Source organism: Pelodiscus sinensis, chromosome Z (assembly GCF_052426305.1).
Source record: "Pelodiscus sinensis isolate ZL-2025 chromosome Z, ASM5242630v1, whole genome shotgun sequence".
NCBI classification, from domain to species: domain Eukaryota; kingdom Metazoa; phylum Chordata; order Testudines; family Trionychidae; genus Pelodiscus; species Pelodiscus sinensis.
The window spans coordinates 10,653,324-10,725,176 of NC_143085.1; the positions used below are offsets into that span (position 1 = coordinate 10,653,324).

General features: G+C 44.4%; 1 protein-coding gene and 1 long non-coding RNA gene across 3 annotated transcripts; one reads left to right on the forward strand and one right to left on the reverse strand.

Annotated features, from left to right (window-relative positions):
- Positions 1-10,487: 10,487 nt before the first annotated feature.
- LOC149520661 (uncharacterized) lies at positions 10,488-35,805 on the reverse strand. Its single transcript, XR_016348327.1, has 4 exons — positions 35,389-35,805; positions 17,929-17,988; positions 15,769-17,150; positions 10,488-15,024 (listed from the first exon to the last, which is right to left on the reverse strand). It is a non-coding gene; the product is annotated as an uncharacterized LOC149520661 (long non-coding RNA).
- Positions 35,806-35,960: 155 nt separating this feature from the next.
- On the forward strand, positions 35,961-49,425 carry TBX3 (T-box transcription factor 3). Of its 2 annotated transcripts, XM_075898191.2 has the most exons (8): positions 35,961-36,070; positions 37,109-37,251; positions 38,966-39,233; positions 40,278-40,424; positions 42,528-42,604; positions 43,818-43,975; positions 45,157-45,824; positions 46,816-49,425. In XM_075898191.2, the coding sequence occupies exons 2-8, from the start codon at positions 37,229-37,231 to the stop codon at positions 47,248-47,250; spliced, it is 1,776 nt and encodes a 591-aa protein (XP_075754306.2). In that variant the 5' UTR covers positions 35,961-36,070; positions 37,109-37,228; the 3' UTR covers positions 47,251-49,425. The 2 variants fall into 2 exon arrangements, with proteins under 2 accessions (XP_075754306.2, XP_075754305.2); XM_075898190.2 differs by having other exon boundaries at positions 35,988-37,251.
- The last annotated feature ends 22,428 nt before the right edge of the window (positions 49,426-71,853 follow it).

Consider the following 71,853-nt stretch of genomic DNA (forward strand, 5'->3'; position numbering starts at 1 on the left):
CAATGGGTTCCCAGGTAGCACACTTACCTATGGGCATAGTTAATGAAAGGCCCAGCAGCAAATAAATGCAACTTGCAAGCCATTTCATGAAAACAAAGTATATTTGGGAGGTCAGCATTGAAATACAATCATTTTCATGATGAATAATTTTATCCCAAGTCTACCAGCTTGTATGTGTTCTCATGAGAACCAGTCTGGTACAAGTAGATCCTGTCTTTAGGGACATGGAATCCCAGATGTTCAAAAAAGAGGGAGAAGGGCTGAATACTAGGGCAATCTGTTATGGACTAGGTTGGCCTGGATTAGGAAGAAAAATGGGCCTTCACATGCCACAGGAAGGAATAAGAGAGATACTGGCAGAGTAAGACACCCAAGTAAATTAGAACCTTGGATAGTAGTCAGCTTTCCTCTCTTTGCTTTCTTTTTGTGCTACAGACCAACCCTTGTGTTAACCCCCTTGTCTAGCTCAGGAGACAGGAAGGATCAGAGACAAATCTGCCTCGAGACCAGCGGTTCTGCAAACCCCTCTGTAGTGGGCCACCACACAGTGCCAGGCCATGCCCCCAGCATTTATTTAGTCCCACCCTTCGAAGTTCCCAGAGAATTCCCTTCCGAACTGCACAAAGCAACAGGGTGAGCTGGGTGGCTGGTAGGTTGGGGTTCTGCAGCTGGAGCCAGGACCACAGTGAGGCCTAGTTCCAGCTTCAGCAATCACTACGCGGCCTGACTGGCAGAGCTAAGTGCCACTTATACAGCAGCTGCCCTAGCCAGTGGGGCCAAGTGCCATGGGTACAGTGGCTGGCCCAGCCCCAGAAGGAGCTGCATAGCGTGGGTGGTGAAGGAAGCCCTGAGAAGCCCAGAGCTCCTGCAGAAGCCACATGGGGGGTGAGGGGCAGCAAGTGGCCTCAGGTGACTGAATAGGGCACCATAACTTGAAAGCATGGCCCTTTGAGTCTCTCAAAACAAAACACAGCTCTCCTAATCTAACCCTAACCCTCATCTTCCTCTCTGATTTCACTCATCACTCTATATTCATTGGAGATAATCTTGAGTTACAAAGATCTGGGAGGTTAATCGTGCCCATCATTTCTGCTTCAGACACAGAAACTTCACACTTCTGTTTTATCCACATTTCTGCCACCTGTGGCAGTGACTTACAGCCACATTCTTGGTTACAGTGACATGTATTGTGTGTGTACGAGTGTACATAACATGTGACCACTTACAATTACTATAATTAATATGTAATTATGCAAATAAATTAATTGTTCCCAATGAATATGCAAATATTTCAGTGCTGGTCTGCCAGCAGTTTTTGAATGAGTTTGCCAGTCCTCAGTGTAAAAAAGATTGGGTACCACTGCTCTAGACTAAATGTTTTAAGACAATTCTCTGGGCAGTTAGGGTATGTCTAGACTACATGTCTCTGTCGTCAGAGGCATGTAGATTAGGCTACCCGGCATAGGGAAATGAAGCCGCACTTTAAATAATCGTGGCTTCATTTAAATTAAAATGGCTGCCGTGCTCTGCTGACCAGCTGATGATCAGCTGTTTGTCAGCAGATTGGGGCAGCCTGGACGTGCCGTGGTCAAAAAGGAAGCCTTTGTCGACCGGCGCAGGTATGCCTCGTGAAACTAGGTTTACTCGCGCCGGTCGACAAAGGCTTCCTTGTCGACTGTGGTGCATCCAGACTGCCCCATCTGCTGACAAACAGCTGATCATCAGCTGGTCAGCAGAGCGCAGCAGCCATTTTAATTTAATGGTAGCCAGGTAGCCTAATCTACATGCCTGTGACGACAGAGGCATGTAGTCTAGACATACCCTTACCATGATGAATATTGAGCAGTGTTTCTCAACCAGTGGTACGAGTACCCACAGGGGTACTTGAGAGAAGTCTGGGGGATACGTCAACACAACAGAAATTTAGAGAAAACTGAATTTTTGTTTTAAGTATTACAGCGCTTTATTATTTTTGTACTTTTTACACCCAAAAATTTCAGCGCCTACCTGGCTACAATTAAATTGTTTAAACACATGTGTTGCAGTGGTAGAAAAAATTGTCTCTCTGAAAACTGTACGTACTGGGGGTACTTATAATTTTTTAAAGGGGTAATTTATAAAAAAAGGATGAGAAACACTGACTTAGGGTGTGTCTAGACTACATTCTTTTTCTCGAAAAAGGGATGTAAATTAGACTCTTTGAAATTGCAAATGAAGCTGGGATTTAAATTTCCTGTGCTTCATTTGCATAATGGCAGCTGCAGTTTTTTTCAACACAGGGCTTTTCGATAGAAAAATGGCAGTTTAGACTGGGATCTTTAAAAAATAAAGCCCTTTTTCGAAAGATCCTGTAAACCTCATTTTTTTAGGAGTACAGGATCTTTTGAAAAGGGTTTTATTGTTGAATGATCCCCATCTAAACTGCCATTTTTTTATCGAAAAGCCCTGTGTAGAAAAAACCGCAGCCACCATTATGCAAATGAAGCACGGGAAATTTAAATCCCCACTTCATTTGCAATTTCAAAGTGTCTAATTTACATCCCTTTTTTGAGCAAAATGATGTAGTCTAGAGACATCCATAGTGCTTATTGTTCTCTAAACCTGACAGATCAAGGTGGGATCAATAAAAGAATGAGTTGGGGCAGTTGCCTAAAGTTTTGAGAAGGGAAGGTTTGGAGTCTCCTTGTAAAGTCTTTCATGGAATCACTACCCTCTCCCCTATCTCCCCAGACCAGGCAATTACTTTTTGGGCTGAGGATTAGCCCAGGCTGCTCTGAGCTAATTATGAACACAGTTACTAATACAATGTCATTATTATTTGTATGAGGTGCAGGATGTTCTGACTTTGAACTGTCCAGTAATCATCCCACTCATCAAAAGTAAATCAAGAATATTGTGCCCTCATCCAAGCACCTTTCATCTAAGGAGTTCAAAGCACTTTACAAAATATTGTGCCCCCATTTGCTGATGGAGGAATATGATTTATGAAAAGAGGAAATGGATGGTCCAGGGTCTGCCAGCAAGTCCAAAGCAGAAAGGAAACAAAAACCTGACTTTCAGATTCCCTGCTTTAACCATGATAGCCAAATGCTGGGTTGGAAATAGTTTTATCTTCCTGACTCCAGACAGCTTTATTCCAGCACTTTCACCTGAATGTTTTATACAGTTTTGCCTTCACCTATTTGCCTTATGGATCCTATTTTCAGACCCCAGGAAGCTGCCAATGATTTTCTTTATGCCTTCATTTTAGAGCTGTTTGAAAACTTTCTGTTGCAATGGGTTTGCCAAAAATGACTTGGGTTTTGACTCAACAAAATAGTGTATTGTAATGTGAGCTTTCCACAAGGACCACATAATTTTAGCTGGTCCAAACACAATGTGCTTCACAGCTGGGACACCTGGCACATCAGGCAGATGATACTGAGAGTTGCTAGTAAGAACAGAGGCAGTTGGGCAATTTCCCAACAAAAGCCATTGCTCTGCAGGATGAAGACAGAGGTCCACATAAAATTTAATAAAGGTTAAGCGGCTGGTGTGCTGAGACCGCTACCTAGCATGCCGCTCAACACGGTTTCATTGTTTCCTTGTACTCCCCACTCTCTCCCTATTCTTCTGTTGTCTGCCTTAGGGCAGAGGCTGTCTTTTTGTTCTGTGATATATACAGCACCTAGCATAGCAGAGAGGATTGACTAGAAGTAGGGTTAGGTTAAATAAATAAATAAATAAATAAATAAATAAATATTGCAACGCTTGCTCCTCTGCTAAACACCTCATCTAAGACATTGCCATCTATCGGTAAAAGTGATGTTTACTAAACCAGCAGGTGTGTATGGAATCAACACATTTTACCCACATGGGAAGCTCAAGGCATTCAAGACATGCATTATTATTGTCTGCAAAATCTTATTAGCCTAGTGGGGGCAAAGCTCCTAAAATCAGTTGGTTTAGCTCAGGGGTCTCAAATTCCCAGCCTATGGGCCATCCCCAGCCAGAGCAATTATGCAGTCAGACCCAGGTCTCCCAGCAGGTCAGTGGGAGTGGGGAGAAGTCTATTACCAGCCCCCAAGATAGAGATACCTCCTTCTTTTTCTTAAAAAGTTACCTACCATGTCTTAACAACTCATCAGACTGCATTAGTGCTCTAGAATTCTCCTTCCAGTGTGAGTTAACTTGCATTTGTTTATATCGAATAACTTGATTTGCTAGTAAGTTGCCCCATTATATAGTTTTCTTAGGTCCCTCTGGAATTCATCCCAATTCTCCCTAGTCTTGATTTACCTAAGTAAGACATCGGTAAAATATTTCACTTAATCACTCAACCATTTCTTCCAGATCCATATTTCTCGAACAGAGTGAGGAGGAGTCTAGAAGAAAATACAATGAGGCTTTGTCTATACTACGACATTTGCTGGAAGAGGCAATGCAAATGAAGCACTGATTAGCATTTTGTCATGCTTCATTTCTATAATCTGTTCTGAGCCGTTTTTGCACAAGGGGTTTTTGCACAAAAACAAGCAGTGGATGTTTCCTTTTTATGCAAAAATCTGTTTTTGCACACAATTCTTATGCCTCCCCCGAGCAAGTCATTGAGATTTGTATAAAAGTCTAAAGCACAGAAAATCTCACTTTCACAGTATCTACCCATCTTTACCCTTCCAGGTCAGGTGTCCCCCATCAATTTCTCAACACACACACACCAATAAATTATACAGACCTATCATTATCACAGATACTGATTACTCGTATTTTATAGTAAATGTAAAAGAGCCATAACAATGCTTTATTTCCACTCTGAAAAGCTTGAGAAACAATGTTCTAGAATAGATCATACTTCCCTTCCTTTGTAAATCCCCTCCTGTATTACATTGGCCTAATATTACTCACAGTGATGACAATAGCAACCTTATTTCTATTTCAATGGGTGCCAGTTTAAGTATCAGTATTATAGTATTAATTATTATTATTTATTATTCCCCAAGCCCTAATTGCAGAGGCTTCTCCATGTTAAGCACTTTCCAAAATCCTTGGAACACATCTTGCAAATTATTTCTATAGTGGCCATTTGCCATTTGTTTCCTATACTCTGTTTTCTGTCTCACCAAGTTTTTAATCTATGACAGCACTTTATCTCCCAACCTCACGATTGTAAAATTTCCTTCAGAGACTCAAGTGAAGGACTTTATCAAAAGCCCTTTGAACCTCTCCATAAATTATATCCCCTGGTTTCCCTTCTTCAGCCATTTTATTAACTCTTTCAAAGAATCCATATGACTAAGGGAGGCACGGTTGACCCACACTTGTCCCTACTCTATTATGTTCATCATGGTTCATGTATTGCACTATTTTTAAATTACCTTCTATTTTTTTCTGTTAGTGAAGAACAGCTAGTTTTAAAAGAGGCATACAGATTCAGTCACTGAACAGTCCTCTGATATTTTACCAGTAGTTAAAGACAAATGTAAGTCACTTTAGTTTTGTTGACCTCCAAGTAATTATGCTGATTTATGCAAATGAGGATCTGGCTCCATTCATTTCTGTGGATTGCAGTTATTTCATTCTTTAGCATATTTGAAACTCTCAAAATAAATGCAATATGGTCCTATGTTTTGCAGCTTTACACTATATTATAGCCTTTATGTCCTGCAGTTTTCACTTCCAAGCTTGTAAAGAGCAATCCTGGAATAGATGGTTAGCCTCATCCTCCAATGCTCTGACCAGGGGTGTCATTACAGAAAAATTCTAGGGGGCGGCAAAATTCTGTTAATATATAGAACATTGTATTTATATTAAATCCTTCAAAGCCTGGAGTGGTATCAGTGAGGAAGTACAAAATGTGGAGCATACAGAGTTATGAAAAGTCAGGCATGGGGGACAAACCAGTAAGAGGGCAATTGCTTTAATTACTCCATAGTAACCTCTGGTTCTGAACAGAGCTAGTCAGGAATTTTTTAATAAAATGTATTTTCCTGGAAAATGCTGGTGAGTTGAAATCAAAACTTTCTATGGGAAAAAGTTGATTTTGTGACACATATTCTTTATTTAAAAAAGGGGGAGGGAACGTGGTTTCAAAATGGTTCAAATGTTTTGTTTCAATGTTTACTGAGCAAAAACTTCAAAATGATTTTTCATTTTTGAAATATTAGCTTTTTTAATTATAAGTGGTCAAAATGGAAGCAAAAGTATTGGAAGTTATCAAAATGAGGGTTTGGATATACTTGAGCTGGATTTTTTTCCTCTGGATTTTTGGTTCACATAAATGTTTTTGTCACAATTTGGGATAGGAAAACTGTTTCCTCTCCAGTTCTAATGATGTCCCAGTGAAAGAAATGTTAGCATGGCCCAATAGATAGCATATTGAACTGAGACTCATGAGAACTGTCAGACTGCCTCAGTCTGTTGTATGGAGTCTGTACCTCAGTTTTCCCTACCACAATGTCTCTCTTGTCTATTTAGATTGTGCTAACCCTAAGGCTGAAATTGTCTCTTGTTATCTGTTAGTATAGTGACTAGCACAGCGAGGCCCCATTACAGAAATTATAATATGTCTTCTGTGAAAATTCTTCCTCTCATATTTGATTCTCCCCATATATCTTGGTAATCTAGTAGATTTTTCCCTGTGGTTCTTGCTTCTCACTTCTCATTTTTTGTCTAATGCAACAACATTGATGCACGGTAAATCCCGATATGGAGCATTCAAAAAGAATCAGTTGGGAATAGTTAATTTTGACCCCTAGTAGACTGCACACATATCCCCTCTCTGGTAGGTGATATTGGATCTTTGTTTACTTCCTTCCACCTTTGGTCCTAGAAATATTTTTATAATGAAAAATTCAAATATGGCCCAAATTAGTCCCAGGACTCCTGTGCTCTGTACTCATCACTGCCATCAGGTCCTTACATAGTTCTAATTGTTAGTGGTGCTGAGTATCTGCAGGTCCCTTGACATTCATATGTACTGTGGGTGCTCTGCACCATGGAATGAGGTTCCAGCTGAGCACACAGAAAATGAAGCCCCCAGAAAGAGTGGTTATGGAAATGGAGATCTGACTTGATTGTGTATCAGTTTAGTCACAAGTATAAGGGGCATAATAATCCTCTTCGTCACTACATGCCCCTGAGTCAACATTCCTCTAGGCTTCCACACCGCTGCAAGACACTCAATTGAAAGGCACGCTAGCCTACACGGTAATTACTACATGTCAGTTTTGCATGACACCATGTGATAGCAAACACTCTGCCAGGCATGGCTGGAAAAGAAAGTTAGTTCTACAGTGAAAATCCTTTCTAAGGAAAGAGAAAGATTTATTGCTAAAATATCAAAATCAGCTGACGCCTTTTATAGCCATTACAAATGGATTTGAGACAACGTTACGTTGCCTTTAATGCCAGCCACTGAAGAACAGTAGAACTCTTACAAATCTGTGACTGTCAGCACTGTTAGTCTGATTTGTAATGCAGCAGATTCTGGGCATGTCTACACCGCAATAAAACACTCGTGGCTGGCCTACATTAGTGGCCCCGGGCTTTCAGGCTATAAAATTGCAGTGTAGACATTACAGCTGGAGCAAGAGCCCAAGCTACAGTGTGAACCTGAACAACTAGAGTGCAATTTTACAGCTCCAGGACTCTGAGTCAGCTGATTTGGGCCAGCCAAGAGCATTGTGTAGAGGTGGAGACATACCCTTAAAGGCCAGGTCTTCAGCTGGTGCAAGTTAAAGCTCCACTGACTTTAAGCTGAGCTACAGAGATTTACACCCTCTGAGGTCCATTTTCATTAGAAGCATCATTTCTAAGACACTGCCATTGCATCTGCAAGAGGCTCTTTTTCTTTCATTTTCGAGGGCTCAATTGTAGATTTACCACAAGCCCCCAGTAAGGGGCAGCATGAAGTTGCATTGGCTGTGACTGAGTCAAAATTTCTGTTCTGGTTTCCCCCATTCCTCTTGTTCTAGGTGGAAATAATCAGTGTTAACCTTTCCCCTTGGGCAAATTAATTCCCCTACCATGCTGACTCGGTTGCACTGACTGCCATGCAGGGAAACGAACGGGGCGGGGGGGAGGGAAGAGGGAGGCTAGGGAGTCAATGCTCCATCTACTGCTCTGTCCTGTCCTCACCCAACTACACTGAAGAGGAAGTAATGTCCTTATGGAGAAATCTTCCCTTTCCTGTGATGCAGGCAGCCCACAGGGAGGAATAAGGGTCTGTCTTTTGCAGTTCATTCCCAGTACAGATACCCTGTGTTTACCCATCACATTGAAAAGTTGCAATCGTTCTCCCTTTTCTCTCTCCCTCTCTGCCTCACTCTGCATTTAACAACATCAGTCAGGACCCTTTTACATCAAGGAAGATGTCACCACAGGATGATAGATGATGAGACACATGCATGATTACTAAGGGCCTATTAAAAATGAGATACCTTTGAATCCACTGAGTAATAATAAGCATGGAGTATGCAATTATTTTATTTTATTTTTTTTGAGGAAGAAGTGATGGATGTTCCTGTGGAAAGATATAACTCACCTTCCCGAATGAGATACTTTTACATCTCTTGTCAAAATTCCTAGGTCAAAGGAAAGGCTTTAATTTCACTGTTAATACTCAGCCAAGTGAAATATGTGCAAAGTGTGAAAGCCACCTGTTCTCAGTGCAAAACTGCAAAGAATTTTTTTAAAGTAAGGCTACTAGGCAATTTGGCTGTCACTAATTTTCTCAGGAAACTTCCGAGTGATATGTGGCTGTGCATGTGTGCCTATGCATTTATTTCACACATATATATGCCCTAAGGAAAACTAGTCTTTATGGCAAAAGGTACAAAGAAACAATTGGTGGCATACCTTTTCCTTTGAAATTGGTAGCCACCACATTTTATAGCATTGCAGATAAGCAGTAATGTGCTTGGCCTCATTTTTTACTCCCTTCCACTTCAAGGCAACTTTGTGCGGACATTTAAAATCCCAGCTTTCATTACTTTGCTGAGTGCTAATCCCCAAACCTTTTGCTATGTATGTGTTTATGACTGGACCAGAAGCCCACCAAACTTGATAGAAGTCTGTCCATTGACCTCATTAGATTTCACTGATCTATTCAGATTGGTCCATTGTACCTACATCTCAGGCCCACTGCAGAATAGAAGACTTTAACAAAAACAGGGTACCCAACAAGCTTGCACCCATACACCAGGTGTATGTCTAGACTACATGACTCTGCCGACAGAGGCATGTAAAATAGGCTACCCGACATAGTCAATGAAGCAGGGATTTAAATAGCCCCAGCTTCATTAAAATAAAAATGGCCACTGCGCTGCGCTGTGCCAGCTCAGCTGTTCGTCGGCACAGTGCATGACTCAAGACGTGGATCGGTCGACAAGGGAAGCCTTTGTCAACCACTCCCTTATGCCTCATGAAACAAGGTTTACAGGAGTGGTCGACAAAGGCTTCCTTTGTCAACCAATCCACATCTTGACTCGCGCACTGTGCCAACGATCAGCTGAGCCGGCACAGCGCGGTGGCCATTTTTATGTTAATGAAGCCAGAGATATTTAAATCCCTGTTTCATTGACTATGTCAGGTAGCCTATTTTACATGCCTCTGTTGGAAAAGGCATGTAGTCTAGACATACCCCAGATGAGGAGAAACACAAGAACTTGCTACAAAACCCTTCCTATCCTAAAAACATCTCCCAACCAAGCTTCCTCCCACACACCATCGCAATATGCCTTGGAGGACAAATGGGTCTTACAGCATGTCCTGAAGAGGATCCAGTATAGGTGCCGGTAACCCAAGGAGAAAAGCAAGTTGTCTAGCTAAGGGTCTCTCACTGAGCAAAAGTTGCTGTCAGCATCTTCTTTTTTATTCCAGAAAGTAGCCGTTTATTCCTGCAGGTGATCGCCAAGCCAAAGAAGAGAACTGACCTCACATAGCCAGGACCCAAGCCACGTAGGTCTTCAAAAGTCAAAATCAAGACCTTTAATGTAGTCTGGAAATTGGTACGCAGTGCAGATCCCTGGGCATTGGTATAATGTGCCCTGTGCATAAATCTCTGCTTAACATGCAGGGAGCCCCATTTAGCACCAATTGCACTTTCCCGCTGGACTAGCCTAGTCTTTAAGACTGTGTCTACACTGGCACCCTTTTCCGTAAAAGGGATGCTAATGAGACACTTCGGAATTGCAAATGCTGTGGGGGATTTAAATATCCCCCGCGGCATTTGCATGAACATGGCTGCCGCTTTTTTCCGGCTCGGGGTTTTGCCGGAGAAAAGCGCCAGTCTAGACGGGATCTTGCGGAAAATAAACCCTTGAAAGTAGGAATAAGGGATCTTCCGGAAAAGGCTTTATTTTCCGCAAGATCCCATCTAGACTGGCGCTTTTCTCCGGCAAAACCCCGAGCCGGAAAAAAGCGGCAGCCATGTTGATGCAAATGCCGCAGGGGATATTTAAATATCCCCCGCGGCATTTGCAATTCCGAAGTGTCTCATTAGCATCCCTTTTACGGAAAAGGGTGCCAGTGTAGAGACAGCCTAATTGTGTGGTATGAGTACTTTTCCATCTCATTAATGATCATTGGGCAATGCATGTTGCCTGGAAAAGACATATTAACATAGTATTTTAGAACACTATCTTTCTCCAGACCTATCTCCTAAAATAGGAGTTGTGCTAATTAATTAAGTAATTAATGTTTAGTTAATAGAGTATTTATAATATGTAAAGTCAATCCCAGCTGCTGATCTAAAACTTGCATTTTGCTTCTTATAAAAGAGATGTTTATCTTCTACATTGAAAGCGTGTATTTATTTATTCAGAGAGCTTCACCGTGCTCCAGGCCCTGAGCATATTGCAAAATTTGTACCAACAAATCCCAACTAAATCAACCCAGCCAGGGCTTTGTCAAGCCAAGACTTAAACACCTGTAGGGATGGATTCTCCACTGCTTCCCTAGGGAACCCATCCCAGTGCTTTACTACCCTCCTAGTGAAATAGTTTTTCCTAATATCCAACCTGGACCTCTCCCACCACAACTTGAGACCATTGTTCCTTGTTCTGCCATCTGTCTCTACTAAGAACAGCCTTTCTCCAGCCTCTTTGGAACCTCCCTTCAGAAAGTTGAAGGCTGCTATCAAATCCCCCCTCACTCTTCTCTTCTGCAGATTGAATAGACCCAGCTCCTTCAGCCTCTCCTCGTAGGTCATATGCTCCAGCCCCCTAATCATTCTGGTTGCTCTCCGCTGTACTCTTTCCAATGCATCCACATCCTTCCTGTAATTGGGGGCCCAGAACTGGATACAAAACTCCAGATGTGGCCTCACCAGAGCTGAGTAAAGAGGAATAATCACATCTCTGGATTGACTGGCAATGCTCCTCTTAATGCACCCTAATATGCCATTAGCCTTCTTGGCTACAAGGGCACACTGTTGACTCATGTCCAGCTTCTCATCCACTGTAATCCCCAGGTCCTTTTCTACAGAACTACTACTTAGCCAGTTGGTCCCCAGCCTGCAACAATGCTTGGGATTCTTCTGACCCAAGTGCAGGACTCTACACTTGTCCTTGTTGAACCTCATCAGATTTCTTGTGGCTCAATCCTCCAATTTGTTTTAGTCACTCTGGACTCTATCCCTGCCCTCCAGCATATCCTCCTCTCCCCCTAACTTAGTGTCATCCGCAAATTTACTGAGGGTGCAATCCATCCCCTCATCCAGGTCATTAATAAAGATGTTTTGAACAAAACCGGTCCGAGAACTGAACCTTGGGGCACTCCACTAGAAACCGACCGCCATCCTGACATTAAGCCGTTGATTACTACCCGCTGGGCCCGATCTTCCAGCCAGCTTTCTATCCATCTTACTTTCCATTTATCCAATCCACATTCCCTTAATTTGCTGGCAAGAATATTGTGGGAGACCGTATCAAAAGCCTGGCTAAAGTCATGGTATAGCACATTCACTGACTTCCCCATATCCACAGAGCCAGTTACCTCATCATAGAAGCTAATCAGATTGGTCAGGCACGACTTCCCCTTTATGAATCCATGCTGACTATTCTTGATCACCTTCCCCTCTTCCAAGTGCTTCAAAATGGATTTCTTGAGGATCCCCTCCATGATTTTTCCAGTGACTGAGGTAAGACTGAACGGCCTATAATTTCCTGGGTCATCCTTCTTCCCTTTCTTAAAGATGGGCACTACATTTGCCTTTTTCCAATCATCCATGATCTCTCCTGATCTTCATGACTTTTCAAAGATAATGGTCAAAGGCTTCTCAATTACATTTGCCAACTGCCTCAGTACCCTCGGATGTATTAAGTCCGGACCCATGGAATTATGTATGTTTAGCTTTTCTAAATAGTTCCTAACCTGTTCTTTACCCACCAAGGGCTGTCCACCTTCTTCCCATATTGCATCACTTAGCGCATTAGTCTGGGAACTGACCTTGTCCATGAATACAGAGTCAAGGAAAGCATTAAGTACTTCAGCTTTCCTCACATCATCTGTCACTGGGTTACCACCCTCATCCACTAGGGGCCGCACACCCTCTCTGATCACCTTCGTCTTGCTAACATGCCTGTAGAAACCTTTCTTGTTATCCTTCACATCCTTTGCAAGTTGCAATTCCAATTGCGTTTTCGTCTTCCTAATAACTCCCCTGCATTCTCGAGCTATGCATTTAAACCTCTCCCTGGTCATCTGTCCAAGTTTCCACTTTTTGTAAGCTCCCTTTTTGTGCTTAAGTTGACCAAGGATTTCCCCTGTAAGCCAATCCGGTCTCCTACCATGACTGCTTCTCTAGCTGCGCACTGGGATGGTTTCTTTCTGTGCTTTCAATAAGGCTTCTTAAAATACTGCCAGCTGTCCTGGGGTCCTTTCCTCTTCACGTTAGCCTCCCAGTGGATTCTTCCCATCAGCCTCTGAGAGAATCAAAGTCTGCTTTTTCTGAAGTTCAAGGTGTGTATTTTACTACTCTGTTTTCTTCCTTTGGTCAGGATCCTGAAATCTACTATCTCATGATCACTGCTTCCCAGGTTGTCACCCACCTCTACTTCCCCTATTAGTTCCTATTTGTGAGCAGCAGGTCAAGTTGCACACAGCCCCTACTTGGATCCTGCAGCATTTGTACCAAGAAGTTATCCCCAATATTCTCCAAAAACTTCCTGGATTGCCTGTGAACTGCTGTATTGGTCTCCCAACAGTTGTCAGGGTGATTTAAGTCCCCCATGAGCACCAGGGCCTGCGATCTGGAAACTTCTCTCAGTTGTCCAAAGTCCACCTGATTTGGTGGCCTGTAGCAGACACCAACCACAACATCACTGCTGTTGCTTCCACCTTTAAACTTAACCCATAGACTCTCAACAGGCTTTTCTCCCTCTATATACTGGAGTTCTGAGCAATCATAGTGCTCTCTTACATACAGTGCAACTCCTCTTTTTCTCCCCTGCCTGTTCTTCCTGAACAGTTAATGCCCTTCCATGACAGCGCTCCAGTCATGCGAGTCATCCCACCAAGTCTCCGTTATCCCAATCAAATTGTAGTGCTTGGACTGGGCCAGGGCCTCCAATTCTTCCTGTTTGTTACCCAGGCTTCTCACATTGATGTACAAACACCTTAGATAACCAGTTGATTGCCCTATCTTCTGCATTCAAATCAGGGGTCCTCCTTTGTTGCTCGTTCCTCTTTGCATTTCTTCCCGGTATCCGATTTCCCCACTCCACTCAGGGTTTTGGTCACCATCCCCCAATTAACCTAGTTTAAAGACCTGCTGCAAGCCCTCATGGACCAACGAGGCCACTTCAGGGACATCATCGTTGGATGGTTGGGGAAGGGGCACGACGCCCACATCTTCAGCCTGTTTCAGAAAATAAATGCCAGCACTTTTTTCCCGACTGCACGCTCAGGGTTGGAGACATAGAAATGCCCATGTGCATCATGGGGGATGCATCCCACCCTCCCCTGGCTGATGAAGCCCTACGCTGGACACCTGGAGCTCACCAAGGAACATTTTAATTCCAGGCTCAGCAGCACCCTCATGGTTGTGGAGGGCAACTTTGGATGTCTTAAAGGGAGCTTCTCCTGTCTCTTCATGTACCTGGACCTCAGTGAGCAGAACATCCCCCAGATGGTGGCAACCTGCTACATCCTGCACAACCTGTGCAAGAACAAGCGGGAGATGCTCTTGCCAGGGTGAGGGACAGAGGCCAGGTGGTTGGCCAAGGGCTTTGAACAGCTGCCCATGACTGCCATCCTTCAGGCACATTAGGGGGCTGTGCGCATCAGGGAGGCAATAAGGGAGAGTTTCGGACAAAGACGCTTGTGACACTCCCCTGGGCCTCCCCACAAGGAACCTATGCAGTGCCCCTCTGTGCCTGTCCTCCCACACCTCTCCCTTCCCCTGCCCTCCCTTGCCACCTTTCTCCCCCACTCTCTCCCCTACTGATAAAATAAACAAGACCTTTTGTTTTGGAACAATAAACTCAGGTTTTTTTTTTAAATTGGGGTAAATGTAACTGGAGAAGAACTGGGGAAAGAACCTGGGAGGGGGAAGGAAGAAGGTGGAAGGGGAAGAGGGCAAGGAGAGGCTATGGGATGGGGCTAGGACTGGAGTCTGACTTGGGCATTCCCACCGCCTCGTGTGCAGGACACTTAGTGGCCACAGGGTGGGCTAGGAGGAGAAACCAGAGGGGCAATGGACAAGGGTGAGGATGAGAGCTGGAGCTGGGGCAGGAGCTGGGGCAGCAGGAGTGGGGGGAGGGGAGGCCTGCCACACTGCTGTATGACAACCACCAGGCCATCAACAGCAGTGGTGAAAGCCGCCCACATGGTCTGGATCTGCTGCAATAGCTATGCCAGGTGGGCTGGCACAGCTCCAGGTCTGCATCTATCCTGAGGTCCTGCCACTAAAGAGACAGCTGCAGGGCACACAGACAGGCAATGTGCTCCTGCTGCAGATGTTTGTGGGGTTGCCGGTGCCTGCAAATCTTGCAGGGTCAGGAGGATGGCATGAGAGATGTGACTCACACCTTACAGCTGGTCCAGCTGTGAAGAAAAGTGACAAGGCCAGTTATCGCAGGAGACAGGGTGCGTGAAGCCTAATCCTCATCTCTGGGGTAACGCCAAAATGTCTTGGGTCAGACAAAGGTGATGTGCTTTGAGCGAGACTATCTGCAGTCTAGACTGCACATCCCGGGGGAGCCTCACCATCCCCATGTCCTGGGGACAAGCAGGCATGGGAAAGTGCCAGCCAGGCCAGGAGCCAACAGGTGGGAGGGGACAATGAGGCAGCTTGGCTTCCCTCTGTGCCATGCACACACTGGGTCTGGCAGTGGTGGTGTCCCTCAGAGAGAGGACTTGTATCCCTACCCACTGGAGGATGCACGGGGAGGGTTTTGGGGGAAACGTGTGTGAGCGGCAGATGCCACTTGCCAGGAAGGGCATTACCCAGGGTCCCCCTCCACTTTCTCCCCTTCCTGGCAGGCTCTCCTGGCAGGGGCTCACCACTTTGCTAGGGAGCAGATGCTACTCCCTGAGTCTGTGCATGCCCAGGTGCAGCACTACTGTGTGTGCATCCATGATCCCAGCCTAGGAAGGCGTCCCACCATGGGGTCGGGAGTAAGGAAGGCCTGTGCAGGAACCCTGTCAGCAGGAGCACAAGGTTCCTGTGTGGCAGTCTGCTGTGCAATCCCCAGGCCCAGAAGACCAAACCAGGAGCATTCAGTCCCTCACTGCCCGCTGCTTCCCTCCCCCTCGCTCCATGTGTCTAGGGATAGTAATGGAACTCACCTGGTGGTCCTTCCCCAGCTTTGTCCCATCCCTGGGTGACATTCTGGGAAGGGGTACCACATCCAGGGATAGGTGACCTCCTGGCTAGTGGGCATAGTGTCGGTGCTGGCTTCCTTGCTTTCCTCCTCCTGCACCTCATTTTCCTCCTCCTCATCCACAGCCATGCCCTCCTGGAGGCTGATGACAGACATCTCCTGTCCTGAGGCCACAAGTAGTGGGGCAAAGGGACTGACCCCCCCTCCCAAGATGTGAGGGAGGTGCTCAAAATAGGGGCAGGAGGGGGGTGCTTCCCCTGAACAGGAGCTGCACTCCCTGGCCTTGGTATAGGTCTGCCTGAGCTCCTGTACCTTCACCTCCACCTGCTCCTGGGTGTGGCTGTGGCTCTTCTGGACCAGGCTGTCAGCCATCCGGCTGTAAATGTCCACATTCCGGTGCCTGGTGTGGAGACCCTGGAGCTTTTCCTCCTCTCCCCAGACCTCAGTGAGATCCAGGATCTCCTCACCAGACCAGGATGGTGCCCTCCTCTTTAGCCCCTGGGCAGGAGCTTGGGAGCTGACTGCAGCTGGGCTGGCAGCTGTGGGGGCCTCAGATGGGGTCTACTATGGCAGAAGAGAGGGCAGAGCAGGATGCTGCTGTGTGGCACAGTGCGACCAGGGCCCCTCTGTGAGCTGCAAGCCCTTTCCCTTTGGCTGCAGCTTTAAGGACTGCAGGGGAAGAGGAACCATAGAGTTCTGATGAGTATGGAGACAGTGGCCACCAGGGCACCTGTAGGAAACCCTGGAGGCCCCTTATTTTGCAATAACCACAGCTGTCCTGTCTACACAGGCTGTACTTTGAAATAGGTGTTATTCCACAGGAAATCGGGGTTGCAGATCTCGGAATAAGAATCCCATTATTTTAAAATAACAGGTTTGCTGTGTAGATGCTCACTTTGTTATGTCGAAATAACGCTACTTCCCACTTCTTCAGATGTGCCCAGGAAAGCTCATGGTACTCTCTCTCTGTCTCTCTCTGCGTGTGTGTTAGTTTCTAAGGTGCTACAGGATCACTCATTTTTTAAAGTTACAGAATAACACGACTGCTCCTCTGAGACTTTATTACTGTGGGACTGTTTTCCTCCCTCCCAAGACTTTTTTGGTATGAAAGTGTCAGCTGTTGAAACTTGCTTTCTCACTAGCTTTAATGTATCTGCTGATCCTCATCCGTCTTCTTCATCTGTATGGGGAGAGAGGGCTGGCATGTGTTGCATGCATTGGCTGAGTGGCCCTTGGCTCCATATACTCTACACTCGGGACCAGCCTGAGGACAGTTTTCAACAGGCACCAGCAGCTGGCAAAAGGTTCTTGGAAGAAGGGAATGTGGTCTTCCTCTTCTTGCCACTGCTGAAGATCAAGCTTTAGTCAGTCTGGATTCCTGAGGCGTCTGGATAGCTTCTGTCAGCAAGGTGCAATATTAAAAGGGTGGGGAAACAGAAGGGGTTCTCTCTCTTGGGTGGGGGGAGCTGTAGGATGAGAAGGGCCAGCAATCCAGACAGTTTTTCTGACTGTCTCCACACAGGTGTAGAAGACTGTATGTGTAGCAAGTGTGCTGTCAGAGACCTTCAGTAGCAAGAAAGCACACCCAAGGTGTTTGATGTGGGCAGTTGTGCATTGCCTCCCTAATGTTAGGAAGGGAACAGGGCAAGGGAAAAGCTGGGGTGTCTCTGTGTGTATCAGCTTTAGTAATCTCTTTCCATTTTGTGTAGTGCTTTAAAAAAAATAGACAAGTTAACCTACTGGCTTTCCCCAGACTGCCTGGCACCAGTGGTCATTTCTGTAGGCTATAAGGGCTGTCAATTTAAGCTGTAAGGACAGGTGTAAATCTGTCGTGACATTCCACCCTCCAAGCGTCTCCGCACCTGAAGAACTCTCATTTATTACAGAGAGCAAGCAAATAAACTCAACAATCGCTTTGCCTTTCAAACGACCCCCACCCCGCCAGTTAACATCTCTCCCGCTCCCCGCACTGTTTTTTATAGCGTGCCTTAAAGTAAACCCCCTTTAGCTGTTTGTTAAAGCAAAGCAAATAAGGGCAATTCCAGCTGGCACGCAAATCCACTTGTTTGCTGGAGACGGCGTTTCAACAGGAGGCAGAAATATAGTGAGGGAACGGGATACTTGCCTGCTATATTGGTAATAGACTCATCACTCCGAAGGCGGACAGGCTGCCCAGAAGTAGAGCCTGTAGAGAAATTTTAAGTGATGTTAAGTGTTTTTTTTTCCTCCCGTGAAACAATTCTGACAAATTGTAGGGAAAGAGAGACAACTACCAGGAAGTTTTCTGTGGGAAAAAATGCGTTTTGAGAAATGTGAAATATGTTAAAATGCATTTCTTTAAAGTGGTGAGGGTGATACAACTTTTCTCTTCGTTGTTAAATCAATTTTTTTACTGAGAAAAATTGCATTTTTTCCTCTTACAAGTGTTGGAAAATCACTTCAGAAAAGTTATCTCTGAAACTTCAAGAAGTGCAACGTTCGACCAGCTGTGACCATCTGCATGAGAGACTCTTAGTTTTGCCACTTCCCACGTGACCTGCTACTACGCCCCTCTTTCCCTCCCTCCTCCCCCCAGACTGGACCTTTATCCCTCAGTGGAGTCCTTCAGAAGCCTGGTAAACTATTTTTGCTTCTATCTCAAGAAATTGTTGACCCTTTCTCAATCCAAAAGTTGTCCTGGTTTTCATGAGGACACTTGGAGAGAGAGGTTTCTCGTCAAAAATTGCTTTAATCTTGACCAGTTCTGAAAACCAAAGGGTTTCATTCCCCTAGGCCGCCTTTTGACTTATTTTTTCAACTCAGCATTATGGATCCTACCTACAAGCTGAACTTCTTACTGGCCGGATCTTCTCCAAAGTAGCCATTCTGTGGATGTAGCAAGCGCTAATTAATTATAACTTATCTCAGAACGTGTCAGCATCAGAAGTTTGATCCTGTTTAGAAACCATATTCCCAGGTGACCAAATACTCTGGGAATAGATTGATGAGGCTCGATAGTGATTTAATGGACGCATTAATGCAGAGTTAGATAACTATATAGGCGTGTTAAGAAATACATCAGGAATACTTCCCCAGAAACAACTTTGCAGCTCACTACAGACCTGCTAACTGATTTTTATCCCCCTTACTTTGAGCTAATGAAATGGACATTGGGAATTTCCCTACTCACACTTATGCTTAAGTCTGTTTTCTGCTTGTATTCTTGTTCGCTTGTTCTCTGTGTTCTTTTCTTTCTGTCTCGACTTTTTGGGCCCCCTGAGAGAAAGTATTTCACCAGATACACCACATGTTCTGTTTTTAATCTGAAAAGAGTGTGAGGGATCTTCTATGCCTAACCAAAAACATTGGGCAGTGGGGGGATGGAGGAGGAGAAGCATCGCCTAATAACAGGGTTTTTTTAACAAACAAACAAAACAAACAAACAAACGGGATTATTGATTTCCTTTGGGTGACGGGGATGCCGTTACAGTTTAACATGGGTCGCCTCTGGATATATATTAGCTCTATTTCTAGTATGCGGGTTTCAGGGTGATTTTGCAATGGCCGTGCCCCATTTGGACCGGGAACGCTCTGTCTCACCACGCTTCCCGCTGTCAGGAATGTGGATCTTCCCAAAGAAGCAGTGTGCCGAAGGTAAACAGCTCTGCGCACCAATTTCTTCTCAAGTCAGAGTCTGTTTCTCCAAGGGCCAAAGTGTTCGCGGCCGAACAGCAGGGCTTACAAGCCTCCCCCTTACCCCGTGGCAGAAGGGAGTGTGAAGGGAACAGGAGAAGCGCAGCGGGACTTGCTCCCATTTCCAAACGTTTCCTTGCCCCTTTCAGAGGAGCTGGAAGGGAGGGTTTAGGCGAAAAGTTGCAACAGACCCTGGGGGTGAAACCGGCCTGCGAGCGGAGAGTTTGTGCGGGCGTTGCGAAGTAGCAGGCGGAGGAATCGGGGACATTGATCCTCGCGCCTGGTGGCGAAACGCGCGCACCGGCGGGCTGCTGGGTGGGCAGCACCGGGCTTGAGCGCTTCTACGCTTTCGGCGCTGCTGGACTCCAGCGCTCGGGCCGCGGGGAGCCAAAACAGCAGCATTTCCGGTGCGCGACCCCAGCGGGTGGGGCTGAGAGAAGCGACTTGCGGAACGTGGAGAGGGGGAGAGCCCTGCGTGGCCAGCCCATCCCTCCTGCGGGCCACACAAGCCAGCGCGCAGCAACCTGGCGAACTCGGAGAGCGGGGCGAAGGAGACGTTAGTTAGGTCTGCAAATGGGAGGAGGAAGGCGTTCGGTTTGCGGCGTTCACTCCCTACACCGCTTCAGCAGGGGGCAAGACCCGGGGATTCACAAACACCGCTGCTAATGGCTGTGCAGAATTAGGAAGATTCCCCGTCACCTCTTTGCTGTGGTCTCCAGCCCTGCAGAAATGTTCCAATCCCTGGCAATACGTGACGGGCTGAATCTCCTTCCACACAGGAATAGCTCAAGTGTACTTGGGTAACTGGGGCCCCTCTCATACGATGACACTCCTGTGACACAGTGCCATTGGGTAGGTAGCTCCTCTCACCTGGCATAATATCCAACAGCTAAACAGTTGGGTCTCTCTTGCACTTTCCAACAGACATCAGAGCGCAAGTAACCCCCCGAAACCCTTCCACTAACTTTTTAGGTGACTCTGTTTCATCACACTCACCCCCAGCTGTGTTCAATGAGCGATGGTCCAGTTTGCACAGACAGGTGCCGAGCGCAGCCGAAATGGATTGGCTCTTTTCAGATGGTCTCAGCTCAAGTGTCTAATTGTGACCTTGGAAATAATCACTTCCATGAAAAATGGGTCGGGGAGGAGAAACTCCTGGTAATTCAGTCCTGAATTCTGTCATTGGATTCCACGTAGAATAAGGTCTCCCACACTACACACACACACACACACATACACACACATTTCCACCGCAATTGTGCTTTACCTGCCCGGGCTGTGAAAATCTAAAAAGGTAATTTCTCAAGCGCTTCGGACAGGGACCGTCAGTGACAGACACATATTTATAGATTGACAAAGGTACAGTTAGTGCAATTTCCTTCTAAATGAGACCCTCATTGAAGTGCCTGATTCCAAATTGTTTTCGTGGGTGGTTAAACCAAAAAGGTAATTTTGCTTTAATTACAGGCAGGAAACGGGAGGTGAGGTTGGGTGCTTTAATTTTTTTTATTTGGTTACTTATTTTTTTCCTAATCCTAATTTTTCCTAACTACTAATCGGTTTAGATGATCGAGTCCTTTCTTTCCTCATTGTCAGCTCGGAGATCCCCACAACAGAATCATGAACAACTCTTAGTCTTAGAAACCAAATCTAAGGGTATAGGAAAATTCTGCCTGGAGCTCATAGCCCTCGGTTCTCTGCAGAAAGTGAAGTCCTGCTTGTCTTAACCCTGCAGGGAAAACTCAGATTGGTTCAATAAGCATCGGGCAGGAAAAAAAAGGCGTGCAGAGTTTGGCCCAGAGAAGTTCAAATGAGAACTGTTTGTTCTCTTTGGCGCATGAAGCTAACACACCGGTGCTAAACACTTGTTGGATTCTTGAAAGGGGGCATATACCTTTTTGTGGCCCGAGTGGAGTTTCGGGGTGCCCCTTTTATCATGACAAATGTAAGCCAGCGCTCCTTTTCTGGGAGTGAAAAGGTACATGAGGAAAGCCTGTTTTGAAAAAGGTAGCCTCCTATTTTGCAAAGAGCCGGTCAAAAATACCAACAACAAACCCACTTTGCACGTTGATTTGACTAATTGAGGAGACCTTGGAACAATTTTTATAGTGCGGGTGCTGAAAGTCATTGAGCCAAACTGTAAACCCTGTGTGGAAACCTCTTCAAGGTAACATTCTCACCACCCTTATTTCCAGCATCTGTGCGAGGGGTTGATGGCTATTAGTATTCACTGCCTCCTTTGAACTGAAGGAAAGGTCCTACTTGTTTGAGGAAAGATGCACTTCATATCCGGGGTCTGCCTCTGACCCCAAATCAACAGTAGTCACTGCCAAGCCTCCTATCTACTTCTGCAGGTTTTCAATGAATAAATCCCAAGGCTATAAGGGAACGCTGTGCATCTAGCCTTATCTCCATAACCACAGACTGCAGAATGTTCTCAAAATAACTCCTGAAGCAGACAGTGATGGGGAACAACAAAAATCTGATCTTCATTTAGAAATGGCCAGCGATCAAACCCTTGGTCCAGTATTTTGAAAATGTGTGTCCTGCAGAACCTCCTTTGGTGAGAAGACTCCTTAGGGAGACACCATGTTAGTTCTTTCCCTGACTTCGCCACACTTCGACGGAGGAGGCGGGAGAGTTTAAAGGTGAGGTGGCGGAGGGAGGGGGGGGGGAAGGTGTTGTGGCTTGCATGGGTTCCACGTTGTTAGAAGCCTGGCCCTGCGCGGTTGTGTGTGCCACTGCTGATTAAGCACTGTCCCGGAAAGATGGGATCAGACATGAGATAATGAGGCTCTGTGACAGCGCAAGGTCCGCTTTAAGTTTTCCCATGGACCAGAGCTGTCGCCAGTTCACAAAACTATAGTGTAAGGCAGCCGCACGCTACTCACATCCAATTTGTCCTGCACAAAAGCTGATCCCCAAATCTCCACTAACAACCCGGGACCCGGAGACAATTCCTATAATGTTTAGTTTTATTCGTTTCTAGACTAATTAACTGGCATCCCACCTCCCTCCTTTTTTACACTGCCCAATTAATCAGCAATGCATGTCAAAGGTCTTTAGCCCACTGCAAAGTAGTGAACCTTTGTTAAGATGTGTAGCCCCCTCTATATTGATCTTATTAGGCGTTCCCCCTTCTGTTGCTCCGTGCAAGTAGTTGTGGGTTGGGATTTATGCGTGTAGCACTTCGTTTTCCAAATGTTAATAGGATTTTTCCAGCTCCTCCTCCCCGCATCCCTTTGGAGCTTGCTACAAGACATGGTTTTTAGACGGTTTGAGATGGGCTCAGAAGGGATACTCGCCAAATGAAGTTATCTGGACAGAGAACGAACCAGCTCATTTATGCAGCTCTGCATTTGCTGTAAAATGTTCCACATTTTAAAACAATTGGGAGGGAGGTGCAGAGGGAAGGAACCCGAAGGAACTTAATAAGGAGAAAAAGAAAAGTTTGAAGCTGACAGACTAGTGGATGCAATATTACCTTTGATTCTTCCGATTGTAGCGATTTATCGGAGTGTAAGGTGCATGGAGGTGCAGTGACAGAGTATTTCTCTACTAAGCGCTGTATCACTTTATTTTTTCATTAGCTACGGGTAGAGAAATAGTTTTTAAGCAATCGGAGGGAAGGAATATAAAAGAGGAATTTATTAGCTTTCAGCCCATCAGAGGAATAAGGATTGATTTTATTGACCTAATTATGCACCAAATGACCCCGGCCATCGATCATATAAATTAAGGGTTTTTAAAAAAAGGAGTTGGAGGAGGGAGAAATAAAGGGTATTTAAATTAAACTTGCAAAAGAAGGAGGAAAAAATAAAACAGAGAATTCATTTTAAAGCCCTCAAACAGGGAATATAATACAATTCTCCCAGGCAGGAGAGATGGAAAAATTACACTGAATGTCTTTTGTAAACTAAGGCTCTCATGCTGAATCAGATCCGGTCATTTTGGCTAAAATATCATTAAACAAATCGACACCAGTTTATTTCTCTTCTCCCCTCTCCCCCAATCCCCCAACTGCATTGTGAAGCCAGAGAAGAGAAGTAGCTGAAATGTAACAGGCAAACCACAATGCATAGAGTCAGTGTGATTGTAGCGGTTTTTCTTAACAAGGTTGTACCTACCAAGAACCAAGCATTCGCTTCCTTGTATGATTAACGTCCCTAGAATTTTTCTACGGGATCTAATCCGCGTTTTTTCTTAGCATTACAGAGGGATTAATTTTACTAAATATACACTTGAAAAAACACCTGTCCTACGTAAATGTCTGTTCTTGTCCCCCCCCGATTTCATCTTCAGTTGTGTGGGTTTTTTTTTACTGACCCTGCTCACTGGAGTGCGTGATCGGGTACTTGATTAGAAAATAAGCACATGATGGGATTTCGATGTTGGTGCTGGTAGGTGTTGATCAAGGTCATTGCGATTTTTTATTTTGGATGCTGGTAGGGTTACACCACCCAGGCGCGCACACACACCGAGGAAATAATCCTATGCATTTGGCAGCTCACTTGTCCTCCGTTGCAGCGCTTTTAAAACAATAATCAGGTCCCATACACTGTCCTTGTATAATTCAGCCTTCAAAGAAAGGAATGTATCGGCCTTTTACATTCTTTTATCCATAATTCTCATTCTCTCCCCCCCCCCTTCCCCATTTCTCCGAGTTGGCCTAGAATGTGCCTCTTATCACACAAGCTCTTATTTCATACCGATGTTAAACTTAGAAACCATTCTTGTCCAGCTCTTGCACACTTTAAGTTTCTGGCTCTGCGTTCGGTCTCCTGACCTTCCTCCCCCACACAACTCCCTGCCCCGAACTCTGAAATAAGTTGAATAACTATTTTGCACGCCCCTACACCGCCTGGAGCGGCAAGGGGAGTGTGTGTGTGCGTGTGTGTGAATGGAAGGGCAGACCTATCCAGTATCGCGCCCGTGATTTCAGTACATTAACGCCTATGTCTCACTTAAATAGACAGTCTATAGGAATTCCTGGAGATGAACGGTCGCCCACTTGGAGCAAACAGCGTGCATACCAACAAACAAGCAATTCCTCCAACCCAGTTCTGCTGGGAGCCAGTTCCTTACAAGTGTTTTACCCCCTCTTCCTAGCCTAACAGTTGTTGCCGAAGAGGAACCGTTCAGGTAAGAAAAATACTTTTTTTTCTTGGAGAGACATGTACAGTGAGGGCCACTGGGGCGCCATCAAGCGGTCAGAGATGTGCAATCTCAAGGGATTAATTGGGCCCGCAAACAACACTCCAGAGAATAAGCAGAACTGCTCTGGTCACTAGAGGTGGTGAAGCAAGACAAGAGAAGACCCTCTTACAGGGTTTTGTGTCTGCACAGAACTTCTGCTTGTGCTCTCGGCTCTAGGTTCAGCCAGCGTTCATTCACTCCCCCTCATTAAGATAGGGCTTTATGCAGAACATCTGCAAGGGAAGGCAGAATAAATGACAACACTTTTACACCACTTCCTACTTAACTTTTTCTTTTATGTGGCTTCTCTGGATTTTCCGTCCCTTTGTAGTATTTGACTCTTGTTTCGATGTGTGTACGTGCTATACTATCCCCACTAATTTTTGGGACTGCTTTTTCCAGTCTGTAAACACAATGTTTCTCAATGTACCCAGCTCAGAACAGAGCCTCTGTACTGTGTGTGTGAATGGTAAAAACACAAATACACCCCCTTTTACACCAGACGTAATACATACGTTGTTGCATAGAAAGACTACAAAACACTTGAATTTTGTGTCCAATGCCACACTCCTTAAAATCGTTATAATCCCATTTTGTACCTGAAATTTAAAGGATTTTTGTCTCAGGGTTGACACTTTTCCTGATGGCATTTAAATAAAACACCCATTAATCATGTATTAGCCTCTTTTCAATTATTTATAAATGTAACCTTAATATCTGGTATGACCTACATGTCTGATATATTACCCACGTGTCTTGCCTTTGTATAACCATGTTGTCATTCCTGTGTGAATGAAGTAACAGGTAATTTTTTTGGGCCTATTCTTTGCTTTTCAGCACTATCCAACACCTATTTTACCTTTCCTTATCTGGAAGTTCATGTCCAGTACTTGTTTCCACCTGTATATTTTCTCTCCAGTGTACTGGGGGATCAGGTTTTGCCCATCTACCTTTGGGAATGTTACTAAGAGACATGATGTTTCCTTTCCCCATGTGTTGAACAGAATGGAAATGGCTACAAGGATGTAATTCTGGGAAGTAAATTGGCAACAAGTGTTATGTCTAGGTGAGGACTAGATACAGTGTGCATCGACCATTCTTGATGGTGGTCTGTAATGCTGAACTACAGACTTGGAGCCATAGGAACTCAGAAACATTCCCATGCACTAATACAGTCAGATTCAAGGAGTTTACCAGGAAATAGGTATATATTCAGAACAGCAGGGAATATAGAGGAGCATACAAACCTTGGATTTAATAAAGAAAGAAGGCAATGCTATGTGTGTGCCTGTGTGTATGCTACCTCATAGTATTTTATTCTCCCAATTTTAAACAATACACTAAATCTTAAACCTGTAACTTTTCTCATTCAGATCAGTACAAACACGGCGTTGGGGGGGGGGGGGGAGTGAAGGTTTGTATAATGTAGTGAGCACATGCATGACTCCTTTAAGAAAGTACTGTTTACACCTGCAATGGGAGGACGACTATATTCTGCTCCAACTGACTTTAATTGTAAATCTTTTCCTTATGCCCCATCTCCTGAATCATCTGTGTTTAATAAATTTTCACAACACCCCTGCTGCAAAAACTCCATGGCAGGAACCGACTCTGCCTATTCCACTGAACCCTAGCAGAACTGTAATTACTCCAGGCACACTAATGGCCTGCAACTTGCTCAAGGTACAGGAGTGGGGTGGGGTGCTGTGGAGTTTTTAGGCTAAATGGCTACTTTTAAATAATGTTTATCAGCTGAAATGCAAGGAGCAAGTGCAAGAGCAAATGTAAAACATGTCCTTTCTTCAAATTAGAGGGCTGTTTCAAATGGGGGAATTAAAGGTGGTATTTAACAATATAGATTTTTGAATCCCTCCCTTCCTCTGTAACCAATCTACCTCTTTCTCCCCTCCTAATTACCTTGCATTTTTCCACACTTGTATGCATTTTGGCCAATTCTTTCCAAAACGTGTTCCAAAAAAGCACATGTTTTTAAAAAGCCCACCTCCCCTAACACACAGATTAAAAAGGGAGATCTTTCCAATTCCCAGGACATAAATTTAAACTCCTCTTACTTTGGTTATCCATTGAATGGTTTTTTGGGGCGAGAGTAGGAGGTTGCCTTTGTGATTTTTTGTTTCTTAAATAAAAAACACAGGGTTAGCTGTGACCAAGATTTGGGGCCTTGGAAAGATTTCAGACAAAAGGGTACCCATATCGAGGAAAGATTTAATAGATTCCAACAAGAGACAGCAATTACCAGCGTCATTTTCTGTGATTCCACATAAAACTTACGCCTATGAAAATGAATTGTACACACCTCTGGTGGTAGGGGATCTGGGCAGATTCGAAAGCAGGATGAATGTGTCCTGTTCCAGAAGCTGGAACAGGCAGAGCGTGCAGGAAAAGTGGTGGGAATTGTATGTGCACAAGTACCGCTCCCAGACCTGGCTGTCGGGCAGCATATCATCGTGACAATGTCGAGACACAAAAGCTTTCACAGACCTGCCCATTCCCCGTTTCTGTGAGGATGTTCTATATTTGACACTGCCGTCTGGATCCGTTTGTGGCTGGGAGACAGCGGGGGAAGCTGATACTATCACAAACCTTCACGCTTCCCAGTAATGGGATGGTGAACAATACAAATGTAGCTCCTGCGTCTTTATCTTAAATCTTTCCCCATGCTGCTCCCCTGGAGTCCCGTGATGGAGAAAAGTTCTTTCCTGGAACATTATACAGTGTGGCTCTCTATGCATTTAGCCTTTAACATGCAAATTGTTCATGTGCCTCAAAGGGGAACAGAATTCATTCTGACACTAAAAGTTTCTAAAGTGAAGATTTTATAAATTCTTGGATTCCCTCCCCAATGATGTATGTAGGATTTTTAAATTAGAATTCTGACAATATGTTTTCCTTTTATCTCTTGATAATATATATAAACGTTTAGACTTTGGAAGCATGTAACTGAAAGTCCTGTAAATTATATGTTTTCTATTCACCCTATGGCTCAAATGAATGCATCGGTATAATTGTAGCTAAATAAAGAATTAAGAGAAGAACACTTTATATTATATTTATATTATAAGAGCACTGATACACATAATAGAACAAGAGTATGACAAGTACAGCACGTATGTCTTATTTATTTATTTATTTATGTGGTGGAGGGAGCAACTCAAGTAGTTAAGTTGAAATTGATCAAAGTTTTTTGCGTTTAATAATGAGCAGTTTTAGGTACATCTTATACAGGCAATCTAGATACATTTTTAATGATTTGGGGGGAAACTCCTTTGATACTGGACTCTGGAAGTCATATGCTTAATTAAAGACAGCTCTGGAGCTCTGAATCTATCTGTTCTACACAAGGCTTTCTGGTTTGTGTAGCTATACTGTAAATCTTAGATCTTCAATTACAGTCCTGCTTTGAAAACATATACAGTTTAAAAGGCTGACTTGAAAAAAGAACAACCGCTCGGTTCTCTATTAGTAAAAAACTTACAACTTTAAAATGCAAAGATACTAACCACTGAGATTCTTTTTTAAAAAGTTCATGACTTCTGGGCATTTAACTGCTCTTATGCAAATAGATTAAGGAGCATTACAAGGAACGGGAAACAAATATGCCTGTTAAAACCGTTCCTCCTTTGACTAGTGGGGCAGATTCTTGCTTCTTCTCAGTGACTTATTTGTATCTCTCAGAGTAATCCAATTGTTGATTTAACCGGAGCGAACAATGTATAAATATGGTGGAATCAAGAAAGAAAGTTAGTTGCAATACTTCAGGAGGGGAAATTGAAGTTCTCTGAGTTTAATGAAACTATTTAATTATCTGGCAGTGAACCCGTCTTCATTTTACCAGACATATTCTAGGCCTTGCATTGTATTGTGGTAGACTTCCCCTCCTTTCCCCCCTCAAGCGCCTTCCAGTCCTCAGGATAGATTTGCAAACGGTTCCCCCCTTTCCTGGCATGCAGCCTCCTCGGTTTATTCTGTAAGGGGGAAGTAAATAACTTGTATTTGGTGAAAAAGCCAGCGAGGAGAAAAGGACTTGCCCGCAGCTTCGTCTTCCCTTTCATTTATCTCCTGCCCTTAGTGCATGTTTTTTGTCTCTTTAATTGAAACCCAGTAAGGAAAATAGTAATGGATACCCGGCTTAAATTGAGAAAACGTGTCCGCTGCTACATGGTGAGTGTTAGTTCAGCAGATTTGAAGAAGCCAGTTCTTCTTCTGCCTGTCATTTAGCTATTGACAGTAGCTCCTATTAGATTTGCCATGCTCTTCTGCTACAGATGTCCCTTCCCCACCTCTGCTCTTCAACCCTCTCCCTCTTCCTCCCCTCCTCTCCCCCTGCGGAAAAACATCCTCCTAGGTAGCAATCGAGTGGCTAATGGCTTCATGGCATCTTGAAGAAAATGCTTAAAAACAAAAACAAGCGTATTAGTTTAGCTGCCAAAGGAACGAATGCCCCCACTTGGTTTATTCTTGCAAGCAACAGAGAGAGAGAGAGAGAGAGAGAGAGAGAGAGAGAGAGAGAGAGAGAGAGCTTCTCTCTCTGGGATACATAAGACTGTTTGGAAGCTTTGGTTTGTCAGTTTCACTCTGCTCGTCACTAAACATTGCTACATTGCTACTCTCTGCAGGGCGCTTTTCCAGACTAAGACAGAACTCTACACACCCGAACAAACAATAATTCTTGAGCACTTACCTTCATCTGTACAAAATTATTGAAGAGGGGGGTTTGGGGAGAGAAGGCAAAGAGTCTTAAGGGCTACGTCCGGGCTGAAAAAGAACACGTTTGATGGTCAAAGCTGATAAAAAAATCAGCTTCTTTGCTGTGTAATCTGGAGTGCTTTGTTTTACAGGGTATACAAGAAAAGTGTGTGGGGGGTATATGGGGGGAGAGAGGAGAGATCCTGCTGCATCTTACATACTACAGGATTCCTGTTACAGGAATCTTTTCAGTGTGTGTGTTAAAGTAATTGAAGAAAACTCTCTCTCACACACAAACATACTCCTAAAGCAGGCCATTGAAAAGATAGATCTGCTCGAAAATAGGAAACGACAATTAGCTCAACTTCCTGAGAAGACAACTGTGTGTATTTATTTGTCTCTTTTAACCTAATCCACATTGTCCGCTACTCATAGTTTCTATCTAATTACAGCTGGCGAAAAGAGGATGGCCCTTATCGCTCACTAGACTGCCCAGCAACCATTGGTAAAAAGTGGGGCATAACAAAACAAACACAAAAATCAACATGGGTTGCATGTGTGCCGAAGGGAGAGCCTAAACCCACAGGCGCCAGAGCGGAGCTGTAGGCGAAACATGCTGCAACTCCTAGCTCTACACCTCTGACTTTCTGCACACTCACAACACGCACATCTGACCATTGCATTAAATTGCCCTGATCGTTCATTCAAAGGCCCTGTAAGAGGACATGTAATTGTAGATTACAGGAAAGTTCCGTCGCTGTTTATGCTTTTATATTTGGCCAAATGGAAAGCAACTGGAGTAAGTCAAGGAAAGGGGGAGGGAATGCTGGTTTGGAGGGTGAAACAGGTCCCAGTTCTTGTCAGCAACCAGGGAGAAGGCATGGGAGAAAGGAAGCTATCACACAGACAATGTAGATTATTTTAATACACTAGTGAAGGCCCCGGAATTTAAAAGCTCCTGACGGGACCCAAGGCCACTCCTCACCAGAAGCGAGGCGCTGTGTTTGTACCACAAACTCTCGGGGCTCTCTCTTATGCTGGAGTCTGCTCCAAGATCTGGTTAGATAGGAACAGTCACAAATCGCATTCCTTTCGCCGCTGGGGGAGGGAGGCTTGGACAAAACGTTGCACCGAAAGGAGATGCTCTAGCCCCAGCCTGACTGGCAGAGCAGCCTTTTTTGTGCGTGTTTAGCCGCTGCTTCCTTTCACCTAGGTGCGCGATAAACTTCAAGCAAACTCTCCGGGACCTCCAGGGACGGAAGGAGTGTTGTACTGAGGGTCTCTTGATTGGCCCAGCCAGCGCTTTTCTTGCACGTGTGACATTCTAAGCCGGTAAGGCAATTTTGCCAACCAAACTTGCTAACAAGCCCAGAGCACGGGTGCTGCGGGACTAAGTCCTTACAGGCATCTTCAGTCGCAGTGGTTGGGGTTTAAAAGGTACTGAACACCTGCAGTCCTACTACTGATTTGGGAGGGATTTGTTGCGTGTTGGGCGCTTGTGAAAATCAGGCCACTAGTAGTGCAAGGGCCTGAATGTGGGTTTTCGGGGTGTACCCGCAGGTGGAAAGTTTTGGCTTAACTTTAGTGTTCAGTTGTGCTGGCAATTAAAATAGGGTCTTGACATTCCAGAGAGCTGGAGGGATTCCCCATCCTCTTCCCAGTAAAAGTTTATTTATCCCCGAAAATATTAACTAACCTCTTAAGGAACTGACTTAATTAGGACTGAGGCCTTCAACGAGAAGCAAGGGTGCAGTTATGTCAACACTCTCCCTATTTAGTGACACCTTCTGCTGAATGGAAATGGCCTGCAAATGGAGGTGGTGGTGAAAGTTTAAGTAGGAATAAGCGTGTAATGGTGTCTGGCCAGGCCTCACACGTACAAAGAAGAATATTTACAGCAAACTTGCCAAACCAGAGTAGCCTATTACATTTTATTTCAGATAAACAGCGGTCAGCCACCAAGAGACTGGTTCCTTCAAAGCTCGCCAGACAGGAGCGAGGGCTGTGGGGGCTAGGAGTAGGGGGTGGAACAAAAAACATGCTCACAGGTACATACATGTTTCCATACACAAACACAGGCCCAGGTGCACATGCCCTCCAGCGCACAAACACACAAACACTGTTTCACACACATATAGGTATTCCCGCCCTAAATGTATGTCCAGAAGATGCCCACAAATGCACGTCTAAGCAAAAGTTGTAACATCCACTTAAACATACATATGTAGCCTAAGACTGACACCACACTCAAAATGACCTACACAAATTGCTGCATTACACACACTCGGAATACAGTGCGCACAGACCTCTAAACAGATAGGCATGCATATATATATACCTGGTGCATCTGCCCACATGCAAATGTGCAGGCATGTCTACTCTGTCGCAAATACACCTCCACATGGGTAGCCAAGCACACACAGATACATAGTGTGAACACACATATAGATACGCACATACATAATGCAGATGTATATGGAGCAATGATACAGCATATATACTCTCTCCTCAGTACACACACAGAATGCACACACACAAATATCCTACACAGGGTGCCCGTCGTGGAAACACAAGTGCCCCTCACATACATATATACCCAGTGCGCGTGGGCGATCCCACTCAGCACACACAAATATCCCACAGAGCGCAGGCATGCAGACTTAAAATGGGTTACCGAAGCCGGACGGAGAAGCAGACCAAGTGTCCCCAACAAGGCAAAGCTAAACGCTAGGCCTGCATGCCACAGCCTCTTCAACACATACCTCCAAAGAGGAGAGAAAAGCCTGACGCGAGTGGAGCGCAAGCCAAGTTCTCCTGAATGAAACCAAGTGTGTGTCTGTGTATGTGCGGCAAGGGCTCGTGAGAACATTTGCTCGGCTCAGGGTCAGAAGTGACAGGGAAGGTATCACTGTCCCGTTTTCGTTTATTTATTTTATTGCAGCCTTTGCTATCACAATCTCTTGTGCTAAAAGATTAGAGGGAGCCCTGGCCTGACCATTCCTCCAAGAGACAGAAGACATCTCAATGCCTCTTTGGAGAGCCAGATAGCGTCTAACATCGTTTCGTTCCCGGACTTCAGACAAGGCAAGGGATACGCGAGCTTTATCTCGCCACGTTATCCGCTCCGCTTCTGGTCCGCCCAGGTTCCCAGCCTTCCTGACCCGTGTCCCCTCTCTCTAGCCTGGCGCTTCCATGCGCCCTTTGCTTTTGGGCTGGTTCTCGTCCCACCTCCCCTGTTGCTTTGCTTGCAAGAAAAAGGGCTAACAAGTAGCTGGAAACACTGGCCAATATTTAACTAAGATGGCTGGCCATCGGGTCCCTTTTGTTTGCTTGCAAATTAATCATCCAGCGCGCAGTCGGCGCCAGAGTAGATTTATCACACACAGGAGGGGGAACGAGGCAGCCTAGGAGAGACAAAGAGAGTTCGCACCTTCCTGCGTTTGATCCTAGATTAGTGCAGCCTCCCTTCATAATACGAGTCTCCGGGGGGCTTCTTCTGGGAGGTCACTCATAATTGGCGGAAGTTTGTACACCATTAGCAAGACATTGCGATTGGAAACCCTAATCCACAAACATTTTCCGTGCCTAGTAAGGGGGGGGGGGGGAGGGCATTTGCAGAGGGAGGGTCGGCGTGGAAAAAAAATATAAATGAACTTCTTTCTTTCGTCCTCCCGCTAGGTTTGTTTTCCCTAGCAGTGGTGGTGGATTTATAGGCAACATTACTCCAAGGGGGTTAACACGCAGCTATGCACTGAAACTTAAAAAAACAAAACAAAAGCCATACTCACAATTGTCTCTTGTCTGTCTGTCTGTGCCTGCCACTTTGGGGTGTATGTAGGTTGTGTTTATTTCTCTGCATACACAAATGGAAATGATACAAACACAGAGAGAAGTGTGTATCTATACACAGAATAGGGACACACTTCAGATACACAACCAGACAAAGTCGTGCAAACACCCTTTCCATCGCCAGAAAACTCGTAGTTGTTGCTTTTAAAGAATTCCTAGGTTTCTGGAAACTTTTAATGCATCAAACAGTTTCGGGATTTATTTATTTTTATTGCTATATTAATTGTTTTTATGAGCATCATCCTGATAGTGATTTTCATGCTGAGGTGGTGACAGGAGAGGGCAATGACACAAGACTGATTTCTAGCAGAGGACGGAAGAAGGAACATGCCTTTTTCTCGGCCTCTGTCTGCCCTAACTAGCTGAAAAGTATAACCCGGGGGATTAGCTAGCCCAGAGAATCACTAGACTAGATCCAAGCGTTTGGGTTCGGGGGAAAAATGCAACTCTTTCCCGCTTCCCCCACCCTCCGCATTGCCTTTGAAGGCCTAGTCCCTGGTCTTCCTCCTTCTTCCCAGGACTGAGGCTGAAGGGGAGATATTTTGGTGAATGCAAAGTGATCCTAGACGCTGGTTACTACAGGGATTTCACCAGGCTGGCGCCAAGAGCTCTTAACCATGTGCGTCAAAAATGCAACGTTAGACGGGCTAATCACTTTAGATGTTCCGCTGCTATCTACATGCATTTACGCCACAATGCACGGCCGGCTGTCTCCCGCTCTTTGCTTTACTCACAGCATATATTTCCCTTTCTTTAAGCGGCGGAGGTTGGGGGAGAGGGGGGCCGAAGAGAGGGGTCCTTCCATAAAAATGTGTTTTTCTCCACCCCAGCTTTTACATCCGTATGATTTCCCTGGCTGCTCACTACCCCTCTCGTCCCACTCACGCAAGCCCCATTACCCCTTCCCACGGACACACTCAAACTCCACTCCCCATATTTTCTGCTCTGCCTCTCTCTCACACAAGCTCCATCCGCATGATATGACTTGCAGAGATACACTGGCATTCCCAAATGAACACAAGCTGCTAATTCAGAGCCGCTCTGATCTTCCTAAAGCAACACCGAAGGGGTGGGAGGACACAAGAAGAGATACCGAGTATCCCTGTGGCACCTTGTTATCTGGGGCCCGGTCCCGCATTCCTTAACTACCCATTGAAGTCAGCAGGAGTTTGGGGTGCTACGGGGAAGGCCTGAATGGGCTTTTTTTAAGGATACCCCTCCCCAAACACCATTAAATCCCCCCACCGCCACCCATACACACACACCCCAACAGCACGGAGAATTGCACTGCACTTCCCGTCTTCTCCTTGCGCACCCATCTGGAGGAAGAGTGGTAGGAAGCACTGGGCTGCAAAATAACCCCTTCGGCGCCGGCATGCACTGCTAGCATAATCATGGCTTTAAAAAATGACACCCCCGTCTTCTCAAGAAGCCACTGGGACGAAGACTCAGCCACATCAGAGGCCAGAGAGCAAGATTTCAGAGATTGCTTTAGAAGAAGGGGGGGGGGGGGAGGGATCAGTTCTGATTCCTGTGCAGATAAAGGAGGGGTGAAGAAAAGAGCAGGCAGCGAAACTACACATCATAAAGGCGATCCCTGAGCCAGATATCCTCCACTCCCACCCCTGCTGCAAGACTTGGCGATAGAAGGATAAAAAGATTAGAACAAGAACCAGGCCTTGGGACACTTTCGCCTTCAGAATCAGGCGTTAGCTCAGACCCCATACCAGGCGGGTCCCCCGCCCTCCCCGTGTCCTGTTGTTCTCACACACGTGTAACATCGTCTGTCTCTCGAGATAATGCATCTAGAACATGCATCTCTAACCTACCCGGCATTCGACTGTATCCGAACCATAGCGTGTCTCGCATGCAGAATATTCTCTACCAGTGGGTCTGACTCTAGCCTCATGCAGCTTCGGCATCATGTGTTTCTGGCGGTAACAGAATGTAGACGAGCCATCCCATGTATCTGCCCTGCAGGCTGGATGCAAAGGGCTGCACACGGGAGAAGATAGCGCAGAGTACTTACATGGCTGAGAGTAATGTGTTTAAAATGGGAGGTCCTGCCCCGGGGGACCTTAGCCTCTGCGGTTCTAACGAGGGGCTGGAGAGACAACACCCCCAAATCCCCAGAGACTCAATTCATTAAGGGCCCGCTCACCGGACGCAAAGTGCGCACCCCCATCGATTGCAGAAGGTGCCGCTAGCAGCGCCGAGCAGGCTGGGCTCGCTTCTCTTGCTATCGCACTGCGAGGAGGCGAGGCGAGGCGAACCCTGCAGCGCCAGGCGGCTGCGGAGTCGAAAATGAGATGGCCCGGCGCGAGCCAGCCCTAGGTCTGGCCAGAAGGACGGAGTCCTGCACTGTTCCAGGGACCGGCGAGACTTTCCCAGCCTCCCCCCTCCCCCTCTCTAGGGCTGGAGCGGCTCGAGCCGGGTTATAGGGGCGATTTCATCTGCGAGAAGCCACCTAGAGGCGGGTTTCTCTCTTCCCCCTCCCCCCAGCGGCTCATTGCGCCCTCCCCTCTGATCATGTTGACATATTCACACGCCATGGAGTAGTAGTGATGCTTTGCTGCAGCGTTACAGTTTCCGACACCTTCTTTTTATAACTCGGCTCTGTCCCCCTCCACCCGACCTGTCAAAACCACGCCTATGGAGCCACACAATTGGTCCGAAAGCGTCAAAGAGCCAATCAACTAGGCTCCAGTTCCCCTGCGACCCACAACACATCCATACAATCTGGGGCAAGGGAAGCAGACTCACAGGGAATTCTTGGAGCGGCGAGTCTGTCTCGCTCGCTCGCTCTCCCCTCTGCTGGAGTGTGTTGGAGCGGAGACAAGAGTGTAATTCCTTTTTTTTTAAAAAAAAAGGCAGGGAGAGAGAGAGAAGGGAAAGGAAAGAAGAAGAGATTCTTACTGGAATCAGGGCACCGTGAGAAGGCTCTGCGGGGGAGGGGAACGGAAGCAAGATTTTCACAACCAAGTTTTGTGGCTGCCGCTTGCTAGAAGAGCGATTCAGACAGGGGGTCCGTTTTTGTATTGTGGGGAGTTGTGTTTGTTTTTCTTTTCCCCCTCCTCTTCCCTTTCCAGGCTCTGTTCCGCAGCCTAACTGTGTAAGGGAGAGCAGAGGGAAGGGATACACAGACTCACAGCAACAAGAAAACAAACCACAGAAAGAAAAACTGTCTTCGAACCTTCAGCCTTTGCAACCAACGGAAAGCAGGGGGTGGTTGGAGAGAAAGAGGGAGGAAAATAAAATACATACATAGACAGGCTCCAGGAACTCCAGTATCCAAAGCGGAGACCTCAGGCAGCAGAAGCGACATCACTGGATTTTTTTTTCTTCTTCTGCATACTTTTCAATTGCAAGAACTTCCACTCGGGGGGGAAAACCCATAACACTTAGCAGCAGCAGCAGCCACTAGGAGAAAGTGTCTTGAATGATTATGTCTCCCGACTGGGCCACTTCCAGTCTGTAGAGTTTTTCTGTTTCCTGTGCTGTGCATCTATCTATAGTACTCCTCAGCACCATCCCCCATTTGGGGTGATTTTTTTCTCCCACAATGTACTGTTAGAAACCACTCAAGGGCTGCTCCAGCAGTAGGAAAATCGGGGGTCGGGTGGGGGTGGATGAGTATATCGATGAGAGATCCAGTAATCCCTGGGACAAGCATGGCTTACCACCCCTTCTTACCTCACCGGGCACCGGACTTTGCCATGAGTGCAGTGCTAGGACACCAACCTCCCTTCTTCCCGGCTCTTGCTTTGCCTCCCAATGGGGCGGCTGCTCTCTCCCTTCCCGGGGCTCTGGCCAAACCGATTATGGATCAATTAGTCGGAGCGGCAGAGACTGGCATCCCTTTTTCTTCCCTGGGTCACCAGGCGGCAGCTCATCTGAGGCCTCTAAAAACGCTGGAGCCAGAAGAAGAGGTGGAAGATGACCCCAAAGTGCATCTGGAAGCCAAAGAACTTTGGGAACAATTCCACAAAAGGGGAACAGAAATGGTGATTACTAAATCAGGAAGGTAGGTGTGTGTGTTTCTCTCTTTATTCCCCTCCAACCTACAATGCAGGTCCAAGGAGAGTCCATGACTTCCCCATAAAACTTGTTTCATCTAGAATTATGAAAAGTTTCGAAGCAGCTGAAATGCTGCGCCTCTAAGACTGCAGGGCCACACTTGTCAAGGCTCATTACGTGTGTGACTGTGTATATGTACACACACGTGTGTGAGAGACGTAGCTTAGTATTACTTTATTGAAATATTAGCAGAACAAAATTAATATGGTTAGGATTTTAACTGGCTTGATTTCAGTTTTAGTGCTTCTTGTTCTTTACAACAATAATAAAATGGCATAGTTCTACTGTTGAAGTAAAGGTAGTAATGTTAGAGGAAATCACTTATCTTTATCAGTTGCTTCCTAAATATTTCTACTGTGATCTGTGGAAAAAAAATTGTGCTAATGGTATTTGGAAATATATAAGCTGATTAAAAAAGAAAAAAATCTTACATACACTGCATAGTTATAGGTTTCTGTCTTAGGGAAGGTTTTGCAAGCAATGCTGGCATCCTAAAATATATACATTGATGAAGAGAGTTGTATACACACATACTTCTTCATTTATGAGTGCACACGCAGACGCATATTAAATATGAAAATGTGTATTTTATATGTGAAAGTATTATTAATTGTGCGTACTAATAACACATGTACGTATGTGTTATACCTAAACGTATTTCTACACAATTATTCCTACTTAATTTTATTATGAACACGTCATATAATTCATATGTAATCTACAAGAGCAAATTACTCCGAAGGAGCCATTACTGAGAAGTAATCCTATAATACTTATAAAAGTAATATTTAATTTATAGATTTTATTGCATTACTTGTATAGCCACAAAACTGAAAGCGAGAGAAAATTGACTCTACCGCCTCCCCCATTTTTCTGTGGCCAAGATTTTGCATGAAAGATTGGAAGAGTATTAGGTACTTGTTTGTTGTAAAATCATGTGTTTCCTTTTAAGTGAAGACTGCTAAATGCCAACCACTCGATATATTAAACAGCATATTTGTGGTATCCTATTGCAGCTCAGGACTGGACTGAGGAGCATAGGGGAATGCGGTTTGCAAAGAACTCTGCTCAGATATGTTCTCTACATTGAGACATTATTGGATTCTGAATCTCTCACTTATATACAACATTGTGGCTTTTTCCCAGCCCCAAAAGAAATCCTGTTTCGACCTTACAGTTAATAGAATGACTCCTAAAATGTAGAACATTTACTCAGTTAACTAATGTTTTCCCATCTTTCCTTGTTTAACACTCAGGGAAATAAAATCAATAAATAAATACAAATCACTTCAAGATCCACATGCCATGTTAAGCTTTGAAGTTTTTTGAGTGGAGGGCGGCGGGGGGGACGGGGGGCGGGAGAATGTAGATCGTAGGGAAATGTACACATCCTCGCTACATGGTTTTCCGAGGAAAAATTTTCTTTTGAAACCTCTAAGCGACTGGGAAAAACCCCACATTTTCTGTTGGAGGAATAAATCCATGTTTATTTGTGAGCATGTTGCTATTGAGACATACAATTATTAGTGGAAATGGCACTGGGTTACAGGAGTTTACTCACTGAGATTTGTTGATGTTGTTGATGTTGTTGTTTGTTTGTGTTGTTTTTGTTTGCTTTTATCTTGTCTTTTCTCTATCTTCCTCTTTTTCTCTTTTCATAGGAGAATGTTTCCTCCATTTAAAGTGAGATGCACTGGGCTGGATAAAAAGGCCAAGTACATTTTATTGATGGATATTGTGGCTGCTGATGACTGCAGATATAAATTCCATAATTCCCGGTGGATGGTAGCCGGCAAAGCTGACCCTGAAATGCCAAAGAGAATGTACATCCACCCGGACAGTCCGGCTACAGGAGAACAATGGATGTCCAAAGTCGTCACTTTCCACAAACTTAAACTGACTAACAATATTTCTGACAAACATGGATTTGTAAGTTCATTTTCCTTTTGATTCCTCTCTTGTTTTTTATTTAATTCCTATACCTCACCCCCATAATACAGTTTTCACCAGAACTAGTCAATAAAGTTTGCAGAGGCTGAAGCATGGGAAACTATAGAATCGAATAGCTCTGGAATATTGCAGAAAGAGCTTCCAAAAGGGAGGGGGGGGCGTTTGCACTGATTTTTAACTCGGTAATGAACAGTTTTGTAGAAATAAATAATTAACCCTTCTCTGTAATACCCTCCTGTCCATCTCAGCAAAATTACTAGTTTCCTTTTGATGACTATTTTAATCTTTTGGTACATCTAGAAAACCATTGGAGCACTAGTTTTAAAATATGGATAATCCTTTTTTTACTGTAGGAAATTGTATGAGTATGTGCATTAAGGTTTTCAATGCCTGGGAATGCAAATATTTAAATATATATTAATCAAGATACTGTAATGCAAGTCAGAGAGAAAATAAACAGACACAAAAATGAATGGTCCCCGTTCATTTTTACTCACTCCATTACATTTACTGTGTGAGCAGCGATAAAACCTAACTTAATACATAAAACAAACAAATAGGCTGATAAGTGCTAAAAGAAGGGTTTTCTCTCTCCTAGGGAAGATTCTGCACAGGACTAGGGAGTTGGGAAATCTCTAATGTTGTGAATATTACATTTGCTTGGCTGTTGGATTAGATAATACGTTTTTTGCTCTTCCCAGAAGGTTTTAAATGGATTGGGATGGCCTATTAGTTACAATTAAGCCCCTGAACTGTTTTTTCAAATTAAAATACATGTTGTCCTTATCGCAAACTATTCCTCCAACCTTCAGCTGCTGCCAAAATGCTGTTGGCTTTCACCATGTATAGGTAGATGTATAGGTAGATCGTTTACAACTGAAGATGGTAGCTGTCCATGCGTGTGCGCTGTAAGGTGTGCGTTGGGAACCGAGAGAGAATGAGTCCATCCTTGCCAGCGCTCTTTCGAGTCTGAGTGCCGGGTTGTGTCTGATTGTATCGCCCTCTTTCCCCTTCCAATTGCAGACCATTCTGAACTCCATGCACAAATACCAACCGAGGTTCCATATTGTCAGAGCCAACGACATACTCAAGCTGCCCTACAGTACGTTCAGAACCTATGTGTTCCCTGAGACTGAATTCATCGCTGTGACCGCATACCAGAATGATAAGGTAAGGCGATTAGGGAGGGATTGTTTTACGTGTGTTGGGTTTTAATAAAGCTTTTCCTAGACATTGTTGCTTTTACAAATCAGGAAGTCTGCTTTTTTTTTAAACCTTTTTTCCCAATGCAAACCAGGCTTCTCCTATCGCGTGTCCGATTTGCCTTGGAAAAGTATTTTAATGGGAGTATACACAGACTCTGCGTGTGCGGGAGGTGTGTGTGTGTGTGTGTTTTCGGCGTGGATTTAGTGCGAGACATGTGCGGGGAGGAGACTGGGGCCGATCGGTGATTATAAAGACAGGCCAAAGCTGTGTGCTGCATGCAGTTTGCCGTGTGCTGTAGTTTGTAATGCCTTTGGCCTTTGCACTAGTTTACCTCGTTTAACAACATTGGCGATAAGGATGCAACTCACCTTTGTTTCCTATGATCATTATTATTTCTATCCTGCAGTGGTTTTATTATTGATTTGAGTGGGGGAAATGTAAGGGGAGGGGAGCTCTGGAACAGAGTTGAGCATTAAGGGCTGAAGAAACCAGTGTGAAAAAGTTGTAGAGTTTCAGATTTTCCTTTTCATTCTGCTAGCGTGTTGGTTGCATGCAAGGAGTTATGTTTGGAAGACTGGCGAATGCTGAATTTATGATAATGGGGGGGGGGGGAGAACAGGGGGCAAAAAGCCAAAACAAGCTTCTTTTATTTTCCTCTGTACGCATTGTAACTTTTTTGTTAAACTAAGAGTGCTGGATTTAAAGCACTGAGTTGCTCAACTTTTGCGATATGAAATCCTTGTATTTTCCCTCTCCTATTATACCAGGAGATTTTTAAAAGTTGGAAGATTCCTCACCCCTTAATTATTATATGTTAAAGAGCTATTTGTCATCTGAGGGAAGGAGAGTAGTTTACACTGTTTCAGTAGGCGTATTTTTTTGTAAGTAAATACAATTAAATTTTCTGCAAGGCAAGATGGTTTTGCTAGTAACGGTTGTCGCTTGGGGCCGTGACTTTGTCGCAGAATAGAAATAAATGTACTTGTCTTATTGCCATGAAATTGCGTGTGAAGGGTATTGTAATAGAAGCGAAGTGCCCCTTCTAGTGTACTATCTCAGCAACACTGCCCTAGAGGTCAGAACCCACATTCCGCAACTCACCTAGCCAGACCTTTGATAGTTTCAAGAAGTACTTTTCATGCAATCGCAGGGTCATGGGCTTAACTTTATAGACCGAAGAGACGCTATGAAAAGTTCCGAGAATCCAAACCAGAAGGCATAAGTTACTCCTTATGGAACTGCTTTGCTTTCTACGCGGAGGTCGTTGAATTATGTATGCATGTATGTATGTATGCATGAATGAATGAATAAATACATAAATAAATAACCCCCGCCCCCGATTTTGTAAATGAAACCATTGGTGCATTTTTCTAGTATAAACTCCGCGCCTCTTATTTACAAGAACTCCGCAAACTTGGGAGAGAGGCTTAAATCTGCCCAGTGTCTCTTAAGACCTCATGGGCTCCACCGGTTCTTCAAACGGGCTTTAAAAAATGTAAAGGGGTAAGCGAAAACAAATGTTTTCAAGGGTAACTCAGTTCTTTTAATCTGAAAAATCTTGATGAATTACGAGGCGTTTTCAATAAAATCAGCTCTTCTGTTCGTCCCTTCCCCTCCCCCCCACACTGACATGTAACTATATAAAGTACTTTATTATAGTAAGGGGTGGTATGATCCGTTTGCGGTTTAATTATGGCATTTAAAGAGTTTAAACTGAGGCATAACTTTAATGGATAGCAGTGCACGTTTACTTTGGTTCCAGCGCAATATTTGCAACACTGGGTTGCCATTTTCATGGCAAGCCCTGGTATGCTATTGACTAAGCCCGTACCTGATGAGACAAATATGTCCTTAGAACTATGCAAGCCACGTATTACGATGTTTAGCGTCACCAAGTAATCTGCTTGCACCTACCAACACAAAAAAACTTTGTACCTCCACTTATTGATTTTTCGTGCTGTATGTTCCTTGAAGAGTAAACCTACTGCTGTATTAATTGCAGGAAAGGGAGGAGATTTTGAAAATATAAGTCGCTTACTTGTGGTTCTCTCCCCGCTGTTTTTTTAGATAACTCAGTTAAAAATTGACAATAATCCATTTGCCAAAGGTTTTCGGGACACCGGGAATGGAAGGAGGGAGAAAAGGTAAGTCTGAAAAGCTGGGTCCTGTTTTCTCTTTTGCCAACTTTAGAACATATCCAGAGGGCAATATAACTTCCATCTTGCACCAAACTTAGCCCCTTTCCACATCAAATTTAATAACGAGCGGGAGTCAAACCGATTGCAGATCTTGTTTCTATCTTTATTTCGGCATCTTCAGAAAAGAATGACACGTGGCCAAGGATGGAAATCTCTCTTAAAAGTCGAGGATATTGAAGTACGTGTTTGTAGCTGGTACTGAAATATAGGGAGCAATGAAGTATAGATTAGAAAGCCCATAGTTAAATATAGGTTATTGTTCGCATTGGGATCTTCCTCCCGGTACTAAAAAATACCTAATGTATACTGAAGAAAAAATATAATACATCTCTTTTATAGTTGGTGCCCTGATTACAGAATTGCCTAGGGAAATGTCTATGAAGTAGAAGTATTGAGTATTCTGGATAGAAACAAGCAAATCATTTTTATTGTGGCAAAAGACTTACTTTAATGCCTCAAAAGAGAGACTTTCCTTACTGGGGAGGGATTATTTTATCAATTTACGATCAGTTTTCAAAGCTAAAAATAGTTTTTAACCCTTTCCCTAATGCCCATACTACCATGCCAGCCCATCAGAGAGTAAAAACAAACCCCATACTGAAGCCACAACACGGAAATTATTTCTAACGTCTCTCTAAATATAAATAGATTTCACTCCGGGTTAATTGTTGGTGAAAAGATTACATAAAGTGCCTAGCAAAATAACCACTTCCTAGCAATCTTAGCAACCATTAAGATGCCTGATATCCCAGGAACACCCTAACATTTTAAAAGCCAATCGCCTGGGAATGTTTTCCCCCCTCATTTATTTAATACTCTGCCCTCTCTAAGTACTGATGCTAACAGCTTCCAACAATCTCTTCTCATTAACAGACAATCCAGAACGTTTTAATTCTGTCTGCAAAAATGTGTTCTCTCCATGACTCCTGATCTGTAATAAATGGGGTCCAGTCCCCGTTAAAAACGTGAAAAAATGCAGTAATGTAGTACAAAGTCATTATTACTACATAGGGTGACCCGGTCACGCTGCATAGCCAGGCTGTGCCCGCTGCGCTGGCGGTAGTATGGTGCAAGAGGGCAGTTGTGCTAGCAAGAGGATAACTTGAACTCCTGGGCGAGCGACAAGCCCCGCTTGAAAAAATTCTCACTGTCCCCGCAGAAAGCAGCTGACCTTGCAGTCCATGAGAGCTTACGACGAGAGGCAGAAAAAGGAGACCGGCACCTCCGATGAGTCCTCTAGCGAGCAGACCTCCTTTAAGTGTTTCGCTCAGTCCACATCCCCCGCTGTGTCTGCGGTGGGCACATCCAATCTCAAAGGTGAGGTGTGACCCCGTCTCCTCCCCGCATGCATCTTGAAGGTCCCTACACCAGACACCGGCCATTCTTCATCTGTGTGTTTTGTGTTGGGTTTTTTTTCCTTTTTGGCTTGAAGGAAAAGTTTTATTCCTGACCAAAACTTCTGGCTACAGCGAAGCAAATGATTTTGAACATGCATCCGCTAAAGGCTCTTTAGATATACAGACCCACATCTCTTCCCTCACCCCTCCCTCTTTTTTTCTGCCGCTGTGTTTTGAATCATTTTTTCCCTTCCCCTCCCTCTGGTTCTCAAAGGAGCCAGCCCTGAGTCAAGGGAGCAAAGGCAGACCACGGGGCAAAAGTTCAAAACCGGAGCCAGTCCATTAATATTCAATCTGTTATTAAAGGAAGACGTTTTCCCCCAGCTCTCCTTTATAAAATCCCACTTTCTTGCAGCAATAAAAAAACACTGATTTATTTTGCTTCCTCTTTCTCGGTGTCGGTTTCGAAATCTTCTTTGGGCTTTTGGTCTGTTGGCAGGGACACTGGATTTCTCTTTAAATTCTTTCCACATCCCCACTCTGATTTTTTTTAAAAATTATTTTTGTTGCTTAAAGTCGTGCAGAGGTGGAGGTGGGAGGAGGCCTAAAAACCAGACTCGCCGCTTAGCACCTGGAACACTTAGGTTAGGAGATAAAATGCCCAGGAATCTTATGCAGGGCCAGGCGGAGTGGAGGTGGGGCTAGGAGGGAATGAGTTTGTTCAAAGCCTACAACAGGTTTCCTGTCTTTAAACTGGGGACTGGTGTGCGCCCGAAAATTATTCAGAAATTTTTTTTAAATCCCCTATTTACTTACATTTGAATAGGAACACAAGGATTTGGCTTGGTATAAACACATTCATAGTGCGCACCACGACCTGATCTCAAATTCTACCGGAGCAACCAATACAGATTTATGTGGAAACTAATCCGGATTTGCTCCGGCGTATCTGAGATGAAGGCTCTGGGCCGAGACATGTTCAGTTCGGGGGCAATTTTACATGTACGTGTGGTGTTGTGGAAGGATTAGGGTGTTGTTGGGGTTTTTTGGTTTTGTTTTTTAACGCAGGCTTGCTCGGAATATTCGCCCTAGAGTAGCGCCCAGAGCGCTGCTGCCTGTCGGAGCCAGCTTACGCAATAGCCTCTGCTCCTTGCCTTTCAGACTTGTGCCCCAGCGAGGGGGAGAGCGATGCCGAGAGCAAAGATGAGCCGCTGCTGGAGGCCGGTGACTCCGGCAAGATCAGCACCACCACCGCGGCTGCGGAAGATCCCCGGGAGAAGGGCGGCAGCCCAGACAAAGCGCCCTTCTTTGCCCCGGAATCGGCGGCCAGCAAGAGCAGGGACGGCCCCGGCCGGACTGAGAAAGCCCCCCCTGACTCCAGGCACAGCCCAGCTGCCATTTCCTCTAGCACCCGGGGCGTCGGCCGCGAGGAGCTCAAAAGCCCCCTCCGGGACGCCCCGAAGGTGGAGGAGGCTAGGCTGCTGAGCTCCTTTGCTCCGCTCACTGTGCAGACAGACAGCCCGGCGCATCTGAGCCAGGGGCCCTTGCAGAACCTCGGCTTCCCCCCTGGCTTGGCCAGCCAGCAGTTCTTCAGTCCCTTGGGCAACGGGCACCCGCTCCTCCTGCACCCCAGCCAGTTCGCCATGGGGGGAGCCTTCTCCGGCATGGCTGCTGGCATGGGGCCCTTGCTGGCCACCGTTTCCGGGGCCTCAGCCGGAGTTAGCGGACTGGACAGCACGGTCATGGCCACAGCAGCGGCTCAGGGACTTTCGGGGGCGTCGGCAGCTGCGCTACCGTTTCATCTTCAGCAGCACGTCCTGGCCTCTCAGGTAAGCGCCCTCAGGCCTGGGGCGTCCTTTCCCTTCGCGCTGCTGCGACACTGGTAATCGCAAGTCAGGGGTCTGGATTGCCTTTCCTCTGCACCGGGGCTTGATTTCCACCCCTGCGGTGCACCTAAGGACAGAGCCAGAACCGACCCCCAGCCTAACAGGGTGCGGTTTCATACAGTGGCAATGGGTTGAAAAAAGCGCCAGGTGGTATAAAACCTACCCTGGAATGGGAGAGAGGGTTTTTCTTTTGGAGTCTTTCACTGGTATTCCCCCCTGGGAAAGTGGCGTGTTTGATATAGATCTCGGTTCCCTTCCAAACTCAATGGCTTGGAACTTCAGGTAACCCTTAGTAACCCTGTTGTGTGTGTGTTTGGAAGAAGCGCAGCGAATTTGCTTGGAGGTGTGGGAGGAATAGGTGCTAGTTGAAATCCATCAGTCAGCTCTGAGAGAGAATGTCGGAATCTCAAAAGCACAACAAAGTATGTTGGGCAAGAAGTGAGGGATTTCCCTAATTTCCATTAGAGACCACGATCTCTTTCATCTTCATAGGCCCACAGTTCTCAACTTTGGGTACGTACAGTCAAGTCGCATTCCTATGTAAATGGCCCGATGGTCAGAGGTGATGGGCAGGGAGGTGTGAATGGGGGTGCTCAAGACCTTCTGGAAAGTCCAGGAGGCATTTCTAAATGAAGTGCTTCGACTTTTGGGAATCCAGGCTGCAAATCCTGGCTAGCAGGTCTGGCTGTGACCGTGGGTTCTCACTCTCCCAGCTGCTTTGCCTTTGACATACAGGCCTGTGGGTGAGTCCCCTGTGCCATAAAACAAACCTCCCCCACCCACCCACCATTACCAGCCGGGGGCATGATTTGTGGCAAGCTGAGTCAGCGGTGTTTTCTCTCGGGCTCTTTTGGTTGCATAGGAACTTGGGCAAAAGGGTGAAAACCACTGACGGTTTCCCCTCCCCCTCTTTGCTTCTGTTTTCCTTTTCCAGGGCCTGGCCATGTCTCCCTTCGGAAGCTTCTTCCCCTACCCCTATACCTACATGGCTGCTGCAGCCGCTGCCTCCTCCGCAGCCACCAGCTCGGTGCACCGGCATCCTTTCCTCAGCGCAGTGCGCCCCCGACTGAGGTACAGCCCCTACTCCATACCTGTGCCCCTGCCAGACAGCAGCAGCCTCCTAACCACGGCTCTCCCCAGCGTGGCCAGCAGCACAGGGGAAGGCAAATCGAGCAACATGGCAGAGTCCGTAGCTTTGGACTCTGGCTCAGAACTCAACAGCAGGTCCTCCACTCTCTCCTCGGGATCCGTGTCCTTGTCCCCTAAACTCTGCTCTGAAAAGGAAGCGACCAGCGAACTGCAGAACATCCAGCGTCTAGTGAGTGGACTTGAATCCAAGCAAGACAGATCCAGGAGTGGATCTCCTTAATATCCCCTCCCCCTCTCTACTGTACCCTCCCTTCCACTCTAGAGGTGGGAGGGAGAAGAGAGTGTTAACACGGGAACTCCCCTTTATTGTCTCATTTCAAATCACTATTGCGGTGCACTTTGTTTGAAAGAAACCACATTGTCCTGCGTACTGGGCTGGCTTGTCAGCAAACTTATCTTGAAATGGGGGAAGGAGAAAGGTGGGGGTCTGGGGATGGCAGAGCTGGTTTGAAAGCTGCCATGAAAGAATCATACTGGTCATAGGAATGACATTTGGGCCAGATAGGTGGTTTGGTGGGTGGTGTTCATTTCTGCTTCACTGTGTAAAGCAAACAAACATATGGATTAAAAATAAAGTAAGAAAGGTGATTTTTTTTCTAAAAAAAGTGTAAGAAACTTGTATATTAGTTCTTTAAATATTGTTTTGGGGGTTGGGTTATTAAATATAGCTCTTGTTAGTCTACATTAAGGGAATCTGTGTCTTTTGACATTATTGTGATGTCTCAAAGCCACCTTATGGCTTTTTGCATGTTCCATAGTAGTGTGGGGGGGGGAGAAGAGGGGGGTGTTTTATTTTTGGATGCTTGTTAAAAATCCCACGGATAAAAAATGAAAAGAGAGAGAGAGGGAGAGAGAGAGAGAGAGAGAGAGATATCCTTACCCCTTTCTTCCCACTCTGCCCCTTTGTAGCAACAAAAATAAAAAATGTAGTTGGAAAGAGAAAAAATATTTTATCTAAAAACCTCTGTAGCTTGACTGTAGGTTTATTACCCCTTTCCCTCTTTACTATATATGCAATAACAAGGTTTAAACATAATAATGAGAAGAAAAAAGTGGACCCTATTATTGAAACAAAGTATTTATGTAATTATTTGATAACTTGTAAATAAGTGGAATATGAATACTCAAAATTAAACTTTAATTTATTGACTGTACATATCTCTGTAAATATGATTGCAGCTGTTTTTTCTGTTTTAGTTATTTTCAAGTTCATATTTCTTTAAATAATACACTAAAACCAACAAATTAACTAAATAGACTGCATTTATAAGTGCTCATTTTTCATTTTGGTTCATCACCATACAAAAACTTAACTGATTTTTTAAAAAGAGCTGGATGCAAATTAAAAGAAAGAAAAGAAATCAATTAGCATAAAAAAGAGTGAAAGAAATGTGCCATTGTAGCATTTAATCCCATTTTAGCGTTGAAAATGCTACTTTCCATATAAAACTTCAAAAATATATATTAATAAAATGACAACACACTTCTCCAGTGACTTGAAAAAAAGCGACAAAGAATCTAGGTTTTTCTTTGTTTGATTTTTAAACTATGATTTTCCAATTCCCTTCATGTATCTAAATCTCATTGGATTTTTACTACTGTTATGCTTATTGTTGTCTTTGTTCCTGTGGGTGCATATTTTAATGGCTTGCAAGTCAGGTGCTCAGAGATGGTTAAAATAAAAATGAAGGTATATTTTGTGTTATGTAATTGTCAAGAAGTTCTTGTTTTTTCTGTAATCTCCCCTCCTTTTAAAAGTCACTGAAGTTTCAATAAATTTTTATTGAAATGTATTTGGGCCTCATGTGAAATGCCTTAATAGAAACTTTCCTAAAACTTGAATTGAAGGGAGAACAGAGGCTTTTTAAAAATATATTTGCCTTTTCTGTCTCTCTCTGTTCCTTGTTCACTATCAAAACTAAGATCTTCCATGTGAAATGAGTTGAGAAGACTCTTTTTTAAATCAACCCAGTAAAGATAAGGATAGCTTTCAATGTTCCTGTGAAAATACAAGTTTTAACCAAAGTATTAATAAGTTTCTTCTTTTTCTTTTTAAAACATCGATACACATGCAATACAGTCAAGTCTTTTAATGGAAAAATATTATATGACATTTGAAAAGTTAATGAGAATGGCTCAGCTATGCTTTTATCCATCATAAATTAATAAAGCAAAACTGAAGAATTAGAGAATAGATCTGTTAAAATTTAATGCAAAGGCCACCTCAAAAGTTTGCAGGTAAAGTGCTTACAATGTGGTGTGGTATTACAATTTTATTTTTTTCAGTCTGTTCTTCAGAGCAGAATAATTCCAATTTTACCCTGAAAACATACTTTTCTTCCTGCAGCTTGTCTTGTTTTTATGGTTGTAATAATAATAAAGACATATAAAATGACTGACGCAGGAACACAAATTCTGTATTTAATAATTGGGTTTATATTCTAGTTACTCCCACCTGGCCTTGGAGGTCACATCAAGAATAGAAATAAAGAGACCTGGCAGCAGCTCTCTGTACATTTGCCAACTCCTTGATCACATTCTCAAGCAGTATGTATATATATTTTTACTTGTTAAAAAGATTTTTTTAATAGTTAGTGGCCCATATATTGGAAAGTGATTCATCTCCAGCCAGTAATAAATATTATAAGGATTCACTTCCAGGCTGTATCCTGTTTTATTCTCCCTCCGCCCTGCAAGGCCTCTGAATTGAGTCGCTTATAGATAAACAGTGGTCCAGTTGGTGAAAGTGGATATATATACAACAGTCTTCTACAAACCTATTAAAATCTCTGTTTTCAATGGACACTTGGCCACTTCCCTTAGTGAGTTCTGCTGCTGAAAACTTCATGCAAAACAAGAGGATTAGTCACACTTTGGGGTTCATTTGATCCAATCTTCTTCTGGTTTTGGAGAGAAAAGGGATATTTCATCTTAAAATTCAATCCCAATAAAAACAGCTTTTTCTTTCTTTATACTATAGGATACAAACTCAAAATGTTGAGTCCAGCAGGTTGAGTTTTCTGTGCTTTCTGTGCTCAGTAGAGGGACTAGAGAAAGATGACAGGAGTTTTAGGAACAGTAACACATACAGCTATACACAGACACAAAGACATTAACAGAAGCACTCATACTGCACACATAAATTCACACAGCACAAGAGTCCTGTAGACATCCTGCATATTGCACACACATTTACACACTGCAAACACATGTACACACACACTCATCTTAAACATACATCTTGCACTTACATTCCTGACAGAGCTCAGTCTCCATTCACTTGAGGGTTTTTCCTAACATTTGAGGCTCGTGTGGATGAGTTTGTTTTAAATCACTGCGTGTTAAATTTTGCTGGATCCCACTGGTATAAGGAGCCAGATCGAGCGCTTTCCCTCCCCCCCCTTTGGGTCTCTTGGAAGCCCATTGGGAGGACAAATAAATCATTTCAATGATGCACCACTTAGTTGGACTCTAATAAAACCCAACTCGAAAAACATTTGTCCTAAATATTCTTATGCCTGAAGGCTGATGACTGGGAATGGTTCGAAACCACAAAGTTGTGTGTGACACGCACAGCTCCTAAAGTAGTCTATCTCCATTTGGTCCAGCTGCCATGCAATTCACGTGCTTCTGGAAAGTACAATAATAGATACACAAGAAAATGGCAATACATCTCCACGTTCGAATATCACTTAAGCGGTGGGGGAGGAGAGTGTGTGCAAAGAAATTGCACAGTCTACTACTTTCGTAAAATGCAGGACAATGTAGCACTTTAAAGACTAACAAGATGGTTTATTAGATGATGAGCTTGTGTTATTCACGGAAGCGGTGCAATTTACTCTGGGGCCCATAAGTACTTGTACCTTCTTTTTGCAATGCCTTCTTGGGCGGAGACCTTGAAATACTTTCGGGTAGAGAGGTTTTGGGAGAAGAGTGAAACTCATTGTTGATGCCGGGTGGAAAGCAATTCTCCCCTCCCCTATTTTTGCCCCCCCCCCCACCCAAGCTGCCTCAGGCAGATCAAGCCAAATGCCTTAGTGGAACTGGAATATCTAACTAGTCCTTAGCAAAATAGCTGTGTCCCGCGTATAGCCCCATAAACTCGGGGGAGGGGTTCTTCAATCCTCACACCTGGAGATCAGAAGTAAGGACAGCTATCTTGCCTGGTTGCTCTTTTCCCAGGTCCCAGCCCTGTAAAAGAAGAGTAATGCACCCCCAGGTGGAATTCTGGCTTGCAAATGGCTTTATCTGTTGTGTATCTTATTTGTATATAGTAACGTTAATAAGTAACTATCGTGGCGCTTGCGGATGGAGGTAAACGGCGCGCAATCTCTCTGGATTATCCTGTCTATTACTCACCTGGCGCCTGAGTTGATATCCCCAATGGTTTTATGGGATTTCTGGTTTGTGCAGGCGCCCTGGCTGGCTCTCGGGGAGAGTTTAACAGAGGAGGAGCGCCACCTATCTAATCGCAAGGCGATAGGAGATAGGAGCTCATCTGACTTCAAGGGAGCAATCGGGCTTTTGCTAAGGGGTTAGTTTCCTTCTCTTGGCAAAGGTAGGTAGCTCGATGCACATAGACCTTTCTTCTGAGATGTGTGTAACTAGGCTTTTGAACCTGAGGCTCCGGATGGCTTAGAGGACTGCTTCCCCCGTCATATTCGGTGGGCGTTTTGCCTGACGCATGCATAGCTACTATCAAGTGCAAAGTCTATGGGAAAGGCGGCCACCAGTCTGCCTCCCAGCCCTGTGCGTTGAAGAACAGCCCAGATGCAAGGCGTGAAACAAGTTGTGTGTGTGGCATGTGCGCACACAACAGAGGGAAACTACAGTGTTCATCAGAGGTGTTTGTTATTTTGAGCTAGAACGAGTACCTTGTTGCCTGACAGCATCACTCAGTTTCATGTTATTTTTCTCCTTGGTGACAATTAGTCATTTTTCTTATTCGAGAGGCTAATCATTCAAGGGCTTAGTGAACCCGAACAAATCAGTTGTGACGTCTCCCCGCAATATGACTTTCTTTCTTTCTTTCTTTCTTTCTTTCTTTCTTTCTTTCTTTCTTTCTTTCTTTCTTGTCCCCTCCCCCAGGAAAGAAAGGTAGCGGTCATGAGTTCACACGTCTGTCCTTGTCCCTCTGCAGGCCAGATTTTTCCACCCAACAACATACACTTCCGTTTTTTTGTTATTTTGCGGTCCCTGCCCAGTCCGGTCTGACCACACGACAATATTAGTTAATTATGTATTGATTACAGCTGAACATTTATTACACCCAAGCGTTTTTTGTCCGTGTATCCTATTAAAACCCTTTCCCTCCTCCCCTTAAATAGAGCGGTTCCTTCCTGCTTGGAGACCATACTCTGCGCCACGCTTGTACAAATAGTTGCACAGGGTTTGTGTTGTTGTTGGCCTTTGCAGCTTCCAGTCATACTCAGTAGTGCAGTCGCAAGCTCCAAGCCCACCAGCTGATATTCTATGATCCGGCGCGCCTTGCTCGCTTTTTTTAAATGCATAGATACTCCCCACTTGCTAACATTGCCTTTTCCCTGTTATAATCTCCATCCGTAATTTCATTTTTTTCATTTGCCAGAATAAAACAGGATATATGTCGCCTACGGAGATCAAAGAGATCTCTACATTCTGTGCAAGGAAGGAAAAAGTTTTGTTCATTACCGTTTGTTCTTTAATGTCTTAAAAATCAACGAGCAATGCAGTCAGTCTGTCTGTCTTTTTCTCCCTTCCACCTCCTCCTTCAACACACTGTACCCTGGGCTGCAGGATTTCTTGAGCTATGTATGCAACAGGAAGTAACTAATAACACAGCTAAAAGTTTTGGAGCTTTTAAAAATAATTATTTTTAACCTCAGAAAACAGAATTAGTCCATTCTCTATACCGTGGTTGAAGACGCTGGTGTGCTGTAAGAAACACAGAGACACCATATATTGCACACACACGCTCACAACATTCGTTCTTTCTTTCTTTCTTTCTTTCTTTCTTTCTTTCTTTCTTTCTTTCTTTCTTTCTTTCTTTCTTTCTTTCTGAAATATACATAAACTCACTGACCCATGCCACAAATATGAGATTGTGGCCAACAAAAAGTTACTTACTTTATAAAGTGCTTGTATTAGTATTGGCATATGTCTATATCAAAAAGTATACGTATGTCTCTGTGCATGTGTTCGTGTGTATCCACATATATCTATGTGTTGTTGAGTTTTGCATTCGCGGTCAGTCTGAGACCGGAAGCCCCAAATGCTTGTGTAACCAGAGTGTCTATAACCAAATCAGGACGCACACATCTGCCATGGATACAGCATTGTGTGTTTATATCTACAGAGGTGGGAAACCAAAAGCGCACGGCCCAGTGACTGACCAGATCTCCTTGGAGTGGATCAGAGTTTTGCCCACTAAGGTGAATGAGCTTCATAAATAAATCGTCATACAGCATTTCCTCCCGGACACTTCTCAGAAAGGGAGAGTAGAGATGATGAAACCTAACACACTCGATCCGATCCTTCAGTTGTGTGCTCCCCCACAGAGCCCCCTGAAGACCCCCCCACCCCTCTCCAGTAGAGAAACACACTTTCTTGCCACTCCGCCCCGTTGCAGACATAGCTGTCTCTGCTTGCACCCCGCCGGCAGACACGCTCACGGGTGCGGAGACAGCCTGCGTCTGGAGAGATCCAGGAGGGTGCACTTGGAAATGAACTCGGTGATCTCAGGAATTGAGCGCTCCAGCCTCAAAAGGGACTGGGCATGTGCAGCCCCTATTCGGGGAAACACAAAGTCTTGGTTTATGTCCCCCCCCCCCCCCGTTGCCTTGGTGGGGCTAAGGCAGCTGTAGGGGGCAGAAGTAAGTTTGCTCCTAGAATCGATTTAATAGCGCCCGGACGTGACACGCGTGTGAGCGCGCTTTTCCTACAATGCTTATGGAGCGATACATATACCCTCTTTCACCTAGACACAGATGGGTTTTCTCACCCATCCACCCAAGACGAAACACACACGCTCTCGTACACAACCACCCCCTCCTGAACACACTCAGCCAGCCCCCGCGGGAACGCACACAAAGGTCAACTCACACTCCGTTACACACAACGTCCCACACGATCCCCTCCTACACACCTTCCACCCCGTCACACTCGAACAGGTAAACAGACATGAAAAGTGACATTCCAAATCTTGTAGTTGAAAGATCGGATCGCTTTATCTCTCTGACCTAGTGACCTTCCTCGCAGTAGCCCAGACCGTCTTACATTGTTGGAGACTTTAAAGAACTGACGGTCTCAACCTCGAGCCTTTGACTCGCGCGTGAAGAGAAAGCCACTAATTCATCAGAAACCAGAATTGAAGCGAATTAAACCTCTTTCCCTCCTTTTAGTCCCAATCTCTGCACGTGCGTCTAAACAAACCCTCTCTCCCTCCCCCTATTACACATAAACAATCAAGACTCGAAAGGCGTGTAAAAACATGGAGAGGATAAACTCTCTATGAAACCGATAAGGCGGTGCAGCCCTGCAACTCTTGCTCCGAACCAGCCTGACACGAGAATTCTAATCCGGATTTGAACGTCTGCAATTGATAAGAAGTGAATTCAGTTGCGGACAAGTGATTCGGAGGGGCTGTTCCAGATGTGTTACTTTGGATTCTGTTCTATGGGGGACATTTGAGATGTTGCTAGAAAATATAGATTAACAAGGGGATAGGGAGTCAGGTGTTCACATTGGGAGGATGTTAAGATTGTAACGGGCGTTCCAAATTCGCAGAAGCCCCAAGCATGCTCCTCTATTTGCATTACAATGCTTGATCTAAAGCAACACGCTCAATGATACTGAGGAGCTAATTTCTGCTATTGACGGTTTTTCATCCCATTCAGGTCCCCCCTCGTTCTCCTTTGTCCTTTCTTCCCAGTACAGTTCCTCGGTCAGTTTCGGAAAAAACACTGTTAAGGCAACTTTTTAAAAAATGAAATAAAATTCCTACAGCAAAAAGGGAAAAAAACTCTCGTCTAAAACAATTAGCTTGAGGACAGAATTCCGGCTGAACATGTTCCGGGTGTATCCTTTTTTCCTGGAGATGTCCCTATTCCCTCTCCTCCCCACACACACTTTCTGCAGTCATCAAGGAAATCTTTTTGACATCTTGACTGGCATGGGGTTGAAAAGTCCAGGACTGCAAACACGCTACTCTTATTTTGCATTTGGTTCCAGTCGGCTGAGTGTTTCAATTGGCTTCTAAGACAATCTTGGAATACCTGTAGCGGTGCTGTTGGAAAAGTTGTTCATTTCATTCTCTCATGAAACCAACAGTTAGGCGGTGTTTGTGTTTGTGTGTACGTGTATCTAGCGCTCTATAATTTATTGAAGAAGCAAGACATATTGAGTGTGAGGACATTTTAGGCGTATATTGTTTTTCATTTGCTTGGTTCTGCTAACATATTTGATGCAAGTTTGTTGCAAGAGTTCAATGACAAAATTAGTCTAAGTACAAATTTAATCGCAAAGAAAAGGCATATTTGGGGTGGGGGGGTGTAAGAAAACTCCAACGAACTCATTTTGTACGCGCCCATAAACAAAAAAGCTTAAGGGAGACACATCACAGAAGTAATGGGAAAAAACCACAGGGAAAATACTGCTTCCCCTTTTAGCTGAAGTGTTAAAAATGTAGGACATTTGTTCTTATAAAAGATCAACTGAAAAATTAGATCGTCGCCATTTGTAATGAGGAAGAGGGAGGATTTGTTTAAATCATGCGAGTAAAAATGTAAGATATATTTCTTTTAAGGAAGAGGAGACTATTTCTGAGCTGAATCGGAGTTTCTGTTATTTATGCAAAACAGCGTTTTCTTTTACAAAAGTAGCAGCTGGGAGATTTAGGTTTGCAATCAAGTTCCCCCCTTTACCTCCTTAGGAACTTAGCACCGCAATTAAATCTGAACCTCCCCCTGATTCTTTTAAATCAGTTCTGGTATTTCTTTTCTGGTTTGTATTTCCTTAGAATTATTTTTTGATATGAGTTGTTAAAAAATTCCGGTTAGTTTATTTTGAGAGCTACTTCATTTTTCCATAGAGTCCCAGTTCAGCTAATGTCCTCTCTGAGACTCGGTTTTAAACTAAATATTTTAAAAAAATAATCAAAATGTAGGGACGGATCATCAAAGTTATCTAGGAAAAGAGAAAAGCTCGATTTACAGAACGGCAATTGATAAGTCTCATTTAAGGGCTTATGACCCTTTCCACTCTTTATGGTTTATTTGTTTCACTGTCACAAGTCATCGGTCATGATGGGGATTTCAACTTCGCAACTGCGTTGTTGTGTGCGTTTTTAACTGTGACTGCAGAGTTCTCAATACAAATCCAGATGGAAAAGAGAAAAATACCTCGAGGTTTAGACACCAGAGGAACACGTGTGACGCTATCTCCGATTCTGTAAAATTAGGGATAGATCCTGACCTGCAACAGAAATAATATACTGTGGAGAAAGAGCAGACTGTGGCTCCAATGAGGCTTGGACTACCCGGAGTTGAGCAGAGAACGTGTATTTTTTTCGGAGTGCCAGAGAGAGATAGAAATTGTAAAATGAAGATTGTGGCTGAAATTGACTCCGGTGAAAAAGGAGTGGGAGTGGGTAGCTTTGTAAAATGCACACATACATATTAAGCGATATTAACTGCCATAACATTCAAAACTTGATGTTATATAAGTAATGCATTAAGTTGTATGTTATAGGTAATGTTTAACATATAATATCGTATGTCATGAGAAATATTTCACACTGTGTATGTGTATTACTTGCATCAAGTTATATAGACATGTTGATGTATACATCAAATATAAATATATATTGTATGGACACGCACCTATAATTATGTAGATCAAATACTCAAACTGAGGTCATTTTTTTACATTCATCTTTAAATGCGTTTTGTCACCTCTTTTTTCCATCATGGCCACATGCAACTACAATGTTCAGCAATAAGCGCCCCTAAATTCTCCCTCAATCTCTTCTCCCTCCTCTGCAGTTTTTTAGCTGTACAGCATCAATACGTATATTTGCTAGTGTAATGCATCCAAGGCTAAACTCTGGGTCCCTCCCTCCCTCGCATTCCAATTCTCTCCTTCTTTGAGAAGTAGACATCATGTTTAGCCCCTCTCCCGTTTAGCCCCTGGGTAGAAGCGCTTTTGATGGCACCCCTTCACTCGATTGTTGATCCCCCCCCCCGTAATAAATGTTTAAATAAGAGTGGAAGGGAGCCACCTAATACATGTTTAATCCCTCCCTAACCCGTGGCTGCAACTGCTACTGTCAGGAAACTTCTCTAGGATTGATCGAATATTTCGGAATGATTTACTTGCACTTAAACTCGTGCAGCCATGACGGATCAGAGCAAGCAGCTGTCTTGCGTGGCAGATAGTAATCAATAGAGTGAAGTACTCTAATCAACAATTCCCCCTGTAAGTAAGCAATCACTGACCATCTTGCACCTGAAACCCGCATGTTTTGGGGTCCCAAACCAAGCTCCTTGTTTTTGCATTTTTCTACAACCCTCATAAATCAATTATCTCAATTGGAATCATTCTAGAACAGGGAGTAAATCAACATACCTGCCTAAAAGGGACGGGGGGCTAAAGTGAATCGCAGTTCACATGGAGTACATTGCATTTCAGTGCCTGGCCAAAGTTGTCTAAAGTAAACTGTTCTTGGAGTGCCATCTGCTGGTGGTTGCTCGTAAATTCAACTCCTTTGTCTTAATTGGAAAGAAGTTACTCAGTCTCCTGGCAGATTATGTGACAAAGAAAATTCACAAAGAGTCACTTGTCTGTTGTTCTTGTCACTCCCTAATTCACTTCTTCAGTTCCCTCCTACCTTCAAAAAAGATAAACAAGGCATGAAATATCCACACAATTGTTACTCAAAGATCGCAATCGTATGAAAACTAGGTTGCAGGATTTGCTTAGTTATTAGAGACAACTTCAAAGTACTTTATCTGTAAAAATCAGATTAAATTGTTTGTTGTCCAGAAATGAAAAGAAAGGATGGGCCTGTCTAATGTTGGCATTACATATATTGCTACATGCAGTTTCTTTCTTTGGACTGAGTAAATGTGTATAAGTGAGCCTAGTCATATATGGTTTGTCCAATAACCCACTGGGAGCAATGGAAAAGCTCTCAGTGATTTCTGTGGATTTTGGATCTTTGGATGGAAAAAAAAGTGTTTGGCCCTATATGTTTACAAACAAACTACAAAAATACTCTGTGTGCTTAGGAGGGAGGGAATTTTTTAAAACGGAGATCCTCCCCCTACTCTATAAATTTAACACTTGAGTTAATACAAAAGATCAGTAAAGAATAGGTCACCCCCATTTTCAAGTATTTTTTCTTACTATAGTTTAATTACTCTATATTTCTGTGCCCTCCCCCCCTCCTCCATCTCTCTCTCAGACACTGACTCACTCACTCTCCTGTCTGAGAAGCGGAAATTTTGCAACCATTTTTCTCAATGCTACTGATCAATTTGCTGAGGGAGGCAACTAAAATTTGGAAACAACCATGTAAAAGCCAGAAGACAGGTATCAAACTTCAGGGTAAACAAGGGGAATGATATTGATTGCATTTTAATATGCAGTGGTCACACAACTAGAAAGAAAGCCCCCTCAGTGTTAAGGAGGTTAGCTCCTCTGATAGAGCAGCCATGTATGTTTAACTGACCTTTGTATTCCAGGACCCAACCTGAACATTTCTGGCACAGTTGAGAGGTCCTAGTGATGCAGTCTTATGTCAGAGGCTCTTCAGGCTCAGCAGAGCTACCAAATAAATTGCTGTCCTAGTTTCCAACTGTCCCTGATTATTCATTAGAAATTCCCATTGTCCTTTCTGAAGCTGGTGTGCACTCTCATTAAGGCCTTTGAGTGGTGTACATGGATGGGAGTACCAGGGTTGCAGTGTAACTTCTGCAAGGATCAACATGCAGGATTTTTGTGGCAGGTAATTCCTGCTATCCAGCAGGCTGAAAGATTTATGAAGGAGTTAAATCCTTGAGAGTTTCATGTTAATTCTTTTGGGGGAGGTGAGTGTGGGTGTGGGTGTGGGTGTGGGTGTGGGAGGGCAGAATGATTGTCATGCTGCAGAATAACAGATCTTGCCACAAACATTTAGTGTAGTTGTGCGAACAGAGCTTTGGGGGAATTCACAACTAGATGGCCAGCAATTTTGCTGGGAGTAGAACGATTAACTTGAGATGTATCAAAGTAACCACTCTTAATACCTCAGGTGTTGGTTTTTGATCCAAATTGACAGGGGATATGCAGTCTGGAAAGCATAGCAATTCCTTACATTTCTTAATGTGTTATCTAAAGTCCAGATCACTTTATGTCCGGTGAGGATGGCGCAATATGCGAGGCAAAGTGTCAGAAAATGTGAAAGCACATCTGCTCTTTCCACTTGGATAGCTGCTATCAGTTTGGATAATGGACATCCTGTTCAGATCCTTAGGGGGATCTTTGGGACACTGTGTTTTCACTAAAAGGGGACATGCTGATTTATTTATTGAATTATAGCCTTACTTGGAAGATAATTGATTAATTGAGCCCTTTTCTTCTTCATCTTTTTATGTATTTTCCAGTGAAATCCAGAAGAAAAAAGAATATATAAAATCATTTAAAATATTTTCATGTTGGGTTGGCACACATTAAAGGGAGAGGATGATAGAATTAGTTATAGCCACATGTAGCATGGAAAGTGCCCCAAATCTTTGATGTTTTGGCACCTTAATCCTGGCACTCAAGGCCCCTCTATTAGCCCAGTCCTGGGTCCCACACAGCTTTACCAATAAACACTGGATAACATTTCCCAGAGCAGTGGCACTTAGGCACTTTTGAAAACTGTGCTCCTTATTCCTGATATACAGTTATATTATTCCCAGTATTGCAGTCCTGGGCTCCTTCTATGCATTTTATTCCTGGCATGCAAGACCTAGTCCCAGGCCCACACATGACTCTGCTCCTCCTTGATTTGCAACATCTCCTTCTTTTACAGACTGTACTCACCTACCAGTGCCCATCATTTTAGAACTGAGTAAAGACTGTTGATTGAGCCAGTTGATTTGATAGCTTTTATCATGTGGTCAAAAGTCCATTAGGGACCACAAGATTAATTTCTGATAAGTAATTGGAAGAAGGGTTTGAACCCAGATCTAGTGGCTTAATGCTCTAACAGCTTTTCTCCACTGTGACTCTTCTCCACACTCTTGCTCTCTCTTCTGAAGGAGGCTAAAATTGTACCATAACAAGCAGTGACAGCCAGCCTAGTTTTGCTTATTTGGTTGGTGCCATCAAGCATCACACAGGTGTTTCCAGCTCCTGATGGGAGAAGTTGTTGAGATGGCTCAGGACATGCTGGCTCAGGACATGCTCATCTGGTGTCACTCTCATACCAGAAACTGGATCTGAGTTGCATGGGAAACCACCTTGATATGCATACCCCAGTTACAGGGATATTATATTAGTCTTGTGGGAAACTGCCTGACCAGCTGTGTTGCAGGAGAATGAAGGAAGGAAAGGCATCTGCCCAATGGCAGGGATCAAAGCTCGAGAGGATCTCAGAAGCAAGGGAGGGATGAAAATCCCAAAGGGTATGTCTAGACTACATGGCTCTGTCTTTACTGCTGCGCTGTGCTGACAAACAGCGGATTGGCACAGTGCAGTGGCCATTTTTATTTAAATGAAGCAGTGATCATTTACCTTTTCGAGTAAACTAATCTACATGGCTCCCATTAGAATTAGAGGGAAGGGTCAGAAACAAATCAAGACAACACTAGAAAGAAGATTCTTAAGGCTTTTTACACCTTAATTCCTCCCATCCTTTTGATTTATCTTATAATGATGTCATCCCCCACCATTGCTCTACCGACATGCTCAGCCTTTGCATTCACCCCCTTGAATGGCTGTAGATCTTCTCCTACTTAACCCTTCATCCATAGGAAAACTTCCTGATAACATCTGTGCAGCTGTTGACTTCTCTTCCTCCATATCACTGCTGCAGAAAGACTCCTGCCATGAACCTTACAAAACCCAGTCTGTTCATTAGGACTAAGCAAGGGGTAAACTCAGAATATTGGAGACTCCTAGACTTCAAGGTTATAAGTGACCATTTTGCTGGGAACAGAACTTCACTCACCTGCTCCTATAATAGGCCCATGACCTCTGGCTGAGTTACTGAAGTCCTCAAATCTTAATTTAAAGACTCCAAGTTACTGAGAATTCACCATTTACTTCAGATTAAGCCAGCAAGGACCTGGACCCCAAACTGCAGAGAAAGGCAAAAACCACCTGTCCCTTTTTGCCTCCTAGCCACTGTTCTTACCACCTTTTCTTCTCAAACATCTCCCCACCTGTAGCCCCAAATTAAAAGTTAAAAAAATAATAACAATGTGACAAACTGGGCCAATTCCTCACCAGATTAGTTGGCTTGCATGTTACATTCCCATACTATATCCTTTGCCTGTTTGTGTCTTCCAGGCCAGGGTTTCTCTCTTATCAATGTTTGCACCTAGCACAGTGCACCCTTATCTTGATTGGGCACTCCCACAATATACATGTCTACTTGTATGATTATTATGACTGCTAGTAAGGGTTTATTGGTGCCGGGTCTTGACAATTATTGTTTTTTCATGCTTCCTAGGAATAACATTTTAAAAAGCACCTCAGGTCCAGATCATCCCAGGTATTTAGGCTCCCAATTTCTATTGATTTCAATGGAAGTTAGGAACCCAAATACCTTTAAAGAGCCTGGTGTCAATGACAAAGGATGTGTCTGCATTACAGTGGCACAGATAGGGGCACTGCAGTAGAATCACAGCAGTGAGATTATTCAGACACTTCTTACATCACCAGAAAGGGGTTTTCCATCACTTTTCTTAATCTACCACTCTGAGGTTGATAGAATAATTCTATAGGTTGATAGAATAATTCCTCCATTGACCTGTCTGCATCTACAGTGAAGGTGAGGTCAACCTAACTACAGTGTCCTGGGTGCAAATTTTTTTATAGTCCTGAGCAATGTAGAATATGGATCTAATATTTAGGTGTAGACCAGTAGAAGACCAAGTCTTGTTGACTTTCAGTGGATTTTAGAAACCTAAGCACATGGGTGCTTTTGAAAAATATACTCTTTAATGTCATGTTTCTGAAAAAGTGAGATGTAAGGATTAGCTGGTGCGCTGGTAATAGTGTGTGGACAGATCCCTAAATTGCTCTCCGTCCCTCTTTTTGCATTTAAAAAAACAAGGCCCAGTTCCATCAAGGTATTTGGACTTCCATCATCCTAAGTCACTAGATGTTATGGTTGCAAAGCAAACCTTAAAAATATGACCCTAATACCTTTCATACTCACCATCTGCCTGGGTTTGCACAGAGCCTGAGACAACAGCTCTGAGGCGTGAATAATGTATTCATATCACTGGACGTTAACATGGTTGGCAATGCTGGTACTTTAAGTGCCAGCTTGGTTGGTGGTTTCACCAATCAGCAAACCATATAGGAAAATAAGAATTATTACAGTGTGAAGATTTACTTCAGCATCCCCCAAAACATGTGTATGGGTAGATGTGGCATGATGTATAAAACCCACCCTGGCAGTGACAAGGCTAAGGGAAGCAGTAGCAACCCATAAGTATGTTCTGTGGCATCTGGAGGGCAGCCATAAAATTAAGGACTAGAGTTACCTGAGAAGAACCAACCTGCGTGCTTCTATAAAGTCCTGCAGGGTTAATAGATGAGCACTGAGAGAGGGAAGCTGCAGCAGGGCTGTTCCCATGAATGGGTTGGAAGGCTGTCAGTAAGTTAGGAGCCACCCTGGGGAATTTCCTAGGTAATAAACTGAAAAGTTGCCCAGAAAGATGGAACGGCAGAGAGAGAAAGGAGTGGAGGGTGCAGCTCCATGACAGATACTGGCAAACAAGCAAGGGTATGAGGCAGCCTAGGGGCCTAGTGAGGAGTGATAAGAGACAGACCGTAGCTGCTTATCACAAGGCTCTTGGGTTGGGAACCTAGTGGAGGAGATGCTGATTTCTAATATTCCCTTGCAGGAAGAGTCTTGGGAGTCAAGGGGCAAGAGGATGGGACCTGGTATGTGATCACTAATGCAGGTTGTCTTTGCGACCTGGGAAGAGTAAGGTGTGAGTCACAAGAAGGAACAAGCTAGGAGTGACAGAAACTAGGGGATGTCTGTGCCGCGCTCTGCCACATAGGAGCACTCCAGCTGGGGATGGAACCTACAGGCCATGCAGTGATTTTTGGGGGGTGCAGAAGGTGCAATTGTTGAGGTGGGCTGGCCTTTAAAAACCCATGGTTGGGCCCACAGGGGATGGGTGAAATTGCTTACATTTCCTTGATGTGGGGGTGCTGTGTCCAAATACTGCTCCCATGGAGAGAGTGTATTTTTAGTGGCTGCTTTCTCCTGGGGGGTGGGGTGGAGGCAGAGAGACTTGCTGCAGGGAATGGGCAGCAAGACAGGAGTTTTTCACCTCTTGGTCACAGTTTGAGGCCACCCTGGGAAGTAGAGAATGAAAAATGCTGCCATTAGGCAGCTTTTGTCCAGTCAGACAGGTTTCCAATTCCAGAAATCTCCCTCTAATTGGCAGTCTTGTAGGGAGAGTTGGCAGAGAGGCAAAGGAAATGGATGATTCTCTCCTCTCTATAGCTGGCCTCTCCAGGTTTGCACTGAGGACTTGCAGCTGTGCCTGCAATGGGAGACGACACTTAGTCCTGCTGCCATGAAATCAGTGGCAAGACTCCCCTTCTACATCCATATCTGAGCACCTCTATGGCCCCTTTATTGGAGTAGCTGAAAACCTCATACCACTGCTGTGAGGAAGGGCAACAGAAATGTCCTGGTTTTCCTGATAGTGTTGTGAGAGACAGAGTGAGAGCAGCTGACCTCAGCAATGTTACTGAGCATGCTAGGTCTGCACGAGCATGCTCATTGCAAGCCAAGCTGAAAACCTGGACGGGAGGCAGTACCCATCTGTGTCACATCTGCAATACAGCACTTTATCCCCTTAGTAAAGCTATAGAGCTGAGGCAGACAGGGGCTAAGGTCACAAAGGGAGCCTGCAGCAGGACTGTCATATGAACCCATGTCTATCAAACACTAGACTAGCTCCTTAGCTACTCACTCTCTCATTGGTTCTGGAGCCAGCATAAAAGGCTTGAACTTGAAATGTGTTGGGGGTGACTCCTGGGGTGCTGAACCATCAACTTCCACTGTCGCCAGTGGGAATCAAGGATGCTCAGCCCTCTGCAAAATCAGAGTGTCAATCATTCTTCAGGGTTGTCCACCTGGCACGATCCACTTCCCATGCACTAAGGCCCCAATTCAGCAAAGCACTTCAGCGTGCACTTGAATCCCATTGAGGTCAATAGCCTGTAAGGCAGATAATTGTATTGGGGACTCTGTTTGGGCAGGAGGGTCTGCATGAGTGGGCCCTGTGCAAGCTCAGAGGCCTTTGTTTGTGGGCTATGCCTCATTCTTATACCTCATTCTCAGCAAAATTAGAAACCAGTTCCCTGAAGATTCCAGTAAGTCTGCTGCACGTCAATATAAAACTCTTCTTTCGTCCTAGGCCAATACACGTGTTTCTTTGGGAAAGGGGGGGGGGGTTGGCTGAAATTATTATTATTTATAGTTTCTATAGCACTGAGCTGCAGAGGTCCACACGGTTGCGCGGTGGGTGAAGTGTGTGAGTCAACCGTCCATGACTGGAGGGGCTTACAGTCAAAAGGCAGGAACTGAGAACACACAGCAGAACAAATACTGAACGGATTGCACGCCTCAATCAAAATGCGCTCTTTCTTTCATACACACATACACACACACTGTCAACACTCCATGTTAATATGTCACTCACAGCTACTCCAGCAAAAATGTATCAGGCTTAATAGGCTGAGAGGATTTGAAGACAATTCTGTCCTTTTCCATAACAGAAGCCAGGGATTTTTGCAAACCTTCTCCAAGCCTATTTAGAAGCTTTTATTAAGACCAAGAAAGGCCTTAATGAGTTACCCATCTTCAAGATCAACAGTCATCTCCCTGCCTCTTTGTCCTGCCTCCCTTGCTTTGTCTGCTGCCTGGCTGGCTGCCATGACCCCTGTATGTATCTGACCATGGTTGTCTCTGCAGTCGCAGACAGCAGGGACAGAGAGAGGGGGAAATAAAGAACCAAGGCTCCCTTGAACAGACATCAGTTAATGAGATGAGGGGCGGAAGCAGCTGAGTGTGTGGCAGATAATCTTGCCACAAAGAAAAGCAAAATAGGGCCCCTAAAATTCTAAGCACTGCCTGTGCTGTGTTTTCATTCTCTTTTCCGAGTGCAGGAGAATTTGCTTGCAAGGCGGAAATTACTGAAGAATGCCTGGCTTATTATTTTGCTTCTGGGTTTGAGTGGACCACTTTCAATTTAGGGCAGGTCACCCTAGACTAATACTTCAGCCAGACCCCAGCATCTTGAGAAATTAATTAGGAAGCAGAAAGCTGCTAGATTGGAGAAGTGGGGACGGGGGTAATTCCCACTCAAAGCTTCATGCCTGGCTGATACAAGAGATGTGAAAATCAACACAATCAAAGCAGTGGTTTTCATACTGACTGAAGACCTGGATCTGAAAGGTGTTTCGGCGCCTAACTCCTATAGAAGTTAAGCCCTGAGACTAGATCCTGAAAGGTATTCAAGTGACTTAAGAGACTTTCAGTGGGACTTAAATGCTTTTGAAAATTCCACCCTGTACATTTACACCAAACCTGAACCTCCCAAACTTTTAAAAATGAGTGGTACTGTGGCCTCTGAGGGTACTGCATTATTCCAAAATATCAAACAGCGTGTCTACGCTGCAAGCCTTTATTTCAAAATAATGTTGAGCTGCAGGACTTCATACTCCGACTCCTGTAACCTTCATTTTATGAGGCGTGAGGGAAGTTGGAAGAAGAGTGTTCTGCCTTCAACTTCTTGCTCTGTAGACAGCACCAAAAGCTGAATTAAACTATTTCGACTTCAGCTACCAATTGATGTAGCTGAAGTTACATAGCTTAATTCAAGTTTTGCCCTGCTCTGTAGACATACCCTTAGAGACTAACCAAAATATATAGAACCATGAGCTTTTGCAGGAAAAAATCCACTTCATTAGATGAATTGGAGTGGAAATAACAGAAACCATGTATAACAGCAGAAGAAATACCTGTCAATTGTAGGACCTGTGTTAATGTGGCTAATTAAGTGGGCTGGATGTGTCCTATACATTGCTTTTGATACTTTTGTGAGACTGTAAAACATGTGGCCAACTTGGTTTTCTTCCTTTTCCCCTTTCTTGCCCCAGGACCAGACATATCCTGATACTGACTGTTCTCAGGGCAGGAGGGAAATAGTTCCCTTCCCAGGAGAAATATTGTAGGAAAACTCCATTCTTATGTGACTTCTTGGAGCAAAGACTGAACACACCTATTCTTCCTGGTCTCACCCAGCACCTCATGTCACAGTCTCACAGGAAATCAGCACCTGGCTCTGATGGAACTGAAGTGAGACTGAAGTGAAAGGGAAAATTTCAAGGAACTCCTATTGCTGTTTGTGGTTGATGAACCCACACATTTATTTGACTTCTGACATGGTGGTAACTGTTTGCCACCACACTGATCTCTGCTGTCAGCTGCCTTGTCTTGAGGATCTAGTTCCTGGTTCTGCTACTGATCTCAGCTGTGACTCCATGTAAGTTAGTTCACTCCTGTTTCCCCTCCATGTACTGAAAAGCTCTTCAGGGCTAAATCTGTCTGAGTATGTTTGTACAGCACCTAGCATGATGGAGCACTGATCTCATGCCTACCAAGCCTTACTACAATCCCAATACATACAGCCCTGCATGAATACAAAATTTTCATCCAGATCTGCATCCATTAAAATGAGCCATGGCTATCAACTTCCACATTTGCAGATGCAGATATTTGCAGATACAAAGTGGCTATCTGTGGATTTGAATGGTTCTACCAGTAAGTCTTGTGATATTCCTGTGCTTCCCCAAGCACTTGAGTGTGGTGAGACGTATCTTCATTCTCTCCCAGCTTGCCAGGAATCCTCCCTGGATTTTCCTCAGCAATGAGAACCTGGTCTCTCCCTGCCCCCCAATCTTTTAATTCAGCTACATACTACACTGTGGTGGTGGACTCACTGGTCAAAAGACAGAGGGGGCAACACAGAAGAACTTTCCACATGTGTAAAATGCAGCAGCCTGTCCCCTTTGCAGGGAAAAAAAACTGTTCATGAACATATGACATCATCCAACTGGCCTCAGGTTCATATCTGGTGTTTATTCAAGGCTTTGGTCTTACTCATTATGTCATTCAATAGGTGAGGGGCCTGCCTCTATAGCTTTGTGGAGTTTAAGGCCAGCTGGGACCATTAGATCATCTACTCCAACCTCCTGCATATCACAGACCATTAAATTTCACCCAGTTAAACCTGCACTGAGCCCTATAACTTGTGTCTGGCTAAAGCATAACTCCCAGAAAGTCCTGAGCTGGAGACATCAAGAGAGAAAGAATCCACCTCTTCCCTTGGTACTTTGTTCCAAGAGTTAATCACCTTCATTGTTAAAAGGTGGGTCTCATTTCTAATTTGAATTTGGCTGGCTTTAGCTTCTAGCTACTAACTTCCGGTTTCCTTTCTCTGCTGTATTAACACCTGGTATTTTCTTCCCATGAAGTCATTTAGACACTGTACACAAAACTCTCACTCTTCTTTATGTCTCTCACAGAAAGGCATATTCTCCAGGCCTCAGATCATTTTGGTGGCTCTCTTCTGCATCTTCTCCAATTTTTCAACCTTCTTTCTAAAATGTGGACACCAACCTGAATGCTGTTTTCAGGTATCCGTCCCACTGGTGATGCATAAAGAGGTAAAATGACCTTCTCATAGCTACTCACTACTCCTGCATTTGTCCATCAAAGGCTCACAGTGGCCCTTGTTCCCACGTGGCTATGTCTACACTACAAGTTTTTGTGGCAGAGAGGATGCTAAGGACGGACTCATTAGCATGAGTTGCAATGTCATTAGCATATTTTCGGCCATTTCTTTTTGCACAAGGAGTTTTTGTGCAAAAAGAAGCAGTGTAGCCGCTTCCATTTTGCGCTACTCCCCCCCTTTTACATAAGATCCTTATGTCTCTCTGGATCCTCTCTGGCATAAGGATCTTGTGCAAAAGGGGGTTTTTTTTGGTGCAAAACCAAAGCTGCCACACTGCTTCTTTTTGCGCTAAAACCCCTTGTGCAAAAAACATGGGCAGAAAATATGCTAATGACATGGTGACTCTTGTGTCCCAAAATTTGGGTGAATCTCCTGTCAAAAGAAGTAGAGGTGGAAGAGTGGGGTGAAGTCAGGGCTACAGCATAATCCACCCTCAGCACCTACGGACTACTGTGGTGGGGGAGGCAGCATATGTGAACAGACAGAATCACAGGGATTAGCAGAGACTGTAAGGGCCAGCTAGTCAGGGTCCCAACATGTGAGATCCAGGGGCTAGAAGTTAGTTCTATAGAGCTTGGGTCAGCTGGTAGCACTAGAATGCTGGCAGGGGCCTTAGCAAAGGCTGCTTCTCTAGTGATACTGCCTGCCTCAAAGCCTCTTGAAACTGTTGCTGTTGCAGAGCCTCTAGTCCCCCCTCTCTCACCCACACCAACCAACCAACCAATGTATAACAACTCAGGGTTTGATTGTCCATTACCCTGCGCTGGAATAGTTATTGGCACCAGTGCAAAGTAGGCATAAATGTCTATGGCCCTGATTTAGTAGTGTTTTGCACTTTCCTCACCCCAAGTGCAAACTGTAGGAAAATAATCAAGAATTTTTTTGTAAAGGCCCTTTCCTTCCAAAAAATCTACTGCCTGCAAGACTATGCATAACCTGCAAGAGTGGATTTATTTATTGCCTGCAGAGTTTTTGTAGTGTGAAAATGATTCAAGTTCCTTTCTTTTGGCTGCTCTAGTTAAAGCAGGTGCCTCCCTATGGAGCCATCTAGTGGTTAGGCCTATGCTATTGTCAGTATTTTGTCAGACAATAAGTCTATCACCTCTTCATGCAGTAAAATTACTCGCAGTCTCTTCCTTGACTACTGGCTGCAATGGGAATAATATGGCCACAGCTGTATTCTGGATGGTAGGCACCATGTAACTAGGCCTGCCCCTCTAAAAACAGAACTAACTGCATTGTTTGTAGATGATGCATGCCAGCAGTCCCTGAAATGGACTGCAAGAGCTAAAGAAACAGTCAAACAAATGACAGAGATGTAAGCAGTGGGATATTTAACACTCACATTGATGTTTTAGGCATATGCTTGCTGTGTGTTAAAAATGCCCCCTATGGTGGGATGTTCACCTCACAGCAGCCTTTGAAGGGTTAATGGGGCTGAGTAGGGGGCAGGTAACATGACAGATCACACCTGAGAGGAAGGCTTGTTCAGGAACCCTTGACTGAGAGCAGAACCCAGCTGAGAAGGAAAAGGCAGGGCTATGATAAAGCCAGGAAATCAAGGAAACCAAGTAGAGAATGGAAGCCAAGGGAAGAATGCACATTGGGGAGAGTGGAGAATGAGTCTGATAAAGGCAAACAGCCTGATAAAGATGAAATAAGAGCAGTTCAAGGGAACAGCAGCAAGGTGCAGAAGGAGCAGAGCTTGCCTGCTGCTTTCAGGGTCTTTGTATAGGAACCTGGCATGGGCCCAGGTTCTCCTACTTACTCCTGGTCTGGGGAAATGGAACAGAACAGAGTGAGAAGCATAAAACTGCCTAGGATAGTCATGTAGTGGGACTTTGACCCCTCAAAGAGAAAACATGAAGATTTCTGGGAAGAGAGCCAAGCCTCAAAGGGAGAGCAGGAGCACCCTGAATTGCAGAAAGAGAAGTAGGTGGGCATGTAGATGAGCAGCAGAAGTGGGTGCTGGGCCTGGAAAGACTAAGTCTAATGACTAGGAAGAGGTATAAGTTTCACTAAAGTTAGTACACTAGTGCCATTTTAAGGGAATAAGGCCCCCTGTATATTAGGGGAGATGCACCCCTAGAGATGGTACGGTTGCTTTGACCCTTGTAAGATTTCCACTACAGTCTTTCCTATGACCCCATCAGAGCCCTGCTAGTAGAGACGATATGCTCAATGGCTGTGTTTAGACTGGCATGATTTTCCAGAAATGCTTTTAACAGAAAAGTTTTCTGTTAAAAGCATTTGCGGAAAAGAGCGTCTAGATTGGCACGGATGCTTTTCCGCAAAACCACTTTTTCCGGAAAAGCGTCTGTGCCAATCTAGACGCACTTTTCCGCAAAAAAGCCCCGATTGCCATTTTTGTGATCAGAGCTTTTTTGTGGAAAACAAATCTAAGCTGTCTACACTGGCCCTTTTGCGCAGAAGTTTTGCGCAAAAGGACTTTTGCCCGAACGGGAGCAGCATAGTATTTCTGCAAGAACACTGACAATCTTACATGAGATTGTCAGTGCTTTTGCAGAAATTCAAGCAGCCAGTGTAGACAGCTGGCAAGTTTTTCCAGAAAAGCAGCTGATTTTCCGGAAAAACTGGCCAGTCTAGACACAGCCAATGAATGCATTATCCAGCCAACTTTTACAAGCCTCTCTCTGGGCAATGCCACCCACATTTTGGACTATGCTGCCCCTCCCCCCCATTGCTTCTCATCGTCTCTAACAGAGTAGTCTGCAGACAGCTCTCACATCCTCCTCCCATACGGGAATTGACTTCAATGGAATTACTCAGCATATGTGAAGTTAAGCACCTGGGTAAGTCTTGGCAGGATCAGGGCCTCGTTTTGTGGGCTTTTTCTTTCCTATTCATTTAGTGCCATTATTATACAACTTCCATTGTCCTGCTTCTTCTGTAATTAATTAGGCCAGTGCAAAGTAGGTGTAAATGTCACTACCCTGACCTGCTGATGTTTTACATCCACTTTGTGCTTGCCTTGAAAGTGACAGAACAAGTTGTGGAGCTCAGGAGAGTTGGACCCTTTGGCCTTCACTCCAGGTATGTCTACACTAGAAAGCTCCAGCAGTGGCAGCAAGCTGTAAACAGCCACTATAGAGTATAGATATGCCTGAGCTCAGAAATAGTTTTCATGTTGATTTAGACCTACTGAAATTAACTTTCCAATCATTACATTAAAAAAGAGCAGCCATGTAAATGAATTAATTAGCACACAGCATTGTATTTCATCTGTTTTTGTCCTCTATATCAGGGGTTCGGAATCTAAGACCCAGGACCCTGATGCAGTCCCAGCTTTCCTGGATCTGGCCTCACCTCCTCCCTAGCATTGGGGACCTTTCACTGGCACTTCAGTGCCCCCTGCTGTCCCTCTTCCTTGGGTCAGCGCAGCCCCATTCCTGTCTTATATGATGTCTTCCACTGAGGACCTAGAAATCACTTTGCAAATGATGGCTCTATGCCCTACTTAAAATCCTCCCTAAGGCCCTCAAAAATAAATTAAGAGGGGCACAGATTATTGTCCAGTAGTTTCTCCCACTAGTTAATTAAGCCTCATTATAGCCCTTTGAGAGGGGTAAGTATTCTTATCTGCTAGGCTCTATTTTATAATTTAGATGGAGTAAAGGTGTTAACATTAAACAGTGTTAAATAAGATTGGAGGATTTGAATACAAAAGCCTCAGCCTGCTTAGTGCCACGACAAGCACACCATTAAAAAATCACCCCTTCTTTTATTACAGATACAGAAAATAAATAAAAACAGAGAAAGCATTTGAAATGGAAAGTATTAAGTAAGGCGTTCATTTTCACAAC

Excerpts from the sequence above, each read along its gene's own strand:
- TBX3 (XM_075898190.2), top strand. The coding sequence starts at position 36,857 with ATGAGTATATCGATGAGAGATCCAGTAATCCCTGGGACAAGCATGGCT. Across the intron at positions 42,605-43,817 it reads AATGGAAGGAGGGAGAAAAG|AAAGCAGCTGACCTTGCAGT; the intron begins GTAAGTCTGAAA and ends CTGTCCCCGCAG. Across the intron at positions 45,825-46,815 it reads AGCACGTCCTGGCCTCTCAG|GGCCTGGCCATGTCTCCCTT; the intron begins GTAAGCGCCCTC and ends TTCCTTTTCCAG.